The sequence below is a fragment of the Oncorhynchus kisutch genome, linkage group LG5 (assembly GCF_002021735.2).
Source record: "Oncorhynchus kisutch isolate 150728-3 linkage group LG5, Okis_V2, whole genome shotgun sequence".
Lineage (NCBI taxonomy): Eukaryota > Metazoa > Chordata > Actinopteri > Salmoniformes > Salmonidae > Oncorhynchus > Oncorhynchus kisutch.
Genome location: NC_034178.2, coordinates 45,430,923 through 45,502,585, shown reverse-complemented (window position 1 = coordinate 45,502,585; position 71,663 = coordinate 45,430,923). Strand labels below are relative to the sequence as shown.

Genomic DNA, 71,663 nt, shown 5'->3' with positions numbered 1-71,663 from the left:
TCCTTGAATTGCTTAACAGGCAATCAGGCATAAGCTCCCGCTGCAGCACTTTCATTAAACATATGATGAATCATCTAACAACTTCATCTTGTTTGTTTACAAATGGTGCATTTATATAGATGGACTAAACCAAACATTATGAACACTGGCACCTACTACCATACCCCGTTCAAAGGCAAACTTTTGTCTTGCCCATTTACCTTTTGAATGGCACACATACACAATCCACGTCTCAATTGTCTCAGGCCTTAAAAATGGTTATTTAACCTGTGATCTGCTCCTTGTCAGTAACAACCACATGGCTGAGCTCTAATCACCACTTCATTAAGTTAGGATTCCTATTTGACTCAGCCATGCCTCCTTGTCCGCCAACATTTCCTCATCTCCCAGCCCTTCTAATGCGACTAGCCCTGATGCGCCTCCCTCTTTCCCCCCTGACCTGTTACAAAGTTTTTCCGTGCAGGCGGTCACTGAGTTGGAGGTGCTAAAGGAGCTCCTTAACTTGACCCCAAAAACCATCTGGGTCAGATCCTTTCTTCTTTAAAGTTGCAGCCCCCATCGTCGCTGAGCCCCTCTCCTCTCTGGAGAGGTTCCAATTGCTTGGAAGGCAGCCATGGTGCATCCTTTATTTAAAAAGGGGGAGATTCATCTGATCCTAACGGTTATAGGCCAAATTTAATTTTGCCCCGTTTATCAAAAAGTGTTGGAAAAACTTGTCAATAATCAGCTGACTGGCTTTCTTGAGGTCTATAGTATTCTCTCTGGTATGTAATCTGCTTTCCACCCAGGTTATGGATGTGTCACCTCAACCTAAAGGTCCTAAATGATGAAACCATGGCCCTTGATTCTAAGCAATGTTGTGCAGCTATTTTCATTGACTTAGCCAAAGCTTTTGATAGGGTAGATAATTCCATTATTGTGGGCTGGCTAAGGAGTATTAGTGTCACAGAGGTCTTTGGCTTGGTTTACTGACTAACTCTCTCAAAGAGTGCAGTGTATAAAGTCTGCTGTCTCAGCCCATGACTGTCACCAAGGGAGTACCCCAAGGTTCGATCCTAGGCCCGACTCTCTTATCAATTTACATGAACAACATAGCTCAGGCAGTAGGAAGCGCTCTCATCCATTTATATGCAGCTGATATAGTCGTATGCTCAGCTGGTACCTCCCCTTGTGTTAAACGCTCCAGAACAAAGCTTTCTTAGTGTCCAACAAGCTTTCCCTGCCCTTAACCTTGTTCTGAACACCTCCAAAACAAAGGTAATGTGGTTTGGTAAGAAGAATGCCCCTCTCCCCACCGGTGTAACTACTACCTCTGAGTGTTTAGAGCTTGAGGTAGTCACCTCATACAAGTACTTGGGAGTATAGACTTGGTTTACTCAATCATAATCGCACCTCTCTCACCCCAGCTGCCAAACGAACCCTGATTCAGATGACCATCCTACCTATGCTCGATTACGGAGACATAATTAATAGATCGGCAGGCAAGGGTGCTCGTGTGGCTAGATGTTCCTCACCAGATTTGACACCAGATTTGACACATCACTGCGCTCTATACACCTCTGTAAACTGGTTGTCTATGTACCCATCGCAAGACCCACTGGTTGAAGCATATTTATAAACCCTCTTAGGCCTCATTCCCCCCTATCTGAGATACCTACTGCATCCCTCATCCTCCACATATAACACCCATTCTGCCAGTCACTTTCTGTTAAAGGTCCCCAAAGCACACACATCCCTGGGTCGCTCCTCTTTTCAGTTCGCTGCAACTACAGACTTGATTATGTTGGAGGCGCTTCCATTAGACAGATCTCTGCTATATCATGGATCAAGAGTTGACGTAAGGCCAAATAAACAGGTTGTTTTTCCAGCAGCAGACTATGATCGATAATGTCAAAAGCTGCACTGAAGTCTAATAAAACAGCTCCCACAATTGTCTAATTATAATTTTTTCCCCGCCAATCATCAGGTCATTTGTAAGTGTCGTACAGTTGAGTGCCGCTCCCTATAAGGTTGTCTTCTGCTGGAGACTCACCAGGTCGATGAGGTCACTGAGATTCTTCTCAATCTGCTGGGGAGGAAGACGCCTCATCAGGTCCAGAGCACAGTCCAGCTGCTGGTCATTCTGAAACACACAAAATAAGAGTCAGCTTTTGATACACATTCCAACACAAAATGTATAGTTCTGCAAAAGAAAGTCTAAAAGAAAGTTGCACTTGCCCTTTGTCAAAAAAAAATTTATTTTACAGGAGAAAATGAACTTGATCCTTGCCAAGTTCAACCCTGCAGAAAGAGTCAACAGCTTAAGCTGGTCTTGGAATATAAGAAGTTGACTGTTCACAGTTGATTTTCATGAATCTTTTAAAAGGAGATTAAATTAACTTTAAAGTGTTTTAGTTTAAAATGCATCCCCATCACTGTCTGCATTTAAATCAACCAAAATAGATTGAATTGACCACAGAGCCCAAAAAGTTCCCAGCCTCCCACACAGCCCCAGCAGAATGAGGAGGCAGCCAGCGATGGATGCATGTTACATTCTTACGGTAGATACGACAGAGCCGAGCCAGGCCGTGACTAGGGTATGTAGAGAACATTTACACCCTGACAACAATAGCCATACACTCACTCACTGCATCCTAAGATTACATAGGTCATGGAACTAGCTGCTCATGGTTTCAGTAACAGCCTTTATCAAAGCAAAACTAAGTGGCATGAGAGAGGAAGTTCTGGATTTGCCCCTAAATAGCCTTGTTGAGCATGTGATAGGCCTATCTAGTACACTAGGCAACTTTACAACAGATGGTAGATTCCTTTAGGGGAGTGTCTAAATCTACAACTGGGCCCTGGCTAAAAACTCAATGCTTTAGACAGGGTCAAACGTGAAAAACATTTTGCAACCATGGTAGTTAGAAGACAGATTGACTGGTTACCATATAAGGCAATGCTGTGGAGCCTCCAGTTATTGATACAGGCCCGTCATTTTATGGCATCTAGAAAGGTCAACATTATTTTAAGTCTATGTAAATTATTTGATTGCTTGAGAGCTCATAAATGAAGACAACAGTTCCCATCAACTGAAAATGTGACTAAACCTATACCAAAAGGATGTGAACGATTCACTCCACTGCCTCTGCTATAAAACTGAGTATGAACCTTTGTGAGGAAAGAATTTTAATAACACTTAAAATACTAGTTTGTGGAGAATGAGTATCCATTACAATACTCTGCTCTTACTGGCACAATTACCATAGAACCGACAGTTATGGATGAGACTAAACATTTAGTTTAAAAGAATGGGCTTGGAAACTCTAACCCTGGCAATTTGACTGGTAATGGGTACACTCACAATTACTGTCTGGTATTGTAATGCAATCATTTCCACAGTAACGTAGAATGTTCATTAAAAATTATGTTAAAGGTCAAATGTGAACAGCATAGTGGGTAAATTTCCACAACTTTGAGAGTTGAAGCGTGAGGCTCAACTTCTCCGCTGTTTTGGTCCCCTGGCTACCACGCTGTGAACAGCGTGAAACGATCGCATGCACATGCCCAGATACTGTGTGAGAGCGAGGTGTTGCATCTCACTCATCTCAATATCTGCGGTGCTGCTCATGGCAATGGCAATTCACTGAGTCTACCTTTAACTGTGGCTCATGCAATGTTTTTTTCCAATGCAGTGGAGTTAAATCAACAAATCACAGCATGGATGGGTACACTTCCTGCTTTGCTCCTATGGGTACACTCGCAAAGGCCGCCAGTCCACCCATTATGCCATCATTGACTTTAATGGGGACGTCCATTATATTTATATGGCAGCACATGCAGTCAGGAGCGGAGGAGGAGAGAAGAAAATGTGCCTCTTTTTTTTATATATTTTTTATTTTTATGATGACTGCTGTGGGCTCAGGCTTGCCTTTTTGAATACAGGCCCATTTGTGAAGTGTTGTATTACAGACAACTTTGTCAAACAAGCACATATAAATAAATGTGATTAAACTGAACTTCAGAAAGGATGAATGAATACGGATTGATTCATGGCGTCAGTCCCTCCACAAGCTCTCCGTATGTTCAATTACTGAGGAGATCTAGCAGTGGAACAGAGAGGATTGTTGTTAATAGGGAGAAGCTAAGCTAGCGGAACACCTAGCAGAGACTTCCCTGAGGGTGATCCCTCTCTGAACTATGGTGATCAGGATATCAGCATGCAGGGAAGGACAGGCCAGCCACAACATGAAACCCCTGAGAAATGTACAGGACTGAGATATCTGGAGTAGAGGTCGACCGATTAATCGGCATGGCCAATTAATTAGGGCCGTATTCAAGTTTTTCATAAGAAATCGGTAATCAGCATTTTTGGACACCGATTATATTGCACTCCACGAGGAGACTGCGTGGCAGGCTGACCACATGTAAAAGGAACCACCAGCTTTCATATGTTCTCATGTTCTGAGCAAGGAACTTAAACGTTAGCTTTTTTACATGGTACATATTGCACTTTTACTTTCTTCTCCAAAACAGTTTTTGCATTATTTAAACCAAATTGAACATGTTTCATTATTTATTTGAGACTAAATTGATTTTATTTATGCATTATATAAAGTTATAATAAAAGTGTTCATTGAGCATTGTTGTAATTGTCATTATTTTTTCTATATATATTTTTAATCGGTATAGTCTTTTTTTAGTCCTCCATTAATTGGTATCAGCGTTGAAAAATCATAAATTGGTCAACCTCTAATCTGGAGCAACTGAAGTCAAGTTTATATTCATCCAACTTGAACTTAACGCAGTTCCGACTGTAGTCCTATTACTTTTGTTTATTTAATTGGAACAGAATTTTAGTAAGTACTGATAAATAGTGCAGCAACACACTAATCTTAAGAGATGGAAAGACAACAGATTGAGATATAGCCTAGAGCCCTAAAAGTCTAGAAACAACAAACTGAACACCTGTCAAAACACATGGTGGTTCTCATAAACATCTGATTTGCAAACAACAAAAAACACACCAATGCCAATATTCAAATTCACAGGAATACCAGTAATCAACTCAATGTCTTTCATTTTATACGCATCAGCAACCACAGCTAATGAAGTCAAGAAAACCCTTAACAAAGAGCTGCAGTCTGTTTTGGAATGGGTGGCCAGTAATAAACTGGTCCTAAACATCTAAAACTAAGAGCATTGTGTTTGGTACAAATCATTCCCTAAATTCTGGACCTCAGCTGAATCTGGTAATGAATTGTGTGGCTGTTGATCAAGTTTAGGATACTAAATTACTTGGTGTCACCTTAGATTGCAAACTGTCATGGTCAAAACATATAGATTCAAAGGTTGTAAAGATAGAGGTCGGACCGCTGTGGCGTTTTTGACACCACTCCACAAATCAAGTCCCGCAGGCTCTAGTTTTATCTTATCTTGAATATTGTCCAGTCAAGTGCAGCAAAGAAAGACCTCGTTAAGCTGCAGCTGGCCCAAAACAGAGAGGCACATCTTGCTCTTCATTGTAAACAGAGGGGTAATATTAATACTACACATGCCAGTCTCTCTTGGCTAAGAATGGAGGAAAGACTGACTGCGTCACTTCTTGTTTTTATAAGAAAGAATGTGCAGGAAATTCCAAATTGTTTGCGTCGCCAACTTACACACAGCACACACACTTACCCCACCAGACATGCCACCAGGGGTCTTTTCACAGTCCCCAGGTCCAGAACAAATTAATGGAAACGTACAGTATTATACAGAGCCATGAGTGCATGGAACTCCTTTCCATCTTATATAGCACTAGTGCAGAAAACCTGGTTTCAAAAACCAAAATCTCACAGCACAACGCCTCTCCCCCATTTGACCTACTTGTTGTGTGTATGTACTGACATGTATGTGTAACTGATAGATACATTTTAAAACATTAACATGTGTATGTAAATTGTAGTCTTGCCGAATGTCTTTTTCGTTATACATGTCAGACCCCAGTTAAACTAGATGTCACCATTGGCGTCGGCTAATGGGGATCCTAATAAATCCAAAATCAAATGCCAAGTCATCAGATGAAACCAAGGTAGATACAAGCCAGAGAAGAGCAGCTGGCTATAGGAGAATCACACAGACAAAAGCATTCCTTCCCTAAACAAACTTCAGTCTCCTTTCTCCTGAACACAGCCAAGGTTTTCAGATCATGTACTGCATGCCCTTCTCACACTTTTGGGTTGTTTCTAGGCAGATGAATCAGTCTTGTTCAGACGACACCTGCACTCTCTGACACTGTTTACCAATGCCCTAGTCTCAGTGTAAACACTGCCGGACCAACTGCCCCGGGGGCTGAGAAGAGCAGCGAGGATGGACCAACATGATGGATGAGGTCAGCGGGTGGCTGGGGAGACAAGCCATCTGCTCTTCATTATATTGTATTAGACCTTCATTCCAAGTGTGCAACATTCATAAAAGGAGTAGAGTGGAGTTTGAGGTGTGAATGTAGCTAGTTAAATTTGTTGGTGACAAGCCAGTCACATTACTTCAAGTGTTTAAAATAATAATAAACAAGTGTGTAATGGTAATGTTTTTTTGCATATCCCAACTCCCCTGCAGGAAGTGGGGTCATGGCTAGGGTCGGCATTGTACAGCATCCCTGGAGTAATTTGAGTTAAGTGCCTTGCTCAAGGGCACAGTGAAATATTTGTTAAAATGTTTTCAACTTGTCAGCTCTGGTACTCGAACAATCCGCCTTTTTTTTACTGGCTCAATGCTCTAACCTCGAGGCTACCTGCCCCATAATATAGGCCTATAGTCAGAAAATAATTGCTACTGTTATTTTTCACTGTTTTATTTCTTTACTTACCTACTGTTCACCTAATACATTTTTTTGCACTATTGGTTAGAGCCTGTAAGTAAGCATTTCACTGTAAGGTCTACTACACCTGTTGTATTCCGCGCACGTGACAAATACTTTGATTTGATTTGAATGGCCATGCACGTGACAATGGTGGTTGAATATATTTTGTCAGGTGCACCATAATATGCCTAACATTGAAAGGATGTTGGTGAATTATTTCATGAAACTATTTCAGTTACATTATTAAACGTGTTCTACAAAAAGTTAGACAGTAACAGTCAACAAAAGCTACTGAACACGTCACATGGTTGAAGTCAATGAAAAGTTGACTTGTGGTTTACACGTCGCCTCAAATCCAAAGGAGGGAAGGGGCGGAGCAGGCCGATTTTAGCGACAGGCAACCCAGCGCTTGTACTATTTTAACCATGGTGTGTGTGTCTGCAAGAAGAGGGGGTAGCGAGAGCGAGACCCCTTTAATCCCCGAACTAGTTTCTCAATCCAAAACATCCTGTAACTTTATTCTGCGCGCGGAACATCAAGCTGGCTAGTTAGTTAACAATGAAAATCTGACTAACATTCATAGCTAGGTCGTTTAGCTAACTGTGAGTAGATAATTTATATGAATGTATATTCCTCTGTCGAAACGTAACACAGCACTTCCTATAAAAGGACAGATGGCATGCTAGCTGGCTAATATCCCTTAGCAGCCCCACCAAAAACGACCCATTCCTCCAGCTCGTCTCCGCGGCCTTACCATGTCTGCGGCGCTCAGTGACGATCTCGGAGAGGAAATATGCTTTACACGTACGTTTTATTGTGCTTGCACAACTTGTTCTTCTATACTGTTGTTGTTTTTATCCCCACCATGTAAATTATGTTTCTTTCGCCTCCCTCACGGAACCCAGCCCTGTCAGCGAATTAACTTCCTCAACCGGGTACAGGAAGGGGGATCGTCACTACTTACCACAGTCACAAAGTTATAAACCCCACCCATTTCTATAAAAAAAAAAAAATATATATATATATATCTGATCTTAAACGTAACCCTAACCGTAACCATACTGATAACGTTGTGAATAACCATAACCTTAAATTAAGACCAAAAGTGACATTTTATTTTTCATGAATTTTTACGATATGGCCAATCGGACCTTTGTGGCTGTGGTAACTAGTGGAAACACAGGAAGGAGACGGTGAAAAATGCGGAGATTGCATGTCCGGGTCACACCACTCCTTCTCTGAAACAGCCAATCGGAGAGGAGTAAGTAAGGGATTGCCAAGTATGGAAAGGAGAGGAGTGGTGAATGGTAAAGAGTAGATGAACAGAGGGACGAGAAGAGGGCGATAAGGGAGGTGAGGGGAGGGGGTACCAATGATGTATACAAACCCTGGAATACAGAAGCAATGTATTGGCCATTGACCTGTGTTTGATTTGCTAGACATGTTTGATGTAGCAATGTAAGTTTATTTTTGTATTATGAATAATAAAAAAATAATTTAAAAAAATATATATATATATTTTAAAAATTAAAAAAATGTATTGGCCATTGAGAGGGTTTTGAAGACAGTGGTCAGCCATATTGGCACTCCACTGTAGGAGCAGTCTATGGGCTCCCCAGTGGTGCAGCGGTCTATAAGGAACTGCATCTCAGTGCTAGAGGAATCACTACAGACCCGGGTTCTATTCCAGTCGGTATTACAACTGCCTGTGATTGGGAGTCCCATACAGCTGTGCACAATTGGCCCAGCGTTGTCCGGGTTAGGCTGTCTTTGTAAATAAGAATTTGTTCTTAACTGACTTGCCCAGTTAAACAAATAGGGATGAATGGAATTCTACAGTATATTTCAATTAAATGTTTCAAGGACAAAATGACATGTATTGAAGTATTTTTGTTGTTGTAGTAACATTAGTACTCGAAAAAAATCTGAAGGAAAATGTTTTATACATTTGTTCATGTTTTATTTGTATGTTTAGCTCACATAATATAATGTTAAAGTATACATTAACGTGGGCTTATGTTGAAAATGATAGACCTTTCAAACACTGTATGCATCTCAGCAACATTATCGGTAAGCGACATGATGCCTACTGTACCAAAGCGATTTAAACAGGAGTGACGTGTGTTGATATATAGGCTAACAGAATTGGTTAAAAAAGAGTTATGCATGCTAACATAATAGGCAATAATTAAGAGTAGGCAGAGTGATTGCTTAAGGTGAAATTTATATCAAATGTTTTACCATTGCAACATTTGAAGTAGGACTATGTCACATTCAACGTGGTTTTGTGGAGCGTGGTATAGAGTTCCATTCAATTTAAGGGCTTTATTGGCATGGGAAACATATGTTTACATTGCCAAAGCAAGAGAAATTGTGACGCCTGCTCCCTCACCCCCTCCCTGGTGCTCAAAGGCGCCAGGTACCCCAGCATTACGCACACCTGCCTTACCTCATCACGCTCATCAGCGAATTATTGGACTCACCTGGACTCAGTCATCTGTTTATTACCTCCCCTATACTTGTCAGTTCCCCAGCTCTGTTCCTAGCTGCTGCATAGATTGTCGTCTGTCTTTTGAAAATGTTTCACTTTATTTAACCAGGTAGGTCAATTGAGAACAAGTTCTCAGTTACAACTGCTATCTGGCCAAGATAAAGCAAAGCAGTGCAACAAAAACAACAACACGGTGTTACACATAAACAAACGTACAGTCAATAACACAATACAAAAATCTATGTACAGTGTGTGCAAATGTAGATGAATAGGGAGGTAAGGCAATAAATAGGCCATAGTGGTCGAAATAATTACAATTTAGCATTAACACTGGAGTGATAGATGTGCAGATGATGATGTGCAAGGAGAGATACTGGGTTACAAAAGAGCAAGAGGATAAGTAACAATATGGTAATGAGGTAGTTGGGTGTGCTATTTACAGATTGGCTGTGTACAGGTACAGAGATCTGTAAGCTGCTCTGACAGCTGATGCTTAAAGTTAGAGAGGGAGATATAAGACAACAGCTTTAGTGATTTTTGCAATTCGTTCCAGTCATTGGCAGCAGAAAACTGGAAGGAAAGGCGGCCAAAGGAAGTGTTGTCTTTGGGGATAACCAGTGAAATATACCTGCTGGAGCGCGTGCTACGGGTGGGTGTTGCTATGGTGACCAGTGAGCTGAGATAAGGTGGGGCATTACCGAGCATATACTTATAGATAACCTGGAGCCAGTGTGTTTGGCGACGAATATGCAGTGAGGGCCAGCCAACGAGAGCATACAGGTCGCAGTGGTGGGTAGAATATGGGGCTTTGGTGACAAAACAAATGGCACTGTGATAGACTACATCCAGTTTGCTGAGTAGAATGTTTGATGGCTTTGTAAATGACATCGCCAAAGTCATGGATCGGTAGGATAGTCCGTTTTACAAGGGTTGCATCACTGCCTGGTACGGCAATTGCTCGTTCTCTGACCGCAAGGCACTACAGAGGGTAGTGCATACGGCCCAGTACATCACTGGGGCTATGCTGCCTGCCATACAGGACCTCTACACCAGGCGGTGTCAGAGGAAGGCCCTAAAAATGGTCAAAGACACCCAGCCACCCCAGTCATAGACTGTTCTCTCTACTACAGCATGGCAAGCGGTACCGGAGTGCCAAGTCTAGGACAAAAAGGCTTCTCAACAGTTTTTACCCCCAAGCCATAAGACTCCTGAACAGGTAATCAAATGTCTACCCGGACTATTTGCATTGTGTGCCTCCCCCCAACCCCTCTTTTTACGCTGCTGCTACTTTCTGTTTATCATATATGCATAGTCACTTTAACTATACATTTATGTACGTACTACCTCAATTGGGCCGACCAACCAGTGCTCCCGCACGTTGGCTAATTGGGCTATTTGCATTGTGTCCCACCCACCAACCTCCTCTTTTACGTTACTGCTACTCTCTGTTCATCATATATGCATAGTCACTTTAACCATATCTACATGCACATACTACCTCAATCAGCCTGACTAACCGGTGTCTGTATGTAGCCTCACTACTTTTATAGCCCCGCTTGTAACGGCAAAGATCGGACCAATACGAAGGGTGGTAAGTGTCCATGATACTTTAATAATAACTGAACACGACTCAATTCAGAAATAACAAAGTGAATGGAAACGAAAACTGAAACAGTCCTGAATGGTGACACAAACAACAAAACAGGAAACAATCACCCACAAAACACAAGTGGGAAAAGGCTACCTAAGTATGATTCTCAATCAGAGACAACTAACGACACCTGCCTCTGATTGAGAACCATACCAGGCCAAACACAAAACACAACATAGAAAAATGAACATAGACAACCCACCCAACTCACACCCTGACCATACTAAAACACAGACATAACAAATGAACTAAGGTCAGAATGTGACACCGCTACTGTATATAGCCTGTCTTTTTACTGTTGTTTTATTTCTTTACCTACCTATTAGGTGAACAATACCTTTTTTGCACTATTGGTTAGAGCCTGTAAGTAAGTATTTCACTGTAAGATCTACACCTGTTGTATTCGGCGCATGTGACAATTAAACTTTGCTTGGCAGCATGAGTGAAGGATGCTTTTTTTGCGAAATAGGAAGCTGATTCTAGATTTAATTTTGGATTGGAGATGCATAATGTGAGTCTGGAAGGAGAGTTTACAGTCTAACCAGACACCTAGGTATTTGTAGTTGTTCACATATTCTAAGTCAGAACCGTCCAGATTAGTGATGCTACTCGGGTGGGTGGGTGCGGGCAGCAATCGGTTGAAGAGCATGCACTTAGTTTGACTATTTCTTAAATGCAGTTGGAGGCCACGGAAGGAGTGTTGTATGGCATTGAAGCTCGTTTGGAGGTTTGTTAGCACAGTGTCCAAAGAAGGGCCAGATGTATACAGAATGGAGTCGTCTGCGTAGAGGTGGATCAGAGAATCAACAGCAGCAAGAGCGACATCATTGATAGATACAGAGAAAAGAGTCGGCCTGAGAATTGAACCCTGTTGTGCCCCCATAGAGATTGCCAGAGGTTCGGACAACAGGCCCTCTGATTTGGCACACTAAACTCTATCTGAGAAGTAGTTGGTGATCCAGGCGAGGCAGTCATTTGAGAAACCAAGGCTATTGAGTCTGCCAATAAGAATGTGGTGATTGACAGAGTCGAAAGCCTTGACCTGGTCGCTGAAGACGGCTGGACAGTACTGTCTTTTATCGATGGCGGTTATGATATCATTTAGGACCTTGAGCGTGGCTGAGGTGCACCCATGACCAGCTTGGAAACCAGATTGCATCGTGGAGAAGGTACGGTGGGATTCGAAATGGTCGGTGATCTCTTTGTTAACTTGGCATTCAAAGATTTTAGAAAGCAGGGCAGGATGGATATAGGTCTATAACAATTTGGGTCTGCTCTTATTCTCCATGGACTTTACAGTGTCCCAAAACTTTTTGGAATTAGTGCTACATGATGCAAAATTCTGTTTGAAAATGCTAACTGACTGAGTATATTGGTTCCCGACTTCCCTGAAAAGTTGCATATCGTGTAGGCTATTCAATGCTAATGAGAACACCACAGGATGTTTTTGTGCTGGTCAAGGGCAGTCTAGTCTGGGGTGAACCAAGGGCTATATCTGTTCTTAGTTCTTCTTTTTGAATGGGGCATGCTTATTTAAGATGGGGAGGAAAGCACTCTTAAAGAGCAACCAGGCATCCTCTACTGATGGGATGAGGTCAAAATCCTTCCAGGATACCCGGGACAGGTCGATTAGAAAGGCCTGCTCACTAAAGTGTTGTAGGGAGCGTTTGACAGTGATGAGGGGTGTTTTTTTGTACCGTGGACCCGTTACGCACGCAGGCAATGAGGCAGTGATCGCTGAGATCCTTGTTGAAGACAGCAGAGGTGTATTTAGAGAACAAGTTGTTCAGGATGATATCTAAAGAGGGTGACCATGATTACAGATTTAGTGTTGTACCCGGTAGGTTCATTGATAATTTGTGTGAGATTGAGGACATCTAGCTTAGATTGTAGGACTGCCCGGGGTGTTAAGCATGTCCCAGTTTAGGTCACCTAACAGTACGAACTCTGAAAATAGATGGGGGTTAATCAATTCACATATGGTGTCCAGGGAACAGCTGGGGTCTGAAGGGTGTCTATAACAAGTGGCAACGGCGGGAAACCTGTTTCTGGAAAGGTGGATTTTTAAAAGTAGAAGCTTGAAGTATTTTTAGCCAGATCCTATTTGTTATGTCAAATTTGATGTTCCTTTTGGTGGCATAGAAGGCTCTTCTTGTCTCTCAGAACGTTCACAGCTTTGTGGAAGTTACCTGTGGTGCTGATGTTTAGGCCGAGGTAAATATAGTTTTTTGTGTGCTCTGGGGCAACACTGTCTAGATGGAATTTGTACTCATGGTCCTGGGAACTGGACCTTTTTTGGAACACCATTGTTTTTGTCTGACTGAGATTTACTGACAGTGCCCAGGTCTGACAGAATCTGTGCAGAAGATCTAGGTGCTGCTGTAGGCCCACCTTGGTTGGGGACAGAAGCACCAGATCATCAGCGAACAGTAGACATTTGACTCCAGATTCTAGTAGGGTGAGGCTGGATGCTGCAGACTGTTCTAGTGCCCTCTCCAATTCGTTGATATATATGTTGAACAGGGTGGGGCTTAAGCTGCATTCCTGTCTCACCCCCCGGCCCTGTGGAAATATATATATTTTTTTTAATCAATCAACAGTCTCTATGGGGTACCACAGGGTTCAATTCTCGGGCTGACTCTTTTCTCTGTATATATCAACAATGTCGCTCTTGCTGCGGTTGATTCCCTGATCCACCTCTACGCAGACGACACCATTCTGTATACATCTGGCCCTTCTTTGGACAATGTGTTAACTAACCTCCAAACGAGCTTCAATTCCATACAACACTCCTTCTGTGGCCTCCAACTGCTCTTAAAAGCTAGCAAAACCAAATGCATGCTTTTCAACCGTTTGCTGACCGCACCCACCCGCCCGACTAGCATCACTACTCTGGATGGTTCTGACCTAGAATACGTGGACAACTACAAATACCTAGGTGTCTGGCTAGACTGTAAACTCTCCTTCCAGACTCCTATCAAACATCTCCAATCCAAAATCAAATCTAGAATCGGCATTCTATTTCGCAACAAAGCCTCCTTCATTCATGCTGCCAAACTTACCCTAGTAAAATTGACTATCCTACCGATCCTCGACTTCGGCTATGTCATCTACAAAATAGCTTCCAATACTCTACTCAGCAAACTGGAAGCAGTCTATCACAGTGCCATCCATTTTGTTACCAAAGCACCTTATACCACCCACCACTGTGACCTGTATGCTCTAGCCGGCTGGCCCTCGCTACATATTCATCACCAGACCCACTGGCTCCAGGTCATCTATAAGTCTATGCTAGGTAAAGTCTATGCTAACTCAGCTCACTGGTGACCATAACAATACCCACCCATAGCACACGCTCCTGCAGGTATATCTCACTGGTCATCTGTTAAGATATTTTATCAAGGTTTAAGATAAATTATTAAATAATTCTACCCAGAAACTTAACCATTAGGATTAGAGGTTATATAGCATGGACAAGGGCTAATTAGAAATGATAACCATTGTGGAAGAAGGAATGTATGTGTGTACCGAAAGTAAGCAAAGAGAATCCTTAACCTATGTTTGAACAGACCCAGCTATAACTCTGTGGAGATAAAATAGGACAGCGAGAGCCCCTCCAGGTTTTCTGTATCTGGGGGGGACTGGAACTGTCAGCTAAGTGGTAATAAACTGTGGTGAGACTTCAGGAGATAATCCAGATATAGTGTGTAATGAATGTGCATTAGTGGGTTGGAATGGACTTTTGAAGCAGCTTTGTCCTTGTCGGAGAGGAGGAGGGACATTTAAGACGCTATGCCGTTATGTGTGATATATAAACTAATGCACATGGTATTTTAAGTAGAGCTCTCCGGAATAAACGCTATTGATTAATTTTGAGACTGATCTTTGTCCTATTTTATGCAAATAAGAACCTGACAAATTCTTAGAAACGGACAAAGTGTTTTGCTTTGTTATAATTGAATTGGTTAATGAACACATAGGAATATAATTCCTCCAACATCATCCCCAAAGCCAACACCTCCTTTGGCCGCCTTTCCTTCCAGTTCTCTGCTGCCAGTGACTGGAGCGAATTGCAAAAATCGCTGAAGCTGGAGACTTACATTTCCCTCACTAACTTTAAACATCAGCTATCTGAGCAGCTAACCGATCCCTGCAGATGTACATAGTCCATCTGTAAATAGCCCACCGAATCTACCTACCTCATCCCCATATTGTTTTTATTTACTTTGCTGCACTTTTGCACATCGGTATCACTACTTACACACCATCATCTGCTCATCATCATCTGCTCATCTATCACTCCAGTGTTAATGCTAAATTGTAATTACTTTGCTACTATGGTCTATTTATTGCCTTTCCTCCTCATGCCATTTGCACACACTGTATATAGACTTTATTTTTTTTCTATTGTGTTATTGACTGTATGCTTGTTTTAGTTTTTTTGTTGTTGTTTCTGCCATACTGCTTTGCTTTATCTTGGCCAGCTAGCTTACCTGGTTAAATAAAGGTGAAATAAAATAAAAATACAAATGTTTAACACACACTTGTTGTTTGTGTACATGGATTTTATAATGTCATATGTTTTTCCCCAAACACCGCTTTCCATCAATTTGTATAGCAGGCCCTCATGCCAGATTGTATCAAAAGCTTTTCTGAATTCAACAAAGCATAAGAAGACTTTGCCTTTGCCTTTGTTTTGGTTTGTTTGTCAATTAGGGTGTGCAGTGTGAATGTGTGGTCTGTCGTATGGTAATTTGTTAAAAAGCCAATTTGACATTTGCTCAGTACATTGTTTTCGCTGAGAAAATGTCAGAGTCTGTTGTTAATGATAACGCAGAGGATTGTCCCAAGGTTGCTGTTGACACATATTCCATGGTAGTTATTGGGGTCAAAATTGTCTTCACTTTTGTGGATTGTCTAGAAGGGATTGAATTAGCTGTTGCCTAATAGTTTTTTGGTAGATTTCCACACTACTTTCCTTCCATCTATATAATTTCTTAATATCATTAACTTCCTTTGGCTTTGATGCCACATGATTGCGCAAAGCTCTGTTCAAGTGGAGTGTGATTTTGCTGTGATCTGATTGACTGTGTACGCTCTAAGATACTATGGGTTGAGGCCAGTGATAAAGTAGTCTACAGCACTACTGCCAAGAGATGAGCTCTAGGTGTATCTACCATTGGAGTCCCCTCGAGGCCTACTATTGACTATGTACATACCCGGCGTCCGACAGAGCTGCAGTAGTTGTGACCCGTTTTTGTTGGTTATGTTGTCGTAGTTGTGTCTAGGGGGGCATGTGGGGAGGGAATGAGTTCATTTTCGATGCCTCATCCCGATTGGTTATTTATTCCTGCCATCTTTTGCAACAAAGTAAATGAACACCTTCCATAGCGATAGATAGAGGACTCAAATCAAATGTTATTTTTCACATGTGCCGAATACAACAGGTTACCTTACCGTGAAATGCTTACTTACAAGCCTTTAACCAACAATGAAGTTTTAAGAAAATATTTACTAAATAAACTAAAGTAAAAAATAAAATACAAATAAAATAAGTAACACAATAAAATAACATTAATGAGGCTATATACAAGGGGTATCAATGTGCAGGGGTACAGGTTAGTCGGGGTCATTTGTACATGTAGATAGGACTCATCTTTGTAGCTGTGCCATTATAGTGTATGTGACAGCATTGGCAGCGCCATTGAAGCTATCTCAATTTTAAAGTAGTCAATTTTCTTCTTCATGATTGGCTGATCCCTTCTGATGACCTGGTTGGACATGACTCCAACATGATCACTAGGAGGGATCAGCCAATGAAGTCGGATGTCCCACCCAGTTGTCTACATTATGGTGGAAGCCCTCAATAGTGCTCGCCAACTTGTCATCCTAAAACTCGTAAAATGAATGGTGAAAGAATAGGATTTTGGAATAAACACAGAAAATAAGGTCTGAGGTTAACATGCTTAGGAAATCTTATAAGTTGTGTTCTATGAGATAATAGCAATTATGAATTATGAAGCCTTTATATACTTCATGTGCTTTTCAAAAAAATATAATAAATTCTTCCAAATTCACAAAAAGTGATGTTAGCTGATGAAGATGATCTCATAGAACAAAACGTATAAGATCTCCTATGCCTGTGTTAGTTACAGACCTTATTTTTGGCGTTTATCCCCCCAAAATCCCAAAACCCAATTCATTTTCTGCATAGGCTTTGTCCAATGAACCATGGTGGAGTTAGTGCCTACAAAAAGACACCATTACTATTTATCTCTTGCTAATTTGGCCTTTTGGCCACTAGAGATAGGCCTTTATCGTTGTCTATGGCGCCATCAAAGGGTTTCATCATCACTATCTTTCCTTTGTGGTATCTCAAACTGTTTTGATTACCACCTGAGATAAACTTTTATTAGTTAATTTTACTCCTGACTGAGAGTTTGTCTGGACAGTGTCTTAACATCATACTAATACCTACTCTGAGCTGGAAGTTTTTGTTGTTGTCTTAAAACAGGTTTGAACAAGATTCGAATAGGACCTTTTCTGAGATTCTTTGTGGATATGGGCCAAATTGTTGTAATGCCTCTCACCTCATTGTTTGGACATAAGAAAGCTTCCCTCAAAAAAGTACTCTGAGATCTACTTTAGTGCAGGGCTCTCCAACCCTGCTAACCTCCTGTAGGTTTTCGCTCTAACCCTGTGAGAGACATTCGTGCCCAAACACATGCAGTGTGATAAATGTCAATTATTCGGTAATGTGTCAAGTGTATGTAGACGGGAGTAGTATTATATGCCAGCTGAGTGTAAATGCTGCAATTGTGATGGTGAACATGCACTTGAATTTCTGAAGTGTCCTGTCAGGTGAAGGAGAGGGAGGTGGCAAGAATAAGGGCTGTCCAGAATGTCACCTATACGGAGGTGTTGACAAGAGTGGAAGAAAGGAGTGAAGATGAAGAAGTAATGGTAGTAGGAGTAGAGTCAAAAGATGATATTAATTGTCAACAGAGGGATCCTAACACGTTGCATGTTAATAAGGTGAACGTTTATTACTTTGGTTGTCAACTGCACAGTGCAAACGGAATGGAATTCTGAGAAAATAGGCATCATTTTGTGCTGCTGAGAATTTAAAAAAAAAACATTTTGGGGATTTTTCTGCAGAGGCATTACAAGGAATCCCGTCGATTAATGCTCCGTCCTCACAGGCACCTGAGTATGTGTAGGGAATGCACAATAATGTTTTGTGCTGCTACCATGTTGTGCTGCTGCCATGCTGTGTTGCTACCATGGTGTGTTGTCATGTGTTGCTGCAATGCTATGTTGTTGTCTTAGGTCTCTTTTTATGTAGTGTTGTCTCTCTCGTCATGATGTGTGTTTTTTCCTATATTTTATTTTTAATCCCATCCCAGCAGGAGGCCTTTTGCCTTTTTATAGGCCGCCATTGTAAATAAGAATTTGTTCTTAAACTGACTTGCCCACTTAAATAAAGGGATGTGACTGAAGGAGTGGGATGGTTGTTATATACCCTGTACAGTAGGTGGCGGCAATACACCAATAGTTATAATCTGCCATGAACTTTAAAGAAGGAGAAGAAGAAGAAGACGAGGAGGAAGAAGCGTGACGTAAGGATCACATGACCCAAATCTCGCGGTTTTTGAAGATTTTTCGTCTGACGGGTAGCAACTTAAGACATGGCCGAGGAACAAGGACGGAAGTGGGACCGATGCCTAGCTGATAGCGCTGTAAAGTTAGGTAAATATCGATATTTTGAAAAATGCATCTATTGAGAAATGTATTCCTAACAGCGTACAACCTAAAACACGGCGGTGTAAGCCGGGGACTAGGTGCATGATTTTAGCAAGGCCACCTGTCATCACATGGTGTGGGCCGTATAACGTTACCCGGTGAGGTCAATTGCCATTTCAAACCAAAAGCTCTTTAACATAGCTATATTTTTTGGGGCTGATTGATTTGTTGTAGAAATTATATTATAGGCTATTGTGTTGCGGAAGCGGACCCAAACATTTGTGTTCGCAGGTCCTCTGTTTTTTTATTATTCTGCGTCAAGTCCTTGAAACACTCAGATCTCGTGCCCTTCACGCCCTAATTTAAGCCTTTGCTACAATGTTTCTATGACAGAACTGTTAATGCTATAACTGATACAATGTCATGCAGTAAAATGTTACCAGAATCCCTAACTGTCCCTAATCCCGAACTGCAATGCAGGTCACAGGGAACTAACTGGTGTGTTCATTACACAGATTCTGTTGAAAATCGTTTTGCCTGTTGCAAAACGATTAGGAACAGATACATTTGACTCAAAATGGGAAAAGTTTTGCTGCAAAAACGAGAGCTTGCTTCTGTTTGACAAATTCAGGTAGATCTCTCCCCATTTCGTTCGTTTGCTCAGTTTGCTTCCGTTTCGTTTTTAAATGGTTTCTCTTGCAAGACGTAATAAATACACCCCTGATGTGATTGAATGTGTGTCTGTCATTGCCCCGAGCCACCGTCCATTCTTATCATGAACTTCACTCCACTGTGCCACTGATGCAAGTACCAAGCAACATCCATAGACCTCTTGGCAACATTCCACATGGCTTATGTTGTGCTGCTGACAGGATACCTATAGCTCATCAATGCATCTGTTAACAATTTCATCCCATTTACCCTGGCCTAGCCTTGTCTCATCCTCTCATGTCAGAGAGAGATCTTCAGAGAGAGACCTAGGCACAGTATTGGCTATGGACAGATAGTGTTGTTGCGTATTGCCTTGATTAAAAAATCTAAGAAATACTGAGACTTGCATATGACATTGAGTCCTCTAGTCTCGATAGCTTAATATGATTAAACAAACTATACAGTAATGATGCACCGGAACTGTAGGCTCTTTATCAAGCCCATCTAGAGCTTCTTCGATCAAAACATAACCAGTGTTATTGGAATACCCACATTACTATGAGTACATAAATCAAGCTTTAATTATGTTCTATGTAGTTATGTCATTTACATTGACATTTTAGTCATTTAGCAGACACTTATCCAGAGCGACTTACAGTAGTGCTCGGTACATTTTATACTTTTACATTCTGGTCCCCAGTGGGAATCCAACCCCCAACCATGGCAATGCAAGCGCCATGCTATACCAACTGAGCCACATGGACCCCTGTCATGTCTATCATGTGCTGATATATGATGTGTAATGAGGATTAATAAACTTACAGTTAATGTAAACTGTTACTACACTTTACAGAAAGGTCAGTGCAGACAGTATAGATGCACTTTCCTGATCCCTGGCCTATGTTGTCTAAATGTTACTTTACTATTACACTTGCTGGTTCGTGTTGGGGATAAAACATTTTAATCATGCATGTGGAGTGTGACGGTAGAGTCCAATATCCATAATAATGTCCAAGAACATGTCACACATTCTGATGTTGAACTGATGATAATAAGGCACCCTTTCCAATCACAATATCTGGGGAAATTTGAGGCCATTTGAGTAGTGCTTTTCCTCAGAGGGATTTTAATTCTCATCCTTTGTAACCAAGGAATTTGGCCATGGTCTTGGAATGTCAGCTAGCTTTGGAGCAACTAGCCATGAGAACTTCCTAATTTCCAGGTTTTAGATTTTGGATCACACTGTGTGGCTAGAGATTCATAACTGTAAATCTGTTGCAGATCTGGTTTCATATTTGGCCAACTTCACTGCATTTCGGCAACTATCACAGGAAGGGGGAGGAGCGGGAGGAGGAGAAATGGAGAGATTAAGAGGGAGAGTGGGGTTAGAGAGACAAGCTGAGTCTGTAAATCATAAATCTTGGACTGGAAAGAGGGGGAGGGGTGAAGAGGAGCATGATTTTATGTTTGTCAGCAGCAATAAAGATGTGGGATGTCGTTTTTTGTGGTCTTGTTTGACATGTGTAAGTTGTGTAATCCTGGCGGAGGGAGCAGCGTCTGAGTGCTCTGGCAACGGCGCATCGTCATGCTGCATAGCTCTCTGAATCCAATTAAGAAGTGGAGGGGCCCAAACTGTTGTTTTTATGTGTTTCTGCGATGGCTGGCCCAGAGCTGGGTGGGGCGAGGCCCATAGCGAGGTGAAGCTAAGAACACAAACACATTCCTCCTCCTCAAGCTCCCCCTCTGGTCCACACTTACTTGGTCTGTCTGTGTGGTGCCTGATCAGTTTGTCTGTCCACCTCCTAGTCATGGAGATCACATCAACCCACCTGGACCCTTAGCTTGACCAGACTGGACCCTCACTCTCCCTTACATACACATCCCAGATCTCTAGATCACACTCCCTGTCTTCTATCCCCCCATCTCTCCTCCCTCTTTGTGCCTGTCCTTCATCAGCACTAGCTCCTCCTACCCCCAGACATCTCCTCTCCCTTTTCACTCCATTTCCATTTTTTTCTTTCCAATTAAGTTCATTTTCACATGCATTTCCTCGTCTTCTTCCGCTTTCTCTCTCTAATGAACCATGTCTGGCTGACAGGTGCTGTTAACCAGCTCTGGGGTTAGGGGCCATGTTGCCCCCCCCAACTTGTTAGAGAAGTTTTAATTTGGAGCACACCAGGGAATTCTGTACCTGTGTGTATGTGTGCATCACCCCAATACTTAATCATAGGGTGTGCTGCTGAGTTGGTTTTTGTCTGTTCTTCTGTCGAAGTTTATGCATCTCTCTCTCTCGCTCTCTTTCTCTCTCCCTCGCTGTAGCCACCGGCCTTGGTGTGGGGATTGTGTTTTCAGTTCTCTTCTTCAAACGTGAGTATTGCCTCAGACAGCAGGGAACAGTCATAGTAATTATTGCTTTTTAATAACACTGACCATGTGTTGATCTTTGTGGGAGTTATGGTTTGTTTATTAAAGTGAATTGTCCATCCCATCTTCAGGGCGCACATGGCCAGTGGTGTTTGGCTTGGGTGTGGGGCTGGGCATGGGCTACTCCAACTGCCAGCAGGACTTCAGGTCACCTTACCTGCTCCATGGCCACATGGTGAAGGTGAGCAAATTACACACGTCATGACCAAGGTCGATGCCATTAAGTTTGAAACACAGTATCCCATCTTTTGTCCTCATCAATAATTGCACATAATACAATTACTGTTCTTTTTGTCTTTCAGGAACAGTAGAAGACTGATGAGTTGGCTCATGTAGAAGTTGCTGTCTCGTCCTCATTATTTTGGACAGAACTCTGTCTCCCTGCCACCCAATGTAATTACTGTGTGAGTCTCAGGGCAGTCGATATGTATATATTTAATAAAACAGTATTGAAGAATTTGACAGAAATATCCTAAGTTACTTTTTTCATCTGTGTCAATAAAGTATTTGAGTGCTCACAAATAACATCTGTATTTTGAAATGACTTTGGCAAGCTTGGTGTGGGAGGGAGAGAGCAGGGGGGAATTTTAGTATTTTGTGTCTTAATGAGTAGGAGAGTTAAACTCCTGCTGTTTTAGAATGGGAGCCAGCTTCAGCACCTGTAGCCCTCAAGGGAAGCAGGGGGAAAAAGATAGCTAAAGAAAATGAAGCCATGGATGATGGAGGGGGGGTGATCATGGATTTTGTATCTATAATATGCAGCATTACAACTAATTAGCACTATCATTAATATCAGGGTGCAACTTTCATTGGGGATGGGGGGACATGTCCCCCCCCCTGCTTTACCATTGGAATGTGATACAAAACAAGGAAACAATGTGCTTTAGGACCATACGGACGCCTCTGAGCGGTCGGGTAGGCTTTTTTGAGTGTATCTGGCTGAAAAATAATAATTATGTCCCCCCCCACACTTCTAAAACCAAAGTTGCACCCCCAGAATAGTAGCTATTGTGCATTGCTACCATCTAGCACTACCACAAATAGTTTCAGTGGAGAAACTGTAGGACATGTTACCAATGTTGCACTAGCAAGAAGGGCGATATACATTGTTCCAGGTGAAAGTCTTCTCTGCAACGCCATGCAGTCTGACCTCATGGGAGTGTTTGGGAGGCTGGCGATGGCAGAGAACCTGTGTGTGTGTGTACGTGCATGTGTGTGTTGACAGTGATTGTGTAGGTGTTGCTGCATGGAGAAGGATCATGCTAGCTTGTGTGTCTTTTGTGAGCAATCTTCTATACCTGTGTGTTCATTGTCAGCAATGTGTGTATGTGTCTGTAAGTGTGTTTTGTGAGTGTGTGTTTGTCCAGCCCCCTGGAGCAGCAGAATTTGTGGAATGTTCTAGAATGTCAGTGCTGGACTGAAGCTCAGCTCTTATTACTAACAGGTGAGTACTGCACTGTGCATGTCTGAAAACACACACACACATTGTTCCACACACACAGAGAGCGAGAAACACGTTCACACTTTCACTTCAAGGCACTTATTCAAACACACATTCATACACGTGTACAAACTCACATGCTCCCTCATGAGCTTAAACTATACACATTACATACAGCACACATCCAGATATGCCCAGGCATACATATACAATCTCAAACACATACTGTATTTATACCACATAATCAATTTAAAAATCACATTCACGTGTATCTCTCCATAATAGATACAATACGTTCTTCAACAGTCGAGTGTGTGTGTGTATATAAACATTATTTCACACAGACACTCTTACACACACATACATGTAAACACTCACGCATGCATTCTGCAAAGCATTCGTCAAAAAGTAAGGAGTATATGTTGACATTTTTTATTTAACTAGGCAAGTCAGTTAAGAATAAAGTCTTATTTACAATGACAGCCTCCTGCGGGGACAGGGGATTAAAGAAAATAGGACAAAACACACATCACGACGAGAGACAACACTACATAAATAGAGACCTAAGATGCCAACACAGCATGGTAGCAACACCACATGACAACATAGTAGCAACACAACATGGTACAAACATTATCTCAAAAAAAGGTTTCTCTATTTCACTCTTCCCCTGCCTATCAAAGTATTGTCTTCAAGTGAAGCGCAGAACACTGGTACGGGTGCTTGTGGATACAATCCAAGCTGCACACCTGTGGAGGGAAAAGGGGGGTCGATTTCTAGGACATAAGAGTGTACCTGTCTGTGCCTGTCTGCCAGATTCTCCAGAAGACAGTCATAATCACTAATAACCTTGCCACTAATCAGAAAACACAGCTGGTTCAGATATCATACACGTCAGCATCATAATTACAACCATTTTCCATCAGATGTGGTCTGTTCTGCTGCCAGAAGAGGGAGGTCAGAGAGGTGCCAGTCCAGCATGCAGAGTTTATTTGAGGATAACAGAGTACCGTCATGGTAGGATGAGGGACTGCAGTGGCCATTGAGCAAATTTCTGTTAGAAATGATCATTGAGAAGCAACATTCCTCCATTATGCAAAATAACCACTGGAAGTCTGGGACACTGACTGACTGCTGAAGAGGTGCACAGCTCACAAGGCACTAAAGAGCTACAGCGTCTGCTGGTTTTCATTACTTTCTGGCACTTACTTGCTCAATAGATTTATTGGATGGTCCATTCATGGTTTCCAAGGTGTTCTTCAGTGGCTTATTCAAAGATTGGGACAAAACCTGAACACTGGCCCTGCCTACGGTATATATCCACTTCCACCGAGCCATATTCCTTCATGTGGTTCTTTATAGGTATTCCACTCACTTAAGAACAGCCACTGTGAACTGACACCAGTGATGCATGTGTCACTATTTGCAACATTTTACTATATGCTTATAAAAATGTTACTTTCAGGAAGTTTAGAAGTCAAATAACAAAAACACTTTTTCGGAGAGAAAACAATGAGATCTGATAGAAGGTGCATATGAGTAAAACCAATTTTTCACAGAACATATGGGCATGATATGCCTATGCAGTGTTGTATGACCTGAAAGGGAGAGGGGCTCAATTTGCTGAAACACTGATAAATTCAGACCTGCCAAACTCATTCACCCCCCTCCCGTTCTCGGTAGTCCAAAAACACAGCGGGACTCCTGTCCGGAGGCACAGCCGCGCCTATACCCAAATCCAGCGCCTAAACCCAAATCCAGCGCCTAAACCCAAATCCAGCGCCTAAACCCAAATCTAGCGCCTAAACCCAAATCCATCGCCTAAAGCAAAGGCGAGAACTTGGAACGTACAGCTTCACGGAAAAGACATAGCCTCCCGTTTTTGGAGAGAAGAGGTGTAAACAGACTCATAAGGGAAGGGATAGAGCACGGAGGGGAGGGACCCAGTATGCTGATGGACTTAGAGACCGATAGGGTTTCTAATGCGCAGTGTCTTCTCACTCCTCTCCATATCTGTCCGTCTCTCACTGGCGGAAGATGTAATTGTTTTCTAGGACTAGGAATTATATCAAGGGTGAATCTTTGCCTCAGCTGAAAGCAGTTATATTTTCAATTTCCAATGATCAACTAGAGCGTATCCTCCATCGTCTCTCCGGTCTCCTGCGGGACGGGTGGCAAGAGAGGGTTGGGAGAGACGGGTGTTGAAGCTCTAGTGAAGGGTCTCAGCAGAATATTGCTGCATTTTGGTGGTTCCCAACGGTAAGTAAACGTTTTTTTTTTAAATAACAGTCTATCCAGACACAAAGCTCACATTTTTTATGCTTTTCTCATTCTCGTAGAGTTGTCAAAATCTTACAACAAAATGTTACGTTGCAAACAGGACCGTAGCTGCATAGGTCTGAACCATAGGTCTGAACCTCTGACATTTTTTTTGTAAAAATAAAATACTAAAATACATAAGGTGCAATTTCGAAACATGGTTGTGCATCAGCAGTTTTCCTCTTGTTATATGTCACTGACAGTCATTCAATTAGCCCATGTCAGTTCAACATTTTTAGATTGGTAAATTAGTCTAGTTAGTCTAGCCAGCTATCTAAACTTGTAGTAGCCCTAATCACGTTGATAGTAGGCCTAATCACATTGGTTTTGTTAGTCACTCATGGCAAAATGTGTAGAATTGCAGGAAATTGGCTTTAAAACTGTGAAATGTTCTCGCCACCCCTTTGTAAATTGTGTAGAATTGCAGGAAATTAGCTGTAAAACTGCAAAAACAACCAAAATTGGTAAAGCAAATGTACTTGTTCATCTTTTGTTAATAAAATACCTTTTCTGCTAACAGATCCCTCTGTAGGTATGAAATTATAGTTTTTATTCCCTTGCTGAGTTAATCGGTTCATGGGTAGTGGCTAATTGTATAGCTAATAGACTACGTGTTTGTAGATCGACTGAGGTGACCAATATGCTAATTTCTGGGTAATTTTTGCTTGTTTTTTGCTGTTCTCCAAATATAATTTTAGAGTTTTTAAATTGTGTAGAAATGCAGTAAAATGAGCTTCAACTTTCCAAAAATGTATTGGATGAGGAAAGGGGGAACCCTTCACTCCGGGCCTCACTAAAATTCAGACCCTGGGTAGAACCCTGGTTGCAAACTGCCTTCATTGAGAGCTGTAATTTGTCCTTCCTTTTGACAAGCACATTGTAATTGTTTCCTGTGGTTCTGTTCTGTGGAGCTGTCTGATGATTATCATTTGCTGGATTTAATTAGCCTATTTGTCCGTTATTTTTCTATACACTGTAGCCAAGTGTGGTGAAGCATAATACATATCTTATGACCTGATTATAAACTAGGCCCTTAGAGTCAAAAAGTTTATTCCTTTAAGTGATTAGACCTATAAAGGCAAATATTTCTATAATTACATTAGTGCCAAAAAAGAGCTGGAATGCATGAAATAGCTCATCTGTAGAATTAGCACTTATTAAATTTTCCACAGCTTCTTGTGAGCGTTTCTTCTTGTCATGCCCTCTCTCCCCAATCGCCTCTCACGCTCTCTGTTTTACAGCCACAGGGCATTTGGTCGTTGGACAGCTATATCGAATCCTTCAGGAATGTTATTTGCCTGAAGGCACAGCAAAATGCCCTCAAAGGTGACATATAAAACGACATGGAAAGGTTTGCAGCCAAAATGTTGTGACCAAACAACTTTATAAGAAACAAAATATATTTTTTTTGTAGAAGTTTGTAAGATGACAAAACCGACCTACGCAGCTTTAAAATGAACTAGAGATACGTTTTTGTGGACGTAGTTGATTAGAGTAAAGAGGTATTAAGCAGACATCTCCCTCTCTCCCACCTCTACCCCTTGGTCTCTCTGTCTTCTACTCTCTGCTGGGCCACTTTGAACCAAGTGGGCTAAAGTGCCTAGTGAAAGTCTACACACTCCTTGCACAGTTGTCACATTTTTCTGCCATAATAAATCTAAAAAAGGATTACAATACATGTTTTCCTACTGATCTACACAATCTGCTACACATTTTAAATGGTCAAATAAAATTATAGAACACTTTCTAAATTAATAATATATAAAACCACGAAAATGTCTTGATTGTGTATGTCTTCAAACCCCAGAGTCAATACTTGGTGGAATCACCTTTGGCTGCAATTACAGCGGTACATCATTTTTAATAAGATTTTACCAGTACTCTTAAGGAAATATACACTGAGTGTACAAAACATTAGGAACACCTTCCTAATATTGTGCACCCCCTTTCCCCCTCAGAACAGCCTGATTTCATTGGGGAATGGACTCTACAAGGTGTCGAAAGAGTTCCACAGAGATGCTGGCCCCTGTTGACTCCAATGCTTCCCACCAGTTGTGTCAAGTTGGCTGGATGTCCTTTGGGTGGTGGACCATTCTTGATACACATGGGAAACTGTTGAGTGTGAAAAACCCAGCAGCGTTATAGTTCTTGAGGTTTAAAAATATTTCTTTAACCTGTCTTCTCCCCTTCATCTCTGCTGATTTGAAGAGGATTTAACAAGTGACATAAATAAGGGATCATAGCTTTCACCTCGATTCACCTGGATAGTCTATGTCATGGAAAGAGCAGGTGTTTTGTCAGTATTGTTTGTACACAGTACAAATCCAGTGGTGGAAAAAGTACTCAATTGTCATACTGGAGTATAAGTAAAGATACCTTAAAAGAACATTACTTCAGTAAATGTGAAAGTTACTCAGTAAAATTTTGCTGTCCTGCCTGAGCATTCGAAATGTAACAAGTACTTTTGAGTGGTTGGGATTTGGTTGAGATTCATGGACAGCAATATTGGTTGGGATTCATGGACAGCAATATTGGTTGGGATTCGTGGACAGCAGTATTGGTTGGGATTCATGGACAGCAATATTGATTTTCAAGCAGATTTAAGTCAGGACTGAGACTGGACCCCTCATGAACACTCAACTCCTATTGGAAAGCCATTGTTCTATACCTTTTCTTTGAATCCTTTGACTGTAGATCAGTAGGAAGTAAATCTAATGTAATCCCTTTTTAGATTACATTTTAAGCCAGCCAAATGTGACAACTGTGCAAGGGGTGTGTAGACTTTCACCAGGCAATCCTTCACTATTGTTTTTCTTCACAGGCAATGCCAGAGCCAATTCGGCCATGTGAGCATAGTGCAGATGATTACCGTGTTTAAATGGATGAGTGAAGAAGAGGATACAGAACAGAATGCTGCAAAACTGAAACAGGATTTATTAATTAAAGCTATGCATATACAGTGGGGCAAAAAAGTAGTTAGGCAGCCAAGAATGCTGTGTTGCATCCAAAGAACACCATACCTACTGTGAAGCATGGGGGTGGAAACATCATTCTTTGGGGCTGTTTTTCTGCAAAGGGACCAGGACGACTGATCTGTGTAAAGGAAAGAATGAATGGGGCCATGTATCGTGAGATTTTGAGTGAAAACCTCCTTCCATCAGCAAGGGCATTGAAGATGAAATGTGGCTGGGTCTTTCAGCATGACAATGATCCCAAACACACCGCCTGGGCAACGAAGGAGTGGCTTCGTAAGAAGCATTTCAAGGTCCTGGAGTGGCCTAGCCAGTCTCCAGATTTCAACCCCATAGAAAATCTTTGGAGGGAGTTGAAAGTCCGTGTTGCCCAGCAACAGCCCCAAAACATCACTGCTCTAGAGGAGATCTGCATGGAGGAATGGGCCAAAATACCAGCAACAGTGTGTGAAAACCTTGTGAAGACTTACAGAAAACGTTTGACCTCTGTCATTGCCAACAAAGGGTATATAACATGCTTCTACACCTGCATTGCTAGCTGTTTGGGGTTTTAGGCTGGGTTTCTGTACAGCACTTTGAGATATCAGCTGATGTACGAAGGGCTATATAAATACATTTGATTTGATAACAAAGTATTGAGATAAACTTTTGCTATTGACCAAATACTTATTTTCCACCACAATTTCCAAATAAATTCATAAAAAATCCTACAATGTGATTTTCTTGATTTTTTCCCCCTCATTTTGTCTGTCATAGTTGAAGTGTACCTATGATGAAAATTACAGGCCTCTCTCATCTTTTTAAGTGGGAGAACTTGCACAATTGGTGGCTGACTAAATACTTTTTTGCCCCACTGTACCTAGAAGTGTCCCCCCCAAATCATGGCACATATTTTATCATTTGGTTTCTTGTGCAAAAATAGCCTGCTATTTCAATTATTTTTTAAGACATAACAACAGGCTAGGCATATGTAACTGAACTAACATAAATAATTTCAGGTGGTTATAACAATAAATGTTTTATGCTCCTTAAGGTGCAATCATGTGGCAAAGAATTGTGATTTGCTGTGCTCTGCTTGAGCTCTGTTCGGCGGCACCGCCCGCTCACATCAACCGTCTGGCGCTGTTCCCTGACAAGAGTGCTTGGTGCGAGGCCAAGAACATCACACAGATAGTCGGGCACACTGGCTGCCAGCCTCGCTCTATCCAAAACAGGTCAGTATGGAACGCACGCACGCACGCACGCACGCACGCACGCACGCACGCACGCACGCACGCACGCACGCACGCACGCACGCACGCACGCACGCACACACACACACACACACACACACACACACACACACACACACACACACACACACACACACACACACACACACACACACACACACACACACACACACACACACACACACACACACACACACACACACACACACACACACACACACACACACACACACACACACCTCTCCCTCCATACCACACATGCAGAGGAATTTCATACTATTTTCAAGAGTGTGACTGACTCACTTTAATAATGAAAACCAGGAATGAAGTTTGACTTTGAATGGCCAAATGACCCAAATAGCACTATCGTTTGAATGTACATGGGTAACCTCCAAACAGAATCAAAGCAGCCATAAAATATACACATACTGTATATAAGCTGAATGGTGATATCTCCCCCCCCCCTCTCTCTTTCCTCCCTCTCTCTCCCATCATCTCAGGGCGTGTCTGGGGCAGTGTTTCAGCTACAGCGTCCCAAACACCTTCCCTCAGTCCACCGAGTCCCTGGTGCACTGTGATTCCTGCATGCCTGCACAGACACAGTGGGAAGTGGTAGGTTCGCGCACACGCACACACACACAAACCCCAGATAATGTAACACAACTCTTTCAATATAAACACATGACCACAACTAGGGCTGTGGTGGTCACGTAATTTCCTCAGCCGGTGATTGTCAAACAAATAACTGTCGTGATTGACCATTAACATAAACACATTTAGCATCTCTTGGCTGCCACACACCTACAAGCCACTGATGTAGACCTTTGTAACATCTGCATTTTAAAAAGTCAAAAAAATCCATGTTATATAGCCTACATCATCACAATAAATCTGTTATTTATTTTAGACAGGTCTAAAGAAAAATGTAGTCTATTTCAGAAGAACAGAATAGCATACTATGAGCTGTCCTTATGTTAGGTCCTGATCTGGCTATGACATATGGCTGTGGGCTACACTAGTTCATTTAGCAGACAAGATTAGCTTAGAATTTCATGGCATTATTTTAAAGTATTAAGAATACAATTTAATAAAATAGAAAGGATATTTTCTCCAAAGGATTTGAGGGAGTTCGCAAATGCAGCTATTCTGTGCTGAGCGTTAATAAATAAACAGGCACTCCTATATGCTTAATTTAGAGTTATTTATGTAACTTGAGTTGTTCTACAAACTTTGGGCTATATTTTTTTAATACATTGTAAGGCTGCATGATGCAACTCTAGTGATGATTTGAAAAAAGTTGTTTGAAAGGCATGAGCTCTGCTTTGTTTTTGCGAAGGCTGTACACACTTTGTCAGTCTCCCATTCATAATTTGAGAAGCACTTGATAATGCCTCGAATTTCCCGGCAGAATCCCCTTAGTATGGCCATAATGCACCCTAAAGGAATCCAGGCAGCCCATCTCCCTAAATGCTGACCACTCCGAAGCACCTATCATCTCACTCACACCGCTCTCCATCACATGATCGGGTCTTTCTCACAGGCTACAAGTGAAGACAGACAAATTGGGGACGCAACTGCGCACGTCTTTATCCAATTCCGAGGTGCATGTTGAAGATATTGGAACAACTGTCCACATTTACTTTCATCAGCCAACAATATGAGTAGTCCTAATGAACAGCAACAGCACTAGCCTATGTCAATCTACTATCCCCCATTGTACAAAAGTTGACCTATTTGCCTGCAGCATACCACCCTGCATACCACTGCTGGCTTGCTTCTGAAGCTAAGCAGGGTTGGTCCTGGTCAGTCCCTGGATGGGAGACCAGATGCTGCTGGAAGTGGTGTTGGAGGGCCAGTATGAGGCACTGTTTCATCTGGTCTAAAAAAAATATCCCAATGCCCCAGGGCAGTGATTGCAGTGACTGCCCTGTGTAGGGTGTGTCGTCTTTCGGATGGGACGTTAAACGGGTGTCCTGACTTTCTGAGGTCATTAAAGATCCCATGGCACTTATCGTAAGAGCAGGGGTGTTAACCCCGGTGTCCTGACTAAATTCCCAATCTGGCCCTCAAACCATCACGGTCACCTAATAATCCTTATTGCTTCTTGACACACTGCCCGCTTAACCCGGAAGCTAGCCGCACCTTTGTGTCGGCGGAAACACAGTACATCTGGTGCCGCTTTTGCGTGCATGCACCCGGCCGCCACAAGGAGTTGCAAGAGTGTGATGGGACAAGGACATTCCAGCCTGCCAAACCCTCACCTAAACCGAACGACGAGGGGTCAATTGTGCGTCAGCTCATGGGTTTCCCGGTCACAGCCGGCTGTGACACAGCCCGGGATCGAACCCGGATCTGTAGTGACGCCTCAAGCACTGTGGTGCCTTAGACCGCTGCGTCCCTTGGGATGCCCCATAAAGGTGCATTTTATGGTGCAAATGATATTTCCCAAACTTGAAACTCACGCGCTGCATGCCAGTTAGGCTCTACACCCGTCGTAAAGCGGATTCATGTTCTTAATTTTAAGAAGTTATTTGGCCACTTTAGTTGTGATACAAACCTTATCAAAATATATATGCCTATGTGCTAGGCTACATGAGGTGTGCAATTATGATTAGAAAAAAGTCACCAAAAAAAGGCATTGTTTCTTATGCTGAGCATCATTCACAAGTGATAATATATCATTCACAAGTGATAGGCTAATATTGTCACCCATCAGACTGTTCTTGATTTAATCTTGTCTTTACATATGCTAAATAGTATATGTCTGAAATAAATTTTGATTTAGAATGGAAACAGGAAATAAATATAGTAGGCCTAGCCTATAGAAGGCTGTTGGGATCCTCCTCTTTTTAATGGAGGCCATCACTCTGTTTTCTCGCGCTATTGCATAGCCTATAGAAATGTTGCGCAACATGAGCTCATGTGCTCTCATGAAGTCTTTGATTCGATTTTTCGATTATTTTTGAAATTATGTCAGAGTGATTAGAGGGACAATAGGGTGCTGAGTACCAGCCAGTTAGCAAGCTTGGTAGGCTACTAATGACCGTCAGCAGCATCAGAGCTTGGAGAAGCCTAATTACCGTGACTAAATAGTCACGTGGAATTTGACAGTCGTCATGACTAGTGACCGCCGGTCTGGTGGTAATAGTGTCACCGCAACAGACCTAACCACAACCCCAGAAGCCCACAGAAACACAGAAACACATTAACACAAACACAATTGATCCTGCATTTAATTCATCTGAGGTTTCCCTTGTCCTCTGTCTTTAATGGGCCTGTCTGTCTAGTAGCCAGGGATTCCAGAGCCCTGGAACAACACATTCCCTGTGTTGAGGTGTATGTAGTTTGGAGAGCAGCCAGACAGGTTGGATAAGAGTGGGCCTGGGACCACAGGGGATGTGACATCATACCTCAAGAGAAAAAGCTTGATGTACATGTTATATACTGTATACAATATTGAAAAATAAATGGAAGCAGACTCATGTGCCTTATCAACCCTGTTGTTGATACATGAATTATTACTATGATTCTGACTCTTTTGAGCCACATAATCCTGCTGTCTAAAGTCTCTCTTTGATAATGGAATGCACTTTTTCTGGATTGTTATATATTGGCTAAAAGCAGTTATGTTCCTCTGAGCATAAAAGCTTCTTCTCAATGTTCATGGTCTCCATCCATAATGGTGCATTGTCAAATTATTTCAGATCCCGCCTATTTATGGTTTGGCAACTGTGTCAAGCATGAATTCCTAAAAGCACAACATGACTCAGGGATACATTGTTTGAAGATGGATACTGAGGCTTTGTCAGACTGTAGGAGTGTCCAGCAGTGCTTGTCCATTTTTTTAACCAGGCAAGTCAGTTAAGAACAAATTCTTATTTACAATGACGGCCAAGGAACAGTGGGTTATCAGCTTTGTTCAGAGGCAGAATAACATATTTTTACCTTGTCAGCTCAGGGATTCGATCTAGCAACCTTTCAGTTACTGGCCCAGTGCTCTAACCACTAGGCTACCTGCCTTTTCCTGAGATTGTGTGTGTGTGTGTGTGTGTGTGTGTAAAATGCATTGTACGTTGTGTGTGTGTGTGTAATGCATTGTGTGTGTGTGTAATGCATTGTACGTTGTGTATGTGTGTAATAGATTGTACGCTGTGTGTGTGTGTGTGTGTGTGTGTAATGCATTGTACGTTGTGTGTGTGTGTAATGCATTGTACGTTGTGTGTGTGTGTGTGTGTGTGTGTGTAGGTGACTCTAGAATGCCCGGGCATTGAGAACACTCCTCGTGTGGATAAACTGGTGGAGAGGATCCTCCACTGCAGCTGCCAGTCCTGCAGTAAGGAGGGAGCCCAGGAGGGGGCAGTGATGCAGCTCTACCTATCAGATAGCGCCCAGGACCCTCCTTCCTTACCAGAGAGCCACCACGGCGGCTCACCCCCTCACTCCCACACAGACACACACTCTCAGCATGCTCACAAACACACAGAGCCACACCAGCACACACACACATCTGATGGAGGGTAGGTCGCTCGATCGTCGCTGACACTCCTCTCTCGCAGTTCCCGATTCTTCTCCCAAATCACTCCACAAGTTGTTTCTTATACACACAGTTACAGTATGATGCATTTCCCTTCTTTTCGATTCAGCCACTGTTTCTTCATTCAACACCTTTAAAGCACTTTGAAAATAAAACCTCACTTAACATGACAATGAAAACTGCTTATAAAAGCACGCACACAGAAGCTCACTCATGCTGTACTCGTCACAAGACATAGTATCAATTAAGCGCATTTAAACTCACCAGTTTATACATTGTTTGTCATCTATCTTCTCACGTAGGACAACTAATATCACAATCCTACACACACTCAGGCATGCACTCTGACACAGCTATAGACCTTTGAAGCTGTAGACTTATTTCTGTTCATCTGGCGTGAATTTGTTTTTTAATCATAGAGCCACAGTACAAACTGTACAGTTTCTTGACTTAATGTCTCTCACTAATTTGCATTAGTATCTGACCTAAAGCTATATGTTCCAATTTGTGCTTCTCATACGAGAATAAAGCTCTTTTTGTTCAATCTTATCAATGAAGCTCTATCTGTAGTGATTTATTTAAGGCTTTTGTCTGTTATTGTCAACATGTGGTGGGAACATGATCTTGGACTAGTCAGCTACCTATGTTCATATATAATAGATTTGATTATGCTTCTCTCTGCTGGTTTAAAGAGGTACTGCAGAGGGCAACTTGATAAAGATGCAGCAGCATGAGCTGTGTTTTATTTAACTAGGCAAGTCAGTTAAGAAAAATTCTTATTTACAATGACGGACTACCCCGGCCAAACCCTAACGATGCTGGGCCACTTGCGCTGCCCCTACTGGACTCTCAATCACGGCCAGTTGTGATACAGCCTGTAGTGACGCATCTAGCACTGAAATACAGTGCCTTAGACCAATCGGGAGCTGTACTGGTGTGTATATCATTTCAAACTAAAAAGTCGAATGATCACAAGAAAGAAATGCAGCATTTGGATACAGAACCCCATTATCCCAGAAACCTTAGACCCACTCCAATTTGAATACCTCCCCAACAGATCCACAGATGATGCAGTGTCTATTGCACTCCACACTGCCCTTTCCCACCTGGACAAAAGGAACACCTAAGTGAGAATGCTCTTCATTGACTACAGCTCAATGTTCAGCACCATAGTGCCCTCAAAGCTCATCACTAAGCTAAGGACCCTGGGGACTAAACACCTTCCTTTGCAACTGGATCCTGGACTTCTTGACGGGCCGCCCCCAGGTGGTAAGGGTAGGTAACAACACATGCGCCACGCTGATCCTCAACACAGGGGCCCCTCAGGGGTGCGTGCTCAGCCTCCTCCTGTACTCCCTGTCCACTCATGACTGCACGGCCAGGCACGACTCCCAACACCATCATTAGATTCGCCGATGACACAACAGTGGTAGGCCTGATAACCGACAACAACGTGACAGCCTATAGGGAGGAGGTCAGAGATCTGGCCATGTGGTGCAGGACAACAATTTCTCCCTCAATGTGATCAAGACAAAGGAGATGATTGTGGACTACAGGAAAAAGAGGACCGAGCATGCCCCCATTCTCATACACGGGGTTGCAGTGGAGCAGGTTGAGAGCTTCAAGTTCCTTGGTGTCCACATCACCAACAAACTAACATGGTCCAAGCACACCAAGACAGTCGTGAAGAGGACACGACAAAACCTATTCCCCCTCAGGAGACTGAAAAGATTTGACATGGGTCCTCAGATCCTCAAAAGGTTTTAAAGCTGCACCATCGAGAGCATCTTGACTTGTTGTGTCACTGCCTGGTATGGCAACTGCTCGGCCTCCGACCGCGAGGGTAGTGCAAATGGCTCAGTACATCACTGGGGCCAAGCTTCCTGCCATCCAGGACCTCTATACCAGGCAGTGTCAGAGGAAGGCCCGAAAAATTGTCAAAGACTCCAGCCACCCTAGTCATAGACTGTTCTCTCTGCTACCGCACGGCAAGTGGTACCGGAGCACCTAGTCTAGGTCCAAGAGGCTTCTAAACAGCTTCTACCCCCAAGCCATAGGACTCCTGAACATCTAGTAAAATGGCTACCCAGACTATTTGCATTGCCCCCTCCATTCTCCACACCACTGCCACTCTCTGTTGTCATCTATGCATAGTCACTTTAACAACTCTACCTACATGTACATACTACCTTAACTAACCGGTACCCCCGCATATTGACTCTGTACCGGCAGCCCCCTGTATATATTGTTATTTTTTACTGCTGCTCTTTAATTACTTGTTACTTTTTATTTCTTATTCTTATCCGTATTTTTGGAAACTGCTCTGTTGGTTAGGGGCTTGTTTCACTGTAAGGTCGTATTCGGCACATGTGACTAATAAAATGAGATTTGATTAAAATTGGATTTGATTTGAATTGAGAAGTGTTCAGATTTGAAAACAAGTTACAGAATTTTACATCTCTTTACATTGGTTACCTTTCAATCCCCAGTCCTAATCTCACCTATTTAAATGTACTAACACCATAGTGTTTCAGATTTTCACTCAAGTGCAGAGGTCAAGGCTGTGCGTGTTATAATCCTAACTGTGGACTATAGATTTGAGGGTTTTGGCCATGTTTGCATCGTCACTACTCTCTGCCTACAGCAGTCACAATGGACATGTTGTTCTCTAATAGAAACCCTTGACTAGTAAGTAACATACAGATCAAACACACAGAGAGGACCCCCCCCCCCCCCCATTTTAACCAATACTAAACGGCAGGCATTAAAACTACAACCCCCCCCCCCCCACACACCAATAATGCATTCATGTACATCATCAATTATCTGTTTTCGCATTTTCAAATGTAAAGTATTGTAATGTAAATGAATGTAAATTCCCACTCCTTTTTCTCCACCAGCTAAGTGCTTTATTATCTGAGTTTGAGATCATATGGACAATGTTCCCGTTTCTACCTTTATGAAGGTTAACTCTCATCTGATAATTCCATCACTGAGTGATTTTGACCTATAAAACAACTAAAATATAAATCTTCCCAATGAGATGTCATGGCAACCCAGAGTGGCGTGTTGTCGATAGATGGAGTTGGTTAGAGAGTGACTAAAAGCCTGAGGAAGAAGGAGTTCAGAGAGAGAGAGAGAACAGCTTGAGCTCGTCCATTAGTGCAGCTCTCTGGTCTGTCTGTTGGTAGAGCTCAATAGAGTTTAATATACAGATAGTGAAGGGGATCAGTGGGGTGTCTGAGGTCAGGGACAGACAGAGGTTACATTGACCAGCGATATCTATTCCTGGCTGATATTAAGTTACAGTAACTTATGGCTGCTTTGCATTACAAGAAAAAGGAATGATTAAACACCGGTGACTGTGTGTTTTGACTTGAAACTGTTCAAACCTTTCAATTGACAAATAAGCATGATTTGGTAACAAACAAAAAAGACCAACCATGTTTGAAACCATAGCCAAACAGACCAGCAGATGTCAGTATGACTGCATTGAGAGGTTGTCCTGAGTATCAGTGGGAGAGGACTACACAGGGTGGTTTTTCCAGTAAAAGGTCCTGCACCAGAGAGAGAGAGAGAGAGAATACTCCAGGGACAGTTTTCTATTCATCATTTGTCAACCATGTCATACCATCAGTTTAACCTAGTCCCCAGCTGGGCCCGGCCCAGTCCTACAGACAGCAAGGGAAGTGGAGAGAATGTGGAGAGAGTGACAGTGTGTGTGTGTGTTTGTTTTTTTGTTTGGGAGGGACTGTGGTATCGGCTACTGTGAGACATTAGAGGGGGTGAGCGGGGTATGATCTCCGTAATCTGTCACATGGGGATAGCCCAACCCAGACCTCTCTCATCAGGGAGATGCGTAGGACAGCCTCATGTCTGGCTGATAGAACCTACAGGGATTATTAATCAAGCCCTCCATGTCCCATCTGTCGGTTAACAGTACCAGAGCCTGTACAGGTAACACTGCCAACAAGCAGCCTATGTCCAAGAGATGGGTGAGTGCTGCTTTGCCTGGCTTTGGTCTTCTGATGCTGCATCACTGAGGGATTTGATGCCGCTGTTACCAAGGCTTTTGGTAAACAAGGATAATTAACATAGGGATGTAATAATGCATTACATGAGAGTAAGTTTATGATGCTCCAAGTAAACTTGGATAAAATTATTTTTTTTAAAGTTGAAAAAAAAAATGTTAGATGAGCTTCCAAAGTAAGGTCAAACGTTGGGAAAATCGGATTCAGCTAAAAGAGAAGAGGACAGGCAAGAAGAGCCTTCTAAGCTATCAAAAGGAACATCAAATTCGACATACCAAAAGGAACATAAAATTCGACATACCAAAAGGAACATCAAATTCGACATTTAAACAGGCAAATAGGAATAGGGTTTATGGTATGGTCTGCTCATCCCGTTATCTAATTTTCACTCCACCGCTTGCATGTGAAGTCACTAATGTTGAAGAGGACAGTGCGCCGTGTCCAATTGTGCTGAGGTGGACGCTCTCAAACTCTCCCTTTCCCCCTCTCTCTCTCTCTCGCTCTCTCTCTCTCTCTCTCTCTCTCTCACACTCAAACACTAACATAGTACACATACTCACAGCATGCGCTCTGCGCACCGCTCTGATCTATACACACTCGAACGCAGCACACAAGCATCGCTGTGCTACTGTCTTGGAAAAGGCAAAAGGTGCGCATCCTATGAAGCGCTGTTTTGTTTGTTTTTACTGTTCTCAGCAAACGAGGAAATATAATCTTATTCTGACATACTCTGGAGTTTGGAAGCACCTGCTCCTATTCTGGGGTCAACAATTTAAAAGGAGACTTCTGAGGCATAGCGACAGAGACACCAGAGCGAGGTAAATGTGCAAATATATTTGGAATACAAATCTGCTTGGATTGTTGTATTTTGTGAAATACTATATCTTAAGTATGATGACAGTGTTGGATTTTAAATGTGTTATTTATAGTTGTGAGTCCCACTGGGGACAGACGTCAGTTCAACGTCTAGTTTTGATTTACATTTGGTTGAGCTGCCAACAAATGTAAATTCAACTTGAAATCAACCAACAATTAATTGGATTTAGGTTCAAAGTTGATGATTTATGTTGCAAATCCAATCCGTTTTCCTCACTGATTCAACATCATTACATTTAATTTTTTGTTTGAAATGATGTGGAAACAACATTGATTTAACCAGTTTTTATCCAGGGGGTGGTGCTGCTGCTACTAAGAAGCCCGGTAGGTGAAGGGGTGGGGAGTGGCGGTGGATCGATCGCTGTTATCAATTCCACTGAGCGCAGGATGGGGTGGGGATAGGAATGGGGCAGGGCGGGGTGATGAAAATAACGATATATATCGGACACAAGATAGTTAAATGTATCTGGGCGTGATGGTAAGGGTAATTGGGTCCTTTTATGAGTCCTTATTGTGTTTTGTGGAACAACAATATACTGTACCTTGTTGTTTCATCTCTCTCTCTCTCACTCTTTCATCTCTCTCTCACTCACTCACTCTCTCACTCACTCCATTTTTTTTCAATTTTAAGTGGCTTTACTGGCATGGCAAAGTGTTGTAAGTGTTGTAATGATGTGCAAATAGTTAAAGTACAAAAGGGAAAATATTTACAATGGTGTTAGTTCTTCACTGGTTGCCCTTTTCTTGTGGCAACAGGTCACAAATCTTGCTGCTGTGATTGCACACTGTGGTATTTCATCCACTAGATATGTGAGTTTCTTAATAATCTGTCACTGTGTACTCCCTGTTTAGGGTCAAATAGCATTCTAGTTTGCTCAGTTGTTTTGTAAATTCTTTCCAATGTGTCAAGTCATTTTCTTTTTCTTTTCTCATGATTTGGTTGGGTCTAATTGTGTTGATGTCCTGTGGCTCTGTAGGGTCTGTTTGTGTTTGTGAACAGAGCCACAGGACCAGCTTGCTAAGGAGGCTCTTCTCCAGGTTAATTTCTCTGTTTTGTTCATTTCTCAAATTATTATGGAAGGTTTGGGAATCTTTTTCTTTTAGGTGGTTGTAGAATTGAACAGCTTTTTCTGGATTTGATAATTATCAGGTATCGGCCTAATTCTGCTCGCATGCATTATTTGGTGTTTTACGTTGTACACAGAGGATATTTTTGCATGATTCTGCATGCAGAGTCTCAATTTGGTGTTTGTCCCATTTTGTGACTCCTTGGTTGGTGAGCGGATCCCAGACCTCACAACCATAAAGGGCCAATAGGTTCTATAACTGATTCAAGTGTTTTTTGCCAGATCCTAATTGGTATGTCGAATTTGATGTTCCTTTTGATAGCTTAGAAGGCTCTTCTTGTCTTGTCTCTCAGATCGTTCACAGCTTTGTGAAAGTTACCTGTGTTTCTGATGTTTAGGCCAAGGTATGTATAGTTTTTTGTGTGCTCTAGGACAATGGTGTCTAGATGGAATTTTTATTGTGCAACTGGACCTTTTTTGGAACTCCATTATTTTTGTCTGACTGAGATTTACTGTCAGGGCCCAGGTCTGACAGAATCTGTGCAGAAGATCTAGGTGCTGCTGTAAGCCGTCCTTGGTTGGGGACAGAAGAACCAGATCATCAGCAAACCATAGACTTTGACTTCAGATTCTAGTAGGGTGAGGCCGGGTGCTGCAGACTGTTCTAGTGGCCTCGCCAATTTGTTGATATATATGTTGAAGATGGTGGGGCTTAGGCTACATCCCTGTCTCACCCCCCCAGCCCCGTGGAAAGAAATATGTGTTTTTTTGTCAATTTTACCACACACTTGTTTGTGTACATGGATTTTACAATGTTGTATGTTTTTCCCCAATACCACTTTCCATCACTTTGTATAGCAGACCCTCATGCCAAATTGAGTTGAAAGCTTTTTTGAAATCAACAAAGCATGAGAAGACTGCCTTTGTTATGGGTTGTTTGTTTATCAATTAGGGTGTGCAGGATGAATGCGTGGTCTGTCGTACAGTAATTTTGTAAAAAATACTATTTGACATTTGCTCAGTACATTGTTTTCGCTGAGAAAATGTATGAGTGTGCTGTTAATTATAATGCAGAGGATTTTCCCAAGGTTGCTGTTGACACATATAGTAGTAGTTATTGGAGTCAAATGTGTCTCCACTTTTGTGGATTGGGGTGATCAGTCCTTGGTTTCAACATTGGGGAAGATGCCAGAGCTGAGGATGATGTTAAGGAGTTTAAGTATAGCCAATTTGAATTTGTGGTCTGTATATTTTATAATTTCATTTAGGATACCATCAACCCCACAGGTATTTTTGGATTGGAAAGGTTGTATTTTGTCCTGTAGTTCATTCCATGTAATTGGAGAATCCTGTGGGTTCTGGTAGTCTTTAATAGTTGATTCTAAGATTTATTTGATCATGTATATGTTTTTGCTGTTTGTTCTTTGTTATAGAGCCAAAAAGATTGGAGAAGTGGTTTATCCATACATCTCCATTTTGGATAGATAACTATTCATGTTCACCATAATGAAGGCGTAGGCTCAGGTTTTCTGGGTCTCTATGTTTTTGGTTGGATAGGTTTCTCAATTTCTTTCTTAGGTTTTTGCCTTCTTCATCAAACCATTTGTCATTGTTGTTAATTTACTTAGGTTGACATTTTTTGATTTGATAGGGAAGCTGAGAGGTTAAAAATACTGTTCGGGTTTTCTACTGCCAAGTTTACATTTTCACTTGTCCAGGAAATTGTCTAGAGGGGATTGAATTTGTTGTTGCCTAATAGTTTTTTGGTAGATCTCCACACTTTTTCCCTTCCATCTATAGCATTTCTTAATATTATTCAGTTCCTTTGGATTTGATTCCTCATGATTGCGTAATGCTTGTTCAAGTAGAGTGTGATTTTGCTGATCTGATAGGGTTGTCTGTGGACGCCCTAAGAGACTCTGGGTTGAGGTCAGTGATAAAGTAGTCTACAGCACTACTGCCAAGAGATGAGCTCTAGGTGTATCTACCATAGGAGTCCCCTCAAAGCCTACCATTGACTATGTACATTTAATGTATTATTTTTACTTAACTAGGCAAGTCAGTTAAGAACAAATTCTTATTTTCAATGACGGCCTAGGATCAGTAGGTTAACTGCCTGTTCAGGGGCAGAACGACAGATTTGTACCTTGTCAGCTCGGGGATTTGAACTTGCAACCTTCCGGTTACTAGTCCAACGCTCTAACCACTAGGCTACCCTGCCGCCCCACATACCCAGCATCCAACAGCACAGCAGGGGTTGTGTTGTTTGTGTTGTCGTAGTTGTGTTTGTCCCCCTGTGTGCTGAGGGTGTTGGGTTCTTGTCCTGTTCTGGCATTTAGGTTGCCACAGACTAGTACAGGTCCCTCAGCCTGGAAATTCTTGATCTCCCCCTCTAGGATGGAGACGCTGTCATCGTTAAAGTATGGCGATTTTATTGGGGGGATATACAGTGGTGCAAAAAAGTATTTAGTCAGCCACCAATTGTGCAAATTCTCCCACTTAAAAAGATGAGAGAGGCCTGTAATTTTCATCATAGGTACATTTCAACTATGACAGACAAAATGAGAAAAAAAATCCAGATCCAATCCATCTACATTGTAGGATTTTTTATGAATTTATTTGCAAATTATGGTGGAAAATAAGTATTTGGTCAATAACAAAAGTTTATCTCAATACTTTGTTATATACCCTTTGTTAGCAATGACAGAGGTCAAACGTTTTCTGTAAGTCTTCACAAGGTTTTCACACACTGTTGCTGGTATTTTGGCCCATTCCTCCATGCAGATCTCCTCTAGAGCAGTGATGTTTTGGGGTTGTTAATGGGCAAAACGGACTTAACTCCCTCCAAAGATTTTCTATGGGGTTGAGATCTGGAGACTGGCTAGGCCACTCCAGGACTTTGAAATGCTTCTTACGAAGCCACTCCTTCGTTGCCCGGGCAGTGTGTTTGGGATCATTGTCATGCTGAAAGACCCAGCCACGATTCATCTTCAATGCCCTTGCTGATGGAAGAAGGTTTTCACTCAAAATCTCACGATACATGGCCCCATTCATTCTTTCCCTGTTTCACACCAGGTAGTTTGATAGATGGGACTACCAGCTCTCTGTAACCTAGAGGGCAACCAGTCTCCATCTCCTTTATACCATGTTTCTTGTAGGATGACAATGTCTGTATTTCCAATTTCTTTGATGAAGTCTGTGTTCCTGCTGTTTAGGTCCGAAGGCAGATTTTTTTATTTTTTTATTTCACACTTATTTTACCAGGTAGGCTAGTTGAGAACAAGTTCTCATTTGCAACTGCGACCTGGCCAAGATAAAGCATAGCAATTTGACACATACAACAACACAGAGTTACACATGGAATACACAAAACATAGTCAATAATACAGTAGAACAAAAGAAAACAAAAAGTATATATACAGTGAGTGCAAATGAGGTAAGATAAAGGAGTTAAGGCAACAAATAGGCCATGGTGGCGAAGTAATTACAATATAACAATTAAAACACTGTAATGGTAGATGTGCAGAAGATGAATGTGCAAGTAGAGATACTGGGGTGCAAAGGAACCAGATAAATAAATACATACAGTATGGGGATGAGGTAAGTAGATAGATGGGCTGTTTACAGATGGGCTGTGTACAGATGCAGATGACCTCAGACCTTGTATATTCTAGGATGAGATAGGAAGGCTTTGTGTTCCAAAGTGTCTAGTGTTGGTTTTGTGTGGTTTAGTCACAGCTCATGCAGCCTTACACCAAATCCATAGTTAATGTTTCCTCTCTCAGAAGTCTGTTTTAAAGCTGTACGTCCAATAGCATTAATGGTTTACCATTAGTCACAAAGCTGTGTGTTGGTCCGTGACATCCCTGTGGTAAACACATTAACGTGTGGGGAAACATAGGACAATAGGCAGGGGATTGCAGGAAAAGTAGGATTACGCTACATCCATGAAGAATGACATTGGACGATTCACTCTCCTACTGATAAAACTGAATGGTTAAATATGTCATTGTATTCTCTCTCTCCTCCTTTCTCCTTCCATCGCTCTCTCCCCATCAGGATGTGTGGGGTGGACGTGGACCTGGATGAGGGGGGCTCAGGTGACGAGGAGAAGGAGCAGGAGTTCTGGGTGGGGGAGGGGGTGAAGATGCTGCCCCCTCCCCTGGCCCACAGTGAGGGCAGCGCGTGGGGCAGCCGCCGGGGCAGGTGTGGCTGTGTGGCGTGTGGGGCGGGGATGCTGTTGTGGAACGTGGGCGTGGTCCTGGTGTGTGTCCTGGTCCTGATGGCCGTGTTCACCCTGGTCCTACTGCCCGCCTCGCTGCTGCTCTACGTCGGCTTCCTCTGCCACTCACGGGTGAGTAGTGGGTTGCTCATAGTGCCACTCAATGTCTCTAACACAACCTTTGACCATCAGAATACTGTGATAGGATTTTATCTCCGAATTGAGGTCATAATGCTTAGCTTGCTAGATTTCTCTGATTAGCTTAGTATTTTGCTGCAAGTATGCTACATTTTACTCTTTGCTTCAAGTCAGGACACCAGTTGTATCTTAGAGATATTGTCTCATTTGTCAGATTACTGTAACACAATAATGATTTCAAAACATTACAACTTGTAACTCAAAGTTTTATTTACAAGATTCTCAGTTCAAACCTCTGCCATGTGCATCTGTTAAACTCCGCCCATTGACCTTTTAGAAACCAATCAGATTTGTTCTGCCCTAAACCAATCAGATTCTTTCTGCCCCTAGAACAAAGTTGACTACACTTTATGTCAACCTGCGTTACGCTTGGCAACCCTTAATAAACCAGTTAATAACAGCTTATTTGCATATGGAACCAGCTAAAATAACATAATATTAAGAACCCCACTAGTGGATAACAGTCTGCCGTGCCCCAACATGAAAGTGTTTCAACATGAAATTATATGAACGATTCCCTTCTGCTCCACCCTAACCCAACACTCTGAAAGTATACCGAGCTTGCACAAGTATTTAAAGAGTGGTAGGTTTCAGTTCTTGTCGCTCATGGCACAGAGAACACCCTGGACCAGAGGAAACCACACTCAGGGTGGGACAGGACGTCGAGGTTCAAGTATCTGTCCAAGTGGGAGTATGTACTGTGGATTATGAAGAGTAGGGGGGCAAGTGCATAACCCTGGGGCACACCCTGTGTTTCTTCAGCAGTACATGGCACAGGCACTGGGAACACCCAGGGGCAGACAGACACACCACTACATTTCTGGGTAAGATAGGGATTGGCAGGGAAGTCCTATCAGCCTCGCCCTTCTTTAGACATCACCCGGAAGCTGACATCAATTCATTGGCCTATAGGCAACATTGACTTTAAAATCAAAGTTAGTGCAGATCTCATAATGGTGGTTTAATGTCAAGATGAGACCACATCTCATGCCATCTCTTATGTAGATCCGTCTCTATTCCTCAATCACAAATGAATGGGAAAGGGAAGCATATTGCTGGATAGACAACATGGCCTGGAGGCATCTTGGCATTAGAACACTTTTGAGGTCTTAAAGCATCTGACGAACTTAATTTTAATTTAGAACTTAACTATCATTTTAGGCGGACTGTGTCTAGAACACACTAGACTACAACATGATTATGATGTGCTGAGAAGCAAACTTGTTTTTGGAGTAAACTGTCATGTTAAGACCACCTTTAAGAAGAGACTGTGTCTAAAACAGGATTATGATGTGCATTCTGAGGCAGTCAGTAAATGTTATCACTCTCATAATGATGCTAAAGTGTCCTCAAAGATATACAACAGTGGCCTTGCTTGTCTCCATTATCGATGTTACAGTGAAATATGGCTCCATTCTAGGTCTAACCTTTTACAGGCGTTTGCAAACTTTTTCGAAATTTGGAAGAATTTTGTGTACGATCACACTGATTTGTCTTTCTTTGGAAAGTTGCCATTTAATGAAATTAATAGCAATCCTAAATATCTTAAAACACCTTGAAGACACTGGTATTTTCAAGGTGTTTTCATTTCTACATCTTCATTATTGATGGCTGGGGAGGATGTACCATTATACAGAATGTGAGTGCTATTTTTAATGTGTAGCTTAATAGAATGCTGTGAACAGTACTATATAGAAGACAACAGGTTCCAGTATAGACCCTTGCTGCCTGCCAGAGTTGGGGGTGTCAATTAACAGTTTGTCTTGGAGAGGTGATGGATGGGACAGTAAGAGAGGATATCCATGAGAAGATCTGATTGTTGAAATTAGTACCAGTTAGTCCCCAGCTGGGCCCAGGCCTATACAGACAAGACAGAAAAAGTGTGTTTGTGTGTATGCGTGTGTAGATGAGTGTGTACTTGTAGTTGGTGATGGGCTCGAGGTTGCAGAGCTCAGCTGAGGTGGCTGGGGAAATTCCTCTTGAAAATGTTGACAATTAGAGAATTCTATGCGAGAGAGTTATTATAGAATGTAGCCCTATTGAGAGAACACTGAGTGTGTTTGAGTGTTTGTGTACTCCTATGTAAGTGTTTTTGTGAATTTCTGTTTGTGTGCGTGCATGTCTGTCTGCCTGTGCATGTCCCTCTCTGTGTAGCTGTATCCCTCCTCTTCCCTCTTGCTGACAGTGTGTATATAGTATATCACCCATTAGCATTGGTTACAGGTTTTTAATCAAGTCTAGCAAGCAGAGCAAGGGCTCCACTCTTATCTCTATCTGTCTCTCTCTCATCCCAGTCTCTCTCTCTCTCTCTCTCTCTCTCTCTCTCTCTCTCTCTCTCTCTCTCTCTCTCTCTCTCTCTCTCTCTCTCTCTCTCTCTCTCTCTCTCTCTCTCTCTCTCTCTCTCTCTCTCTCTCTCTCTCTCTCTCTCTCTCTCTCTCTCTCTCTCTCTCTTCTCTCTCTCTCTCTCTCTCTCTCTCTCTCTCTCTCTCTCTCTCCTCTCTCTCTCTCTCTCTCTCTCTCTCTCTCTCTCTCTCTCTCTCTCTCTCTCTCTCTCTCTCTCTCTCTCTCTCTCTCTCTCTCTCTCTCTCTCTCTGTGTGTGTGGCACTCACGGGTGATTGACAGCCTAGGGGTTTTATTGGCAGCTGCATCTTATCTGAACATTGAAGGGAAACTGGGAAAGAGTCTGTCACGCCTCACTACCTTCCCTCATATGGTCCCTCTTGCTTGCTCATGCACACACACACACACACACACACACACACACACACACACACACACACACACACACACACACACACACACACACACACACACACACACACACACACACACACACCACACACACACACACACACACACACACACACACACACACACACCTCCTCAGTTCAGTTCAGTTACAGATAAAGTACCAACATTTGCTTCACTAACAAAAACAACTCAGAAACACATACTGTATGAATATAATTGTCCATATCTTTGGAGTCTGTTTCTGTCTGAATGTTACATTAGTCTCCCTCTCCACCCCCGCAGGTCCTACACTCCCACTCTCCTTTCTGCCGTTACCTCGACGACAACAGTTGCTCCGCCCTTATTATCCTGGGCTTCGTGATGATGTCACCGCTGGTGGTGGTCGCGGCAGCCATCTTCTGTGGGCTGCTCCGGAGGCTGCGGCTCCTCCTGCTGTTTCAGCCAATCACACGCGCCTGGTACCGTGGACCGGGCTTGGATTGGGGAGGCGACGTCCTTGCTTGGGTCTGATTGGACCAACACTCTAATAAACCAGTTGTCTAAAAGTTTAATAGGTCAACAGTCAAGAGAGAATCCAGTCCTGGAGAATCACTGTGTCACCTAATGTATTTAGTGTCCTATTAAACTGTAGTGAATGTCATACAATCAAATGGATATAACAGGAACCAGTACAATTATTTTAAAACAGAGCTTGACATGTTAACAAGGCAGTGGTTAGGGGACTATTGCTAGTCAGAGAGGAGACAGTGGAGGTAATGGTGGGATTTACTAGCAGCTGTTCTCTGTGAATTTGTATTGGTTATGTATATTTATATTGTTCTGTTAACATATAGTTGTGAACATGATGTAGCAGATAAACGAAACAGTATTGCATAAACTGTCACTCAAATGTCTAGAATGGAAGGAAAATATGTTTACAAACTTACTTCTATTGATTTCATTATTTTCACCATCTGGGTTAAAGGGCAATTCTGCCACTTTTCAAGCTCATATTCATTATCTTCAGCATCAAACCAGTATCTAAATCAAATAGAATTGTATTGGTTGCATACACATATTTATCAGATGTCATTGCGCGTGTATCAAAAAGATCCAACAGTGCTGTAATAGTGTGAGTGTGTCTGAATAATGATGAGTGAGAAAGTTACACGCACAAATATCATACACCTCAAAAATGCTAACTTCCCCTGTTATAGTAATTGTGAGAGGTTAGCATGTCTTGGTGGTATGATGTAAAATGCTAAATTCCCCTGTTATAGTAATTGTGAGAGGTTAGCATGTCTTGGTGGTATGATGTAAAATGCTAACTTCCCCTGTTATAGTAATTGTGAGAGGTTAGCATGTCTTGGTGGTATGATATAAAATGCTAACTTCCCCTGTTATAGTAATTGTGAGAGGTTAGCATGTCTTGGGGGTATGATATTTGTGAGTCTGTCACTTTCTCACTCATCATTATTCAGACACTCTCTCAGACACACACTTGAAGTATTAATGGTGATAAGAGGGAGGGTTCCAGTACAGTGGGTCTGCAGTGGCATGATTCACTCTGCCTGGAATAATGTTTGATAGTCATCTTCAGACTCCTCATTAAACTTCAAACTCTCCAACTTTAGATGTATTGACAAGTACATGCACTTATTAATTTCCCCCTGATGTGGACCAATTAACTGGGGTTTAATGTGACCAATTTTAACACTGAGTAGCTTACTAGACTGTTCTCTTTTTTTTTACACTCAGGGCTGTTACTGTAACTAACACACACTGTTAAAATAAAGTGCTTTGTAACGCTAAGACGAGTGGCAACTGAGCTGCCACCACCTTAAAGGAGACGAAACCTTAACTTTGCTGGATTATTGAAACACATGGTTGTGAAGGTATTGAGACAGATTTAAGGTGTACTGAAAAATTCATCCTGAGGTGCTCTGAAACATGACATGTTGTGTTGTAACATCACTTTTTTTAACACCTTGCCAGACTTACATGGAAAAGGTTGAAAACACTATTATGGTGTTTCAAATCCTGTCTAGTGCAGAATTACAGTAGATGCCTTTACCTATATTGTAAATGAGAGTCCCTCTTATTGTAGGCCTATATTCACTGCTCTTATATATTGTGTTGACAAACTCCTCATTTGTAATTCCAGAAATTAATGTCAAAAGTGGGAGGCAATAACATATGGCGTGGTAAGGAAAAGCCTAAGCAGGCTAAATTGGCATAGGCTATTTAGTGTTGCATATAGCATGTGGGGCTAGCATCAAACAATAGGTAAAGCTAAAGCTTGTAGGCAAACAAGCCAGCAGTATGAACCAAAAAGCTGGCCTTAAAAAATGACAGCCAATCAAAATGAATGATTTTGTCACATGATCCAGGTTCGGAACGAGAGAGGAGAGGATGTTTCATTTAAAACTGACAGCATGTCGGGTGAAGATGAGTACAGTGGCAAAAATGAAAGCAAACAAGAGAAGTAAAGTTGTGGTGGAAACTAGGAAATCCAAGCCTAGTCTAGACTGAGGGTTTTGGACCAGTTTGACTTCTCAAGGAAAATCTGGGATGCGTTGGGGGATAATGTGGCGTTGGTCACAAAAAGTGGTCTTATTTAGATTTTTTGTGTCTGCAGAGCAGTTCATATGCTCTGTGCCTCAAAAAGATATACAGTAGGAGTGGAATGTTTTGTGTATGGATCTTCGAAGCAGAAAGCCTATCAAGGGGGTTCTCTGGTATAGGCCATGAAGTGTGTGCAGATGAAATACCTGAGAAAGTAGGTGGAGTGGTTGGTGCACATTGACTGACCCATATGGTGGATGGTCATCCATCAATTTTTTGTTGTTGTTGTATTTTTTGTATTTTTACCCATTTTTCTCCTCAATTTCGTGATATCCAATTGATTGTTACAGTCGTGTCCCATCGCTGCAACTCCCCTACGGACTCGGGAGAGGCGAAGAACAAGAGCCATTCATCCTCCGAAACACGACCCTTCCAATCCTCGCTGCTCGCTTAACCCAGAAGCCAGCCGCACCAATGTGTCGGAGGAAACACTGTCCAGCTGGTGACCGAAGTCAGCTTGCAGGCGCCCGGCCCGCCACAAGGAGTCACTAGAGCACGATGGGTCAAGGAAATCCTGGACAGCCAAACCCTCCCCTAACCCAGACGATGCTGGTCCAATTGCGAGCCACCTCATAGGTTTCCCGTTGCTGGCGATGCAGTGCTTTAGAGCGCTACTACACTCAGGTGGCACCTATACTTTTGTTCTTTGATGAAGAGACTCTCCCTTCTTAGGGCCACTGTACAATGGTGACTCTGGCTGGGACCCCACTCCCTGCTGGTGTCTCAGGGGGAGTTTGGATATGCAAGAAACACATTTCTATAACACACTTGTGTGTAGCAGGACAAATATAAGCACCCTGCACAGCCTAAACAACATGGTATGGTCGCTAGTTGGCCGGTGTTTCGTCTGACACATGGCTAGATTCTGTGTTAAGCGAGCAGTGTGTCAAGAAGCAGTGCAGCTTGGCAGGGTCGTGTTTCGGAGGACTCTTGGCTCTTGACCTTCACCTCTACCGAGTCCGTACGGGAGTTGCAGCGATGGGACAAGATTGTAACTAATAATTGGATATCATGGAATTGGGGTAAAAAGTAAAACAATAAACAAGAGACATTAAACAGGAGCTAGTTATTAAATACAGGCATCAGGGTTAGTAAAGGATTTAGTACACGCTTTGGCAGTCAATAATGTATGTTTTTAAGTGAACCCAGACCTCTCGCTTACCAGTTTCAACTGAAATTGTTCAACATGAGCACCACTGGCTAACCAGATTAGTTCGTTGCTAGCTTGGTTAGTTTGTTGCATGATAAAACAGTGCTGGCAATTTCCTTTTGGCTAGCAGTGCTGATCCTCATACAATAACCAAACAGTTGGATAAACAATGATTTGTGAAATCACGATGTAATGCGGCAGATGACTGTAGGCGAGTTAAGAATTCTCAACCCATATGGAGTGATAAGACAAAAGCGGCTTCAATTTGATTGGTTCATATGAGGACGGAACATTCGTCGACAGGAGATAACACCCTTGATATGTGCCCTGCTTTGCAGATCCACATATGACACATTCCAATCCAATATCTTTTTCAGTTGCAAAGCCCACTCCTTCTGCTCCTCGGACACACACAAAACAAAATAAGCCCAACTCTTGTCATCCTCACTGACATAACCTTGTCCAACATATCTATGATATTCATAGAGACTTCAAATGGATCTCCCAGATAAAGCCATCGGCCCAGAATCCTCACTCCAACTAAAAAAATATTCGGAGTAAGGCTTGGCTTTACTAGATTCTCACGACCACTTTACATCTCTTATTTCTCTTCTTGTTCGTCAATCCATTCCTTCTCACTCTTATTTCTACTCAACTCGCCATAAATTTCAAACATAAAACTGATGCCCAATACTGGATTTGGCGAATAGAAAAGGGGGAAATCCCAAATGGAAAAGGGAAATAAACTAAAACTTTCAATCTACTTAAACATCCGAAAATTAAATACAACCCCCCCCCCCCCCCCCCCCCACCTCGAGCCCTACTCCGATCCAGGTGACCTGAGATGACACAGCGCCAGCTCCAGTCAGTGCAGCTCCTCACCCATTACATCCTTCATTCCCAAGAACCGTTCAGCTGCAGATACGATGATATCGATCTTTCCTGAGTTCTTATCCACTCTTGCAGTGCAGTTTATCACTATAGCAATAAATGCCCCAAAAATGGACTTTCTTCACAACAAGGGTATCTAGATCATGCACCTTGCAACCACCACCCACAGATTTGTATTTTATTTTATTAGGATCCCCATTAGCCAACGGTGCAAGCTAGTCTTACTGGGGTCCGACGCAACATAAAAGACATTACAGACAAAAGACATACATTTAATTTACATACAATTTACATACATTTAAAAACATTAACATATAGTGTGTGTGTTTGTTTGTGTGACACATACATGTCAATACATACACACAAAAAGTAGGTCCCATGGGGAGAGACATTGTGCCGTGAGGTGTTGCTTTATTTGTTTTTTTAAACAAGGTTTGCTGTTCACTTGTGCTATATGAGATGGAAGGGAGTTCCTTCCATTTCATATAACACAAGTGAACAGCAAACCTGGTGTAAAAAAACAAATAAAGCAACACCTCACGTCACAATGCCTAGATTCTCACGACCACTTTACTTCTCCTATTTCTCTTCTTGTTCGCCACTGCAATTTATAGTACTGCATGTTTCCTTGAATTTCTTCTGGACCTGGGAACTGTGAAAAGACCCCTGGTGGCATGTCTGGTGGGGTAAATGTGTGTGTCTGTGCTTTGTGTATGTTGACCATGCAAACAATTTAGAATTTCCAACGTATTTATATTTCCTATAAAAACAAGAAGAGATTAAGTCAATCTTTCCTCAACTCTTAGCCAAGAGAGACTGGCATGCATAGTATTGATGTAAGCCCTCTGATTACAATGAAGAGCAAAACGTGCTGCTCTGTTCTGGGCCAGCTGCGGCTTAACTAGGTCCTTTGCAGCACTTGACCACATGACTGGGCAATAATCAAGATAAGATTAAACTAGTCACTAGGACTTGCTTTGTGGAGTGTGGTGCCAAAAAAACAGAGCATCTCTTTATCACTGACAGACCTCTCTCCATCAGCACTGGACTACCGTGTCTCCACAGCAACAAAACCACTAGAGCATTCTTTAACTTTTCTTTCTGCCTCAGCATAGGAGATATGCTGAACAGCTCTTATCCTAGCAATCTCTGCCTCCTTCACCCTTATAGGACATTCAGGGAACTCATCTGCATGAATCCCACCACAATTGCGGCATTCCACATCATCATCTTCCGCAGGAAAATAAACACTCAAGTCATACTCTTTTGCATACACTTGACATATGCCCAAATGCTTTGCAGTAGGAACACTGCAGCAACCTGGGAACAAATGCCCTCACAGGGTAACTCACATATCCTATCTTGACATGTGTAGGGAGTGACTCACCAAAACAACAGTAACACAGACGTACTCCTTTCCATTGAACATATGTGTCAATCGTCGAGCCCCAACTACTCTAGGAACTTTCATCTTGATTTTCTCAGCCCCAACTTCCACAGAGAATGATCGGTGTCCTCCTTCGTCACCTTTTTCTCCTTGATTCGGGTGAGGTGCAATGCACAGTCCTTTTGTTCTGCTGACACACACAAAGAAATCTACAAAATTACACTTCCGGTCACCCTCACAGATTACACAGATCGCAACACTTTCGTCACCATCCTGGGAACATTAAACAGATCTCCCAGGTACATCTTCTTATCCTCAAACCGCACTCTTACAAACTGTGAAATAGTTGTGCCATGAGAAGTAGACTTACTAGACAGCATTTTAACTGTAATTTTAGCTCATGGTATCTGTCCTTTAGCAACTGTAGTCCATCCAGTGTCCTCATCACCTCCCTTCTTACTCTCATCTTTGCTTTGCACCGTCAGATTCAAACTTGGTATACACTTCTGCCATTCTCGGAGAAATCGACCTCACGACACAGTCCTCATCTTACTCTATTCCACAATGGCCACTGTTCCAACCTGAGAGAGATTTAGCAGTAAATACATCTGCCAGGGGAGGGTGTCCACAAATGTGCCTGTTTTTATACTTGACCATACAGTTTCCTAGAGGGCACACCTAACATGAATACCCTCTTTCCACCTCCATGCCCAGACTAGGGGAATTATAAACAGTAAGGCAGTACAATGTTTGAAGTTCACATTTTGCCTTTAATCCAAACATTTGTCTGCTGATATGGGGGCCCAAGTTCCTCACACGTTACGTGGCTGTGTGGCTGAGTTGGTCAAAATCCAAAGAATTTTGCCATCTTACTGGCCCAGAAGTCAGGGGCTAAATTCCTATTCCGCTAATCCCACTTTCACCCCATCTCTGTCTCCTCCTGTTTCTAATCGTATAAAGAAATCACAGAAAAAAAGATGGACTTCCACAAAATAATATTCTCCCTAGGCCTTATTCAGACTTGAAATAAGGCCTCATGTGTTCAGTGTAACAAGGGTGGTTCAGTTTAGTCTGTCTGAGTGGATTATGGCTGTGTTTTGACAAGCTGGAGACCAGGGTTCACATCCACCTTCTCACATGAATACCAGTGCTGAAGTCCCAGTTTATAAAGTTGAAGTCGGCAGTTTACATACACCTTAGCCAAATATGTTTAAACTCAGTTTTTCACAATTCCTGACATATAATTCTAGTAAAAATCCCCTGTCTTAAATCAGTTAGGATCACCACTTTATTTTAAGAATGTGAAATGTCAGAATAATAGTAGAGAGAATGATTTATTTCAGCTTTTATTTCTTTCATCACATTCCCAGTGGGTCATAAGTTAACACACACACAATTAGTATTTGGTAACATTGCCTTTAAATTGTTTAATTTGGGTCAAACGTTTCTGGTAGCCTTCCATAAGCTTCCCACAATATGTTGGGTGAATTTTGGCCCATTCCTCGTGACAGAGCTGGTGTAACTGAGTCAGATTTGTAGGCCTCCTTGCTCGCACACGTTTTTTCAGTTCTGCCCACAAATGTTCTATAGGATTGAGGTCAGGGCTTTGTGATGGCCACTTGTTGTCCTTAAGCCGTTTTGCCACAACTTTGGAAGTAAGCTTTGGGTCATTGTCCATTTGGAAGACCCATTTGCGACCAAGCTTTAACTACCTCACTGATGTCTTGAGATGTTGCTTCAATATATCCACATAATTTCCCTCCCTCATGATACCATCTATTTTGTGAAGTGCACCAGTCCCTTCTGCAGCAACGCACCCCCACAATATGATGCTGCCACCCCCGTGCTTCACGGCTGGGATGATGTTCTTTGGCTTGCAAGCCTCCCCCTTTTTCCTCCAAACATAACAATGGTCGTTATGGGCAAACAGTTCTATTTTTGTTTCATCAGACCAGAGGACATTTCTCCAAAAAGTACAACGTTTGTCCCCATGTGCAGTTGCAAACCGTAGTCTGGCATTTTATGGCGGTTTTGGAACAGTGGCTTCCTCCTTGCTGAGCGGCCTTTCAGGTTATGTCGATATAGGTCTCGTTTTACTGTGGATACTTTTGTACCTGTTTCCTCCAGCATCTTCACAAGGTCCATTGCAGTTGTTCTGGGATTGATTTGCAATTTTCGCACCAAAGTACGTTCATCTCTAGGAGACAGAACGTGTCTCCTTCCTGAGTGTTACGGCTGCGTGGTCCCATGGTGTTTATACTTGTTCATACTGTACTATTGTTTGTACAGAAGAAAATGGTGCCTTCAGGTGTTTGGAAATTTCTCCCAAGGATGAACCAGACTTGCAGAGGTCTACAATTTTCATTATGAGGTCTTGGCTGATTTCTTTTGATTTTCCCATGATGTCAAGCAAAGAGGCATTGAGTTTGAAGGTAGGCCTTGAAATACATCCACAGGTACACCTCCAATTGACTCAAATGATGTCAATTAGCCTATCAGAAGCTACTAAAGCCATGCCACCATTTTATGGAATTTTCCAAGCTGTTTAAAGGCGCAGTCAATTTAGTGTATGTAAACTTCTGACCCACTGGAATTGTGATACAGTGAATTATAAGTGAAATGGCCAGGTTGCAGTTGTAAATGAAAACTTGTTCTCAACTGGCCTACCTGGTTAAATAAAGGTGAAATAAAAATATTTATCTGTCTATAAACAATTGTTGGAAAATGTACTTGTGTCATGCATAAAATAGATGTCCTAACCGACTTGCCAAAACTATAGTCTGTTAACAAGAAATGTGTGGAGTGGTTGAAAAACAAGTTTTAATTAATGACTCCAACCTAAGTGTATGTAAACTTCTGACTTCATCTGCACATGTTACCTCTACTATACCTTACATAACCCTAAACATTTTGATGGTAACATATTTTATAATATCACAATGGCAACTGTAGCCTATAATTCATGCCATTGTCTACCCTCGGGAAAGAATACAATTCCCAGTTACTTCTTTAAAAGTGGAATCAAAATATTAACTGAAAATCCTCATCAATCCATATATACACGATAAACCATTTGCATTTTAAAACCATTTGATTGTATAAGAGACACAGGCTGCCAAAACATTATGTTTGTGTTTTGATGCTGCCTTTTACATGTACTGAAACACCAAAAGGGTTTTCACAACACTCTCTTGAAAATACCAATATTCAGACTAAATAATCACTTTGTGTGTTTTAGAGTAATTCCATTTGGTTTGGAAACCCATTCAGTGCATCATAACACTTACATTAGGTTTACATTCAAACACCCTCCAAACACCAGATCTCAGCTCAGGTGCACTACTTTTCATGGTTTCACTAGACAATGATGGGAGTCTTTATTTTTTAACAGTGCAGGACATATTTTAAATAAACATTTTAAAGTATCATGCATCTTTATATACTCAACTACTATGCATTAACTAAATTAAGGACATGCTGTGCACAGTGCTTTAGAAATGTAAAGTCAGTACTAGGGATTTTCTCTAAATGCAATACCAGTCAAAAGTTTGGACACACCTACTCATTCAAGGGTTTTTCGTTATTTTTACTATTTTCTACATTGTAGAATAATACTGAAGACATGAAAACTATGAAATAACACATATGGAATTACGTAGTAAACAAAAAAGTGTTAAAGAAATCAAAATACATGTATATGTAATATTGGAGATTCTTCAAAGTAGCCATCATTTGCCTTAATGAAAACTTTGCACACTCTTGGCATTCTCTGAACCAGCTTCATGAGGTAGTCACCTGGAATGCATTTCAATTAACCTTTCTGGCGCAGGCGTTCCGCTAGCGACCCACCTCGACCTTTCACCATCCGGTGAAATTGCAGAGAGCCAAATTTAAAATACAGAAATAGTCATAATAAACATTCATAAAAAATAGAAGTGTTATTCATCGGCTTAAAGATGAACTTCTTGTTAATCCAGCCGATTTGTCAGATTTCAGAAAGGCTTTACGGCGAAAGCATACCATGCGATTATCTGAGGACAGCGACCCGCTTACAAAAGCATACAAACATTTTACAACCAAGTAAAAGGAATTACAAAAGTCAGAAAATGCGATAAAATTAATCACTTCCCTTTGAAGATCTTCATATGGTTGCAGTCACAAGAGTCCCAGCTACACAATACATTTTCGTTATGTTTGATAAAGTCCCTCTTTATATCCCGAAAACTCAGTTTTGTTGGCGCGTTTTGTTCAGTAATCCACTGGCTCAAAGGCGGTCAAAACATGCAGACGAATACATCCTAATAGTACCGGTAAAGTTTGTAGAAACATGTCGAACGATGTTTATAATTCATCCTAAGGTTGTCAATTGTCTAAATAATCAATCATATTTAAATCGGACAATAGCGTATTCAATAGAAAGGAAAAACAACAAAAGGTGCGCAATCGGTCACGCACGCAAACCAGCACTGCATGATTCTACAGTTCACTGACAGAAAGGTCACATTCTTCTTCATTTCAAGACTGAAACAATGTCTAAAGACTGTTGAGATCTAGTGGAAGCCATAGGAAGTGCAATCTGGGTCCTAACCGATTAGATACTCTATAGGAATTCAATTGAAAATACCCACATCAAAAAAATTCCACTTCCTGGATGGATTTTCCTGAGGTTTTTGCCTGCCATATCCGTTCTGTTATACTCACAGACATTATTTTAACAGCTCTGGAAACTTTACAGTGTTTTCTTTCCAAATACATTATATGCATATCCTAGCTTCTGGGCCTGAGTAACAGGCAGTTTACTTTGGGCACGCTTCTCATTCAGACATCAAAATACTGCCCCCAAGCCATAAAAGTGAATTTGTAGAATTTATTTCCATCAATGCGTTTGAGCAATCAGTTGTGTTGTGACAAGGTAGGGGTGGTATACAGAAGATTGCCCTATTTGGTAAAAGACCAGGTCAATATTATGGCAAGAACAGCTCAAATAAGCAAAGAGAAACAACAGTCCATCATTACTTTATGACATGAATGTCAGTCAATATGGAACATTTCAAGAACTTTGAAAGTTTCTTTAAGTGCAGTCGCAAAAACCATCAAGTGCTATGATGAAACTGACTCTCATGAGCACCACCACAGGAAAGGAAGACCCAGAGCTACCTTTGCTGCAGAGGATAAGTTCATTAGAGTTAACTGCCCCTCAGATTGCAGCCCAAATAAATGCCTCACAGAGTTCAAGTAACAGACACATCTCAACATCAACTGTTCAGAGGAGACTGCTTGAATCAGGCCTTCATGGAAGAATTGTTGCAAAGAAACCACTACTAAAGGACACCAATAATAAGAAGAGACTTACTTGGGCCAAGAAACATGAGCAATGGACATTTGACCAGTGAAAATCTGTCCTTTGGTCTGATGAGTTCAAATTAAATTTGAGATTTTTGGTTCCAACCGCCATGCCTTTGTGTAGGGGAATTGATGATCTACGCATGTGTGGTTCCCAACGTGAAGCATAGAGGAGGAGATGTGATGGTGTGCTTTCCTGATGACACTGTCTGTGAATTATTTAGAATTCAAGGCACACTTAACCAGCATGGCTACCGCAGCATTCTGCAGCGATATGCTATCCCATCTGGTATGCGCTTAGTGGGACTATAATTTGTTTTTTTAACAGGACAATGACCCAACCCACCTCCAGGCTGTGAAAGGGCTATTTGACCAAGAAGGAGAGTTATGGAGTGCTGTATCAGTTGACCTGGCCTCCACAATCACACGACCTCATCACAATTGAAATGGTTTTGAGGAGTTGGACCACAGAGTGAAGGAAAAGCAACCAACAAGTGCTCAGCATGCAATATGTGTGAATTCCTTCAAAACTGATTAGAAAAGCATTCCAGGTGAAGCTGGTTGAGAGAATGCAAAGAGTGTGCAAAGCTGTCAATGCAAAGTGTGGTTATATTTTGATTTGTTTAACCATTTTTTGGTTACTACATGATTCCATATGTGTTATTTGGATGTCTTCACTATTATGCTACAATGTAGAAAATAGTAAAAATAAAGGAAAACCCTTGAATGACTAGGTGTTTCCAAACTTTTGACTGGTACTGTACATCTATATATTTTTGTCACCCCTCTATCAAGACCCCATAATGATTTGTCACCATGACAACAAAGTTATTGAGCTCTTGCCATGGTTACAAAATCATATGAGAAGAACAGACATTTGTGGTAATGACGAGTGTGAATTTAAAGCTGGAGTGTATATCACTATACACTTCCCAACTGTAGAGATCAGAGATATGTAGAATGTGTGTGCTTATATGCATGCATACGTGTGTGTGTGTACATGTGTCGGTGAATGTGTACAGTGTTTTCGTATGATGAGGCACTTTGGAGAAAAGTCCTGTGTGATCTCCTAAGACTGTGCATGACAGATACGATTATGATTGATGATTTGAAATTAAGAGGCAATAACCACTGATAATCCATATAATACTTGACACCCAATATAGCTGATATGATAATTCATTAAGTGATGAAGTATGACGATAGATCGAGTAATACAGTAATTAATGTAGTTATGAGTCTTCTCAATTTTCCATGGGTGTGTGAGAGAGAGAGAGAGAGAGAGAGAGAGAGAGAGAGAGAGAGAGAGAGAGAGAGAGGAAACAGGTATGTTGTGCCACAGAGTCCAAAGACAATGCACACTATACCATACACTTTAAAAAGAGAAGAGTAGTGTCTACATTCCATGGATTACATTTGGGATCACAACTGTCTTTAATGTTGAGAATGACAGCCCACAAGGGCCTTCCCCAAACTGTTGCCACAAAGCTGGAAGCACAGACACATCTAGAATGTCATTGTATGCTGTAGTTAAGATTTCCCTTCACTAGATCTAAGGGGCCTAGCCCGAACCATGAAAAACAGCCCCAGACCATTATTCCCTCTTCACCATACTTGACAGTAGGCAATATACATTGGGGCAGGTAGCATTCTCCAAGCATCTGCCAAACCCAGATTTGTCTGTCGGACTGCCAGATGGTGAAGCGGGATTCATCACTGCAGAGAAAGCGTTTCTACTGCTCCAGAGTCCAATGGTGGCAAGCTTTACACCACTCCAGCTGATGCTTGGCATTGCGCATTTTGATCTTAGGCTTGTGTGCAGATGCTTGGCCATGGAAACCCATTCCATGAAGCTCCCGATGAACAGTTATTGTGCTGACGTTGCTTCCAGATGCAGTTTGGAAGTCGGTAGTGAATGTTGCAATCGAGGACAGATGATTTTTACGCGCTATGCGCTTCACCTCTCGGCGGTCCCGTTCTGTGAGCTTATGTGGCCTACCACTTCGCTGCTGAGCCGCTGTTGCTCATAGACGTTTCCACTTCACAATAACAGCACTTGCAGTTGCCCAGGGCATCTCTTGCAGGGCAGAAATTTGGCGAACTGACTTGTTGGAAAGGTGGCTTCCTATGACGGTGACACGTTGAAAGTCACTGAGCTCTTAATATATAATTTTAAAAGCCTGTTATATTAAAGCTGAAACATGTACTGCAATTTTTGGGCTGACCAACAAAATTCACACAGCAATGTGAGTTATATATCTGTCATTCTCATTGAAAGCAAGACTAAGAAGAGGTAGATCTGTTCTATGTTTGCTATTTCTATGCTTCCTGTTCTTAAATTTAGATTTTTGCGTCTTTTACATTCGTTTTTGTACAACAGCTCAAAACAGCTGAAAATACAATATTATTGGTTATGGAAATATATTTCTCAGCGGTTTAGATGGTACAATGATTCTCTACACTTTACTTGCTTGTTTTGTCACATAAACTGAAATTAGGCAAACTATTTGAATTTTAGCAACCAGTAAATGGCGGAGCGATTTCTGCATGGTGGAACTTTAAATGAAGTGCACTTTAATATAGATAACATGGATAATTAAAAAAAATCTGAATTTCTAATCATAAAGACTTGCTAAAGTTGTCCCTCCATCAACACTGTCACTTCTAACAATATTTCATCCCAATTAATCCCAACATGTATCCATCGTAAAGACCTAGTTATTTTGCTGCTTTGACAAAGTCATTTCTGAAGATTATTATTTATATTCATGTTATTACTGATGCATTTAAGTCTGCCATTTATATTGAGGCCAACCCTGTTATGCGTTCAATTTACCCCTTAAAATAATGGACCATTCCACCAATTTAAATTATTCACAGCAGGTGGTATCATTTGGGTCCTCTGAAAAGCATGGTGGAAAAGGAAGGAAGTATTTTCTCTCATTTTGGTCTATTTATAATTGTTTTATCATAGTTGAGGTGGTCAAACTGTTCGCTCAATTAATGTTAGGAAAACCTGAATTTTATTTAACTTTCATTATGTGTAGAATTTATGTAGAATTCCTAATTTCATGAACACCATATGCTGTTCACCACATGAGGAATAATGGCCGATCTTCTTCTCAAACCTTGTTATCATCAAACCTGTTAGAGGTCCAAGTGTAAACCTTATCAGTGTGATATTATATGTGAGTGTATTTGTACAAGGGATACTTGATCAATGAGAAAATGTTGGATTTATCTCAAATAAATAGTTAGGCAATTACATTAGTGTCCATAACAGGGTTGACAGACACTGTGGAACAAGTGCAGTTCAATTGTACTTAGTTCATAAGATTATAACACCTGAGATGGGAAATAGTATTTTTCTGTAGGTTAAACAAATCTTCCATGCAATTGAATGTTGAAAGAAGAGATATTTTCTTTACATGTCCAAAAGGCACCCATTTCGTGGAACGATCCAGCTACATCAGCAAAGCAACACATTGTAAAACTGTCACACTGAACAATTTTTCATCACTTATCTTGGCATCTACATGGATTTGTGCACGTAGATGCCCGTTTAGTACTGTAGCAGGGTGATATTTAGTTACTGAGGGTGTTGAACCTTTATGAAACTTATTTATGAAATTGCTTATTCCAGTTACTAATAAGCATGCACCCATTAAGAAAATGACTGTAACCTTGAATGAAATGTTGGGCAAAGAGGTGAACGCGGCTCCATCATTCATTGCATCAGATGGCGCATTCATCACAAAACCCATTGATATTGCCAACTACTTTCATGATTTTTTTCATTGACAAGATTAGCAAATTTAGGCATGACATGCCAAAACCTAATTATGAACCTACACATCCATGCATAACTGACCAAATTATGAAAGATGAGCATTGTAATTTTGAATTCCGTAAAGTGAGTGTGGAAGAAGAGAAACAATTATTGTTGTCACCTGGGTCTGACAACTTGGATGGAAAATTACTGAGGATGATAGCGAACAATATTACCATTACTATTTGCCATCTCTTCAATCTAAGCCTTCAGGAAAGTGTGTGCCCTCAGGCCTGGACGGAAGCAAAATTCATTCCGTTACCCAAAAATAGCAAAGCACCCTTTACTGGCTCAAACAGCTGGCCAATCAACCTGTTACTAACCCTTAGTAAACTTTTGGATAATGCTATTTCACAGAAAATAAATTAACAATTTTTCAGCACGCTTATAGGAAAGGGCATTCAACATGTACAGTACTTACACAAATTATTGATGATTGGCTGAGAGAAATTGATAATAAAAAATTGTGGGAGCTGTTTTGTTAGACTTCAGTGCCACTTTGACATTTTCTATCATAATTTGCTGATGGAAAAACATATGTGTTATGGCTTTACATCCCCTGAAATATTGTGGATCGAGAGTTACCTTTCTTACAGAACACACAGAGGGTGTTATTTAATGGATGCCTCTCCAACATAATCCTGGTAGTCAGGCATTCCCCAGGGCAGCTGTCTAGGCCCCTGTTAGGAAAATTATGATTAAATGACTGAACAAATCATTTTAAATGGAACTGTAACTAAGTAAACTTATACTCTGTTTTATTATATCTGATTAACAATATGAGTTCATCAGAAGGGATTGTGTGACACGGTGTCACGCCCATGCCCTGTGGCATGGGGTTTTTGTATTGTGGTGTGTTTTGTCTTGGGGTTTTGGTGTGTATGTATTGGGATTGTAGCTAGTGGGGTTATCTAGCAAAGTCTATGGCTGTCTGGAGTGGTTCTCAATCAGAGGCAGGTGTTTATCGTTGTCTCTGATTGGGAACCATATTTAGGCAGCCATATTCTTTGAGTTTGTCGTGGGTGATTGTCCTTAGTGTTCTTGTTCCTGTCATTGGGTTAGTTTTCACTAGTATAGGCTGTTTCGGTTTTCGTTACGTTCTTTGTTTTGTAGTGTTTTGTGTTTATTCGTGTTTCACATTATTCATTAAACATGGATCGCAATCTACACACTGCATTTTGGTCCGACTATCCTTCACACCTAGAAAACCGTAACAGAATCACCCACCACCAACGGACCAAGCAGCGTGTCAACAGGCAGGAGCAGCCCAAAGAGGAGATGCGCTATAAGGATTTCTGGACATGGGAGGAAATCCTAAACGGAGAAGGACCCTGGGCTCAGCCTGGAGAATATCGCCGCCCCAGTCTGCAAGGAGCTGCCAGTCTGCAAGAAGCTGTCAGTCTGCAAGGAGCTGCCAGTCTGTAAGGAGCTGCCAGTCTGCAAGGAGCCGCCAGAGCTGCCAGTCTGTAAGAAGCCGCCAGAGCTGTCAGCCTACATGGTACAGCCAGAGCCGCCAGTCAGCATGGAGCAGCCAGAGCCGCCAGTCAGCATGGAGCAGCCAGATCTTTCAGTCTGCCAGTCAGCCAGACTCTTCCAGATCTGCCAGTCAGCCAGACTCTTCCAGATCTGCCAGTCAGCCAGACTCTTCCAGATCCGCCAGTCAGCCAGACTCTTCCAGATCCGCCAGACTCTTCCAGATCCGCCAGTCAGCCAGACTCTTCCAGATCCGCCAGTCAGCCAGACTCTTCCAGATCCGCCAGTCAGCCAGACTCTTCCAGATCTGCCAGTCAGCCAGACTCTTCCAGATCTGCCAGTCAGCCAGACTCTTCCAGATCTGCCAGTCAACCAGACTCTTCCAGATCTGCCAGTCAACCAGACTCTTCCAGATCCGCCAGTCAGCCGGGATCTGCCAGAACTGCCAGTCGGCCAGGATCTGCCAGTCGGCCAGGATCCGCCAGTCAGCCAGGATCCGCCAGATCCACCAGTCAGCCAGGATCTGCCAGTCAGCCAGGATCTGCTGAAACCACCAGCCAGCCAGGATCTGGTAGATCTACCTACCTGCCTGAGCTTCCTCTCACTCCCGAGCTTCCTCTCACTCCCGAGCTTCCTCTCACTCCCGAGCTTCCTCTCACTCCCGAGCTTTATCTCACTCCCGAGCTTCCCCTCAGTCCCGAGCTGTCCTTCAGTCCCGATCTGCTCCTCAGTCCAGTGGGGTTCTGGGTGAGGACTTACTAGGCCATGGTCGGCGGCGAGGGTGGACTATCCAGGGACGCGAGGAGAGGGGGCTAAGACATTGACTGAGTGGGTTCCACGTGCCGCGCCGGAGCCGCCACCATTGGCAGACGCCCACCCGGACCCTCCCTATTGTTTTGAGGTGCGTTCGGGAGTCCGCACCTTAGGGGGGGGGTTCTGTCACGCCCTGGTCTAAGTATTTTGTGTTTTTCTTCATGTATTGGGTCAGGCCAGTGTGTGGCATGGAGTTTTTGTATTGTGGTGTGTTTTGGTGTGTATGTATTGGGATTGTAGCTAGTGGGGTTATCTAGCAAAGTCTATGGCTGTCTGGAGTGGTTCTCAATCAGAGGCAGGTGTTTATCGTTGTCTCTGATTGGGAACCATATTTAGGCAGCCATATTCTTTGAGTTTGTCGTGGGTGATTGTCCTTAGTGTTCTTGTTCCTGTCTATGCATTAGTTTTCACTAGTATAGGCTGTTTCGGGTTTCGTTACGTTCTTTGTTTTGTAGTGTTTTGTGTTTATTCGTGTTTCACATTATTCATTAAACATGGATCGCAATCTACACACTGCATTTTGGTCCGACTATCCTTCACACCTAGAAAACCGTAACACACGGACAAGGAGTAATTCAAGTTAATGAACATTAAGTAAACAGATAAGGTAGTTTACCTATGGTTGAACCAACGAAACTTAGCTCTGGAGTGTTATAGATAAGACAGTGAGTGCATTCCTAGGTTTTCTGTTAATTAGAACTGTCAGCTAAGTGGTGATCGATAATGTTGAGGAGTCAAAAGTTAATTCAGTTGTGATGCGTGTCCTGTGTATGTGCTAGGGGGGTCAGAATGAACTTTTAAAGTTCCCTTTGTCCCGGTCGAGAGGAGGGGATTCTGTTAAGCAATGAAATGACGTCATGTCATTGTATATAAACTGTTGCTCGTGGTAACGTGGGAGCGCGCTCCGAGAATAAATTCTGTTACCTATTATTGAAAAGACTGGTCTCTGTCTATTTTATGCAAACAAGAATCTTACAAATTCTCATAAAATAGATTAAGGGAATTCAATTAATGAATACATATTGGTATAATTAAATTACAGTAACAGCCCCTTACTTTTTTCAATCTTTACTAATGACCTGCCACTGGCTCTGAGTAAAGCCTGTGTGTCTATGTATGCTGACGACTCAACACTATACACTTCAGCTACCACAGAAAGAGAAATCACTGCAACATTTAACAAAGAGCTGCAGTCAGTTTCAGAATGGGTGGCAATAAATAACTGACTCCTAAATATAAATAAAAAACTGAAAGCATTGTATTTGGGACAAATAATTGACTAAACCCTAAACCTCAACTAAATCTTGTAATGAATAATGTGGAAATTCAGCAAGTTGAGGAGACTAAAGTACTTGGAGTAACCCTGGACTGTAAACTGTCATGGTCAAAACATTGATGCAACAGTAGCTAAGATGGGAAGAGGTCTGTCCATTATAAAGCACTGATTTGCCTTCTTAACGACGCTATCAACAAGGCAGGCCCTACAGGCCCTAGTTATGTCGCACCTGGACTACCTTGCAGTTGTGTGATCGATCGGGTGCCACAAAGAGGGACTTTACAATGACAATTGGCCAAAATTACAATTGGCCAAGAACAGGCCAATTGTGAGAAATATTGACACTTTGAACACACTGAGCTGTCTAGCGTACTAGCAAACAGCACAGACACCCATGCCACTCCACAAGATATGCCACCAAAGGTCTCTTCACAGTCCCTAAGTCTACATAGAGCCATGACTACATGGAACTCTATTCCACATCAAGTAACTCATGCAAGCAGTAAAATCAGATTAAATCCAGATAAAAATGCATCTTATGGAACTGTGGTGACTGTGAAGAGACACACACTCAGGCACAGACACACACATAATAACATACACACTATACACACACCTACACATGGATTTTGTGTTGTAGATATGTGGTATTAGAGTAGTGGCCTGAGGGCACACACTTAATGTGTTGTGAAATCTGTTCTGAAATGTAATATAGTGTTTTTCATTTTATATTTCTGCCTTAATCGGCCTAGAGTAGTTGTCAGCCTTGTCATTGAAACAAAACGTGGCTGAAAGGTTTTAACACATCAATGGAACACTACATTAAAGTGACAGGGAAATTGAGCTGTTGTACTGAAATGGCCAACTGACAAAGAGACAGAGAAAGTAAAGTTTTAGTGTTCTGTTAACACCTTTTTGGTTACTACATGATTCCATGTGTTATTTCATAGTTTGATCTTCACTATTATTGTACAATGTAGAAAATAGTAAAAAATTAAGAAAAACCCTCGAATGAGTAGGTGGGTCCGAACTTTTGGCTGGTACTGTATATGTGTATAAACCTTTTTGGGTCGGGGGCCCCCTAGTGTCCGGGGACCCTAAGCGACCGCTTTTGTGTGGTGCTGGCCCTGACCTTCCAAGGTGGTTTGAAATCAAATAGAAATTTGATTCCTGGCCATGCGACTTGTGTCTAACGGTCAAATGTGATCTATTTGCCCTCGTGGTTTTTAGACTGCTATTTTACATATCTTGTTGCTTGCTAGTTAGTCGGTTGACAAGAACATGTATTGCTTACAGACAAATTATTGAATGTGCTAGAAAGCTACCTAGCTAGCTAGTTGACTGCTGTGGCGAGCCAGAAAGGACTCGTATTGAAAATAGTTTCATTGTCCTTTGAGGCTTTAAGTGTTCTAACACGATAATTTTTAACATTCAAAGTAACTGGGAACATCCATGGTAGGCTTTGTCACCTTAGCTTGGAAAGTCAGCATTCCAAAACAACAAAGCAGCACCCACCCGTAGCACACGCTCCAGCAGGTATATTTCACTGGTCACCCCCAAAGCCAATTCGTCCTTTGGTCACCTTTCCTTCCAGTTCTCTGATGCCAATGACTAACGTATTGCAAAAATCACTGAAGCTGGAGACTCATTGCTCCCCAGTAGCTCTACTTGCACATTCATCTTCTGCACATCACTCCAGTGTTTAATTGCTAAATTGTAATTATTTTGCCACTATGGCCTATTTGCCTTACCTCATTTGCACACTGTATATACACTTTCTTCTATTGTGTTGACTGTATGCTTGATTATTCCATGTGTAACCCTGTTTGTGTCGCACTGCTTTGCTTTAGCTTGGCCAGGTCGCAGTTGTAAATGAGAACTTGTCCTCAACTAGCCTACCTGGTTGAAAAGGTGAAATACATTTTTTTTTTAAGACAGATGTGAGCATTAGGCCTTGCAGTGTGAACAAGGCTCTAGTGCACTGATCTAAAAGGCAAAACTGATCCATTGATAAGCTGTTCTATAGTCCGAGATGCTTTGGGAATATGGGCCTAGAACCCTAAGGCCATCGGCTGCGTTTAGACAGGCAGCCCAATTCTGCTCATTTTTTCACTAATTGGCCTCTTGACCAATCCGATTTGAAAAATTTGTTGCGATTGGTCTAGACCAATTAGTGGAAAAAGAGCAGAATTGTGCTGCCTGTCTAAAAGCAGCCATATAATTTGTGTGAATTGGCACCTGATAATTTCTCATCTCTGGCTTTTTGAAATCAGAACAGGTGCTGTGGCAATCCCGTAGCGCCTGCAACCAGTGGTTGTGTGCCACGTCATCAACAGTGCTGTGTGTGGTTAGCTGATTTGTTAAATACATAACCAGGCATTTTAAGATCTGGTAGGCATCTGCGATGTAGTCAGGGAGGAACTTTCCATTGATTTTGAGGCTAGGCCTACACCACACTAAACCCAAACACTTGGGTTTTAGCACTAAATTATCCTTGTGGATAATATTGGAAGTCTCTCAAAGGGGCGGATTAAGGAAAAGGACCAGTTAGAAATGCCAGTGCCGATTTCTGGTTCCAGTCCGCCAGTGGAGGTTGAGGGAAGACGGGAAACACTTGGAAACCATGGGTTTGATACCATTCCACTGCAGTTACCACAAGCCCGGTCTTCCCAATTAAGGGGCCGCCAACCTCCTGTGCAGTCCACCCATTCCTCAGACCCTTCATAGCAAGCCTAATGTCTCAGAATGCCCTGTAGCTTACATGCTCAATCAGGAACCTTGGGACAGAGTCACATTAATCCAGGATGTGATGTCTGGCTACGCAAACACCAATACAGATCAAAGACTAAGCTAGGAAATGTCAGTTGGCAGCAACAGGCCCTCACTTTTTTAGCAAATGAAGGCAATATTTCAGATTACTCTAGCATGTAGTGCATAATGGTGAAGACAGAAAGTCAGTCGAAGTAGCATTAAATCATTTATTTTTCAAAGAGATTAACAGGCATCTCTTGAGATATCGTCTCAGTGTTGTGGTAGTCCCTTCACTGGTTGAGTTCGCCAAGAGCAGATGTGGTGCTTATGTCACTTTGTTGTAGGGTCATCCTCCTTGTGTGCTGGGACATCAGGACCGGCACCAACCTCAGTGAGTTGGAGTGTGCTGCTGCTTGGAGCAAGTCTATTATGGGCCACCACGACAACAGCGCCTTCCAATTCTAGAAATTGGATAGTGGACTGGGAACATATCCCCTTCTTTATGAAACCACATCAAAAGCAGATATTTAAAAGTGATACTGGCAATTGCCATGTGCAAGTTGACATTTATACAGACGGTATTGTCCTGGAGGCAGAACTGAGCGATTTCCACTAGATGTGCCAGATGGAAAGTCAAAATTGGCTACATTGTAACAATGTATGCTTTTAATTTAATGTTAGGCATTAGGGTTGGCAGTGAGATTAATGTTTAAAAATCATATTTTATTACTTTGTGGCTGTGCCAGCTAGTGAACATTCTGCGGAGCCATCCCAATAAGTGCTAACCTGCTTGCCATGTGCAGGTTATTTCCCTCTAAAATAGCTGTACCATCATCCCATACATACCCTTTCAATAGGTTCCAATCTCATACTGATCCTCCTCTTCACTCAGACCCTCTTTCTCTGTGGTAACCTCAAGGTCTCCAAAGGGCTCAGGTGTAGGAATCAACTCCAGCTCTGAGAACAGACGATTTAGCACAGAGCCTACATGCAATTATCATACATTCAAAACAGTAAGGTACTGTTATTACCTCGTTGGGCGATTAGTTCATTCTGCCTGATGAAGCCATCATATGTTGCAGAGCTAACGAGACCGTGCTTGTTGTTGGGTCCGACCCTTGGGCCCAAGGGACTAGCCTCATTTTGGGATTGGGCGAAATAAGGTCCTGGAATTAAATGTAACAGATTAACACAGCCAGTGTTGGCAGAATTGCTAGCCTATAGGGACAGGAAAAGACAGGTGTCCGAAGTGGCACCCGATGACCTATAGAGTGCACTACTTTTGACCAGTGCATCATGGTCTGGGCAATAGTCTAGGCATCCTGGTTGCCTCCCACACATTTTAAAATCTGGCTTTACACTTCTGTACGTACTAGAATGCGAGTTTGGCATCGAGGCCCATGTCACTACCATAACCGCTTCAATACATACAAAATAGGAGCTAGCAAGATGGAGATAAGTTATTTTTTATGAGTGCATTATGAAAGTGGCTAGTTTGCCTCAACTACCTTCACTAAAACCACTGCAAAGGTATTCCCTGCAAAATTAGGTTTCAAATCATGACGTTCTGCCTCGTGATTTGTTGGGAGAAGTTGCCAAACGAGTCAGTCATTGAAACCAGACCCTAGTCACTGCTGTTGCCTAGGGTTGGGTTCTCAAGACTACCTGGTCAAAGGTAGTGCACTACATAAGGAATAAGATTATGCCATGTCAGTCAAATTACCTCTCTTGAAGTCCATGCCACGCCAACGACTGCCAGGTGATACGGGCTTCCGGTCCCCTGTTGAGGCAGAGAAGCCAGGTATATCGATACCTCCACTCGTCCGTGGAGATAGAGGTGTACTCTTCTGTTTACTTGGGAGGACCATCATGGGGCCCAAAGTAGCATCCTGGTCCCATACTAAAAGGACAACACATTAAACACATACATTTGCAGTCAAGACAGTCAATTAGTCTTCCCTCAATTTCCATATTGGAGAAGGTCCCACCCCTGCAATGTGTTTTGAGAAGGTGGTGATGGAATAGAGGGATTAAGATGTCAAATACACCTTTCTTGGCCTTCATCCCAATACTCCAATTGTCACCAGAGGCTGGGGGTTTGTTGCGGTAGACACGAGGTTCAAGTTGGCTACCACCTAGTCTTGGACTGAGGGGACGTTGTGCTGGAGCTTGATCAACCCCCTTCTGTCTACTCAGGCTTGGACAACGCCCACATAGCAAATCATTCTCATCAGCAGACCTCCATCTGAAATGTATGAAAGATCTACTCATGGACCAAGAACACACCACTTTTAAAAAAAGCTATGGTTATTCCAGTGAATAGGTCACAGCCCAGTAACCTTCGCTCAGGAAATGTGACTTATCCCACCTGCCATCAATGAAGGAGCATGCCTTGTTGCTAGGCTCTGCATGGTCCATGACAGGGACTGCCATAAGGTGGCAGGTGATGTACAGCTGTGAAAAACAGGATAAGCAAAATAAAGATGCAGAATCACAGTAGCCTACATAATGTCTGGAAATTATGTTATTATAGAATAATTTCTCTACAACATTGTTTTTATTTTTTATTAAATACTGCCCTCACCTCTGCCCTGTCCTCCTGGTAGAACCTAAAGGCTTCAATGTGGAACCCGAGCTTGTTGTCCTGGGTCCTACGCATGAAACCAGAGCGGGAACCAGGCAGCTGGGAATCCAACAAGCACCTGGAGGGAGATAT

The 71,663-nt window shown here is 42.2% G+C and overlaps 5 protein-coding genes across 8 annotated transcripts in view; 3 read left to right on the top strand and 2 right to left on the bottom strand.

Moving 5' to 3' along the window:
- The window catches only part of LOC109891098 (F-actin-capping protein subunit beta isoforms 1 and 2), a 32,471-nt gene extending 24,672 nt beyond the window's left edge, over positions 1–7,799 (bottom strand). The window contains exons 1-2 of one of the 2 annotated variants that reach the window (XM_020483401.2): positions 7,581–7,799; positions 2,033–2,122 (exon numbers count right to left, since the gene is read on the bottom strand). In XM_020483401.2, coding sequence (XP_020338990.1) covers positions 2,033–2,122; positions 7,581–7,583 — 93 coding nt within the window. In that variant the 5' untranslated portion in view covers positions 7,584–7,799. The remainder of the gene's footprint in view (positions 1–2,032; positions 2,123–7,580) is intronic. The other variant, XM_020483400.2, reaches the window with a different exon arrangement.
- A 10,770-nt stretch (positions 7,800–18,569) lies between these two features.
- On the top strand, positions 18,570–22,311 carry LOC109891097 (MICOS complex subunit Mic10-like). The gene is made up of 4 exons (XM_020483399.2): positions 18,570–18,717; positions 21,682–21,729; positions 21,858–21,967; positions 22,089–22,311. Exons 1-4 carry the CDS (start codon positions 18,657–18,659, stop codon positions 22,095–22,097), a joined length of 228 nt encoding a protein of 75 aa, XP_020338988.1. The 5' UTR covers positions 18,570–18,656; the 3' UTR covers positions 22,098–22,311.
- Positions 22,312–25,055: 2,744 nt separating this feature from the next.
- Positions 25,056–34,833, top strand: LOC109890225 (neuroblastoma suppressor of tumorigenicity 1-like). The gene is made up of 4 exons (XM_031825171.1): positions 25,056–25,486; positions 29,552–29,732; positions 30,251–30,362; positions 33,996–34,833. The coding sequence occupies exons 2-4, from the start codon at positions 29,560–29,562 to the stop codon at positions 34,269–34,271; spliced, it is 561 nt and encodes a 186-aa protein (XP_031681031.1). The 5' UTR covers positions 25,056–25,486; positions 29,552–29,559; the 3' UTR covers positions 34,272–34,833.
- A 3,919-nt stretch (positions 34,834–38,752) lies between these two features.
- LOC109890223 (transmembrane protein 88B) lies at positions 38,753–48,355 on the top strand. Its single transcript, XM_031825170.1, has 3 exons — positions 38,753–39,133; positions 44,318–44,612; positions 47,713–48,355. The coding sequence occupies exons 1-3, from the start codon at positions 38,976–38,978 to the stop codon at positions 47,938–47,940; spliced, it is 681 nt and encodes a 226-aa protein (XP_031681030.1). The 5' UTR covers positions 38,753–38,975; the 3' UTR covers positions 47,941–48,355.
- Positions 48,356–69,160: 20,805 nt separating this feature from the next.
- The window catches only part of LOC109891095 (zona pellucida sperm-binding protein 3), a 4,457-nt gene continuing 1,954 nt past the window's right edge, over positions 69,161–71,663 (bottom strand). Inside the window, exons 5-11 of one of the 3 annotated variants that reach the window (XM_020483396.2) lie at positions 71,532–71,649; positions 71,316–71,401; positions 70,996–71,192; positions 70,671–70,847; positions 69,979–70,113; positions 69,794–69,904; positions 69,161–69,427 (exon numbers count right to left, since the gene is read on the bottom strand). In XM_020483396.2, the coding sequence (XP_020338985.1) occupies positions 69,798–69,904; positions 69,979–70,113; positions 70,671–70,847; positions 70,996–71,192; positions 71,316–71,401; positions 71,532–71,649 (820 nt within the window). In that variant the 3' untranslated portion in view covers positions 69,161–69,427; positions 69,794–69,797. Of the gene's footprint in view, positions 69,446–69,793; positions 69,905–69,978; positions 70,114–70,670; positions 70,848–70,995; positions 71,193–71,315; positions 71,402–71,531; positions 71,650–71,663 lie in introns of all 3 variants that reach the window. The other 2 variants (XM_020483398.2, XM_020483397.2) reach the window with 2 other exon arrangements.

Bases quoted from the DNA above. Each gene is read 5' to 3' on its own strand.
- LOC109890225 (XM_031825171.1), top strand. From the start codon at position 29,560: ATGTGGCAAAGAATTGTGATTTGCTGTGCTCTGCTTGAGCTCTGTTCG. The intron at 29,733-30,250 runs GTCAGTATGGAA...CCATCATCTCAG, and splicing joins CCTCGCTCTATCCAAAACAG to GGCGTGTCTGGGGCAGTGTT. The intron at 30,363-33,995 runs GTAGGTTCGCGC...GTGTGTGTGTAG, and splicing joins CACAGACACAGTGGGAAGTG to GTGACTCTAGAATGCCCGGG.
- LOC109891097 (XM_020483399.2), top strand. From the start codon at position 18,657: ATGGCCGAGGAACAAGGACGGAAGTGGGACCGATGCCTAGCTGATAGC. The intron at 18,718-21,681 runs GTAAATATCGAT...CCCTCGCTGTAG, and splicing joins TGATAGCGCTGTAAAGTTAG to CCACCGGCCTTGGTGTGGGG. The intron at 21,730-21,857 runs GTGAGTATTGCC...TCCCATCTTCAG, and splicing joins TTCAGTTCTCTTCTTCAAAC to GGCGCACATGGCCAGTGGTG.
- LOC109890223 (XM_031825170.1), top strand. From the start codon at position 38,976: ATGAAGCGCTGTTTTGTTTGTTTTTACTGTTCTCAGCAAACGAGGAAA. The intron at 39,134-44,317 runs GTAAATGTGCAA...TCTCCCCATCAG, and splicing joins GACAGAGACACCAGAGCGAG to GATGTGTGGGGTGGACGTGG. The intron at 44,613-47,712 runs GTGAGTAGTGGG...CCACCCCCGCAG, and splicing joins GCTTCCTCTGCCACTCACGG to GTCCTACACTCCCACTCTCC.